The sequence below is a fragment of the Haliotis cracherodii genome, unplaced genomic scaffold (genome assembly GCF_022045235.1).
Source record: "Haliotis cracherodii isolate W230 unplaced genomic scaffold, xgHalCrac1.p SCAF_17, whole genome shotgun sequence".
NCBI lineage: Eukaryota > Metazoa > Mollusca > Gastropoda > Lepetellida > Haliotidae > Haliotis > Haliotis cracherodii.
In genome coordinates, this window is record NW_027266272.1 from 25544694 (window position 1) to 25605641 (window position 60948).

General features: G+C 41.1%; 10 protein-coding genes across 10 annotated transcripts in view; 3 read left to right on the forward strand and 7 right to left on the reverse strand.

Annotated features, from left to right (window-relative positions):
* The window catches only part of LOC139465006 (uncharacterized), a 35115-nt gene extending 25190 nt beyond the window's left edge, over positions 1–9925 (reverse strand). The window contains exon 1 of the mRNA XM_071246673.1: positions 9753–9925. Within this exon, the coding sequence (XP_071102774.1) occupies positions 9753–9821 (69 nt within the window). The 5' untranslated portion in view covers positions 9822–9925. The remainder of the gene's footprint in view (positions 1–9752) is intronic.
* Positions 9926–13620: 3695 nt separating this feature from the next.
* LOC139464726 (uncharacterized) lies at positions 13621–14559 on the forward strand. Its single transcript, XM_071246240.1, has one exon. The coding sequence runs from the start codon at positions 13621–13623 to the stop codon at positions 14557–14559; it is 939 nt and encodes a 312-aa protein (XP_071102341.1).
* Positions 14560–18373: 3814 nt separating this feature from the next.
* Positions 18374–19291, reverse strand: LOC139465063 (uncharacterized). Its single transcript, XM_071246760.1, has one exon. It carries the CDS (start codon positions 19289–19291, stop codon positions 18374–18376), a length of 918 nt encoding a protein of 305 aa, XP_071102861.1.
* A 4865-nt stretch (positions 19292–24156) lies between these two features.
* On the reverse strand, positions 24157–25089 carry LOC139465064 (uncharacterized). The gene has a single exon (XM_071246761.1). It carries the CDS (start codon positions 25087–25089, stop codon positions 24157–24159), a length of 933 nt encoding a protein of 310 aa, XP_071102862.1.
* A 5070-nt stretch (positions 25090–30159) lies between these two features.
* LOC139464896 (uncharacterized) lies at positions 30160–31092 on the reverse strand. The gene has a single exon (XM_071246474.1). It carries the CDS (start codon positions 31090–31092, stop codon positions 30160–30162), a length of 933 nt encoding a protein of 310 aa, XP_071102575.1.
* A 5231-nt stretch (positions 31093–36323) lies between these two features.
* Positions 36324–37253, reverse strand: LOC139464727 (uncharacterized). The gene has a single exon (XM_071246242.1). The coding sequence runs from the start codon at positions 37251–37253 to the stop codon at positions 36324–36326; it is 930 nt and encodes a 309-aa protein (XP_071102343.1).
* Positions 37254–39298: 2045 nt separating this feature from the next.
* Positions 39299–40224, forward strand: LOC139464728 (protein TsetseEP-like). The gene is made up of 2 exons (XM_071246243.1): positions 39299–39548; positions 39941–40224. The coding sequence occupies exons 1-2, from the start codon at positions 39299–39301 to the stop codon at positions 40222–40224; spliced, it is 534 nt and encodes a 177-aa protein (XP_071102344.1).
* A 2578-nt stretch (positions 40225–42802) lies between these two features.
* On the reverse strand, positions 42803–43717 carry LOC139464562 (uncharacterized). Its single transcript, XM_071246084.1, has one exon. The coding sequence runs from the start codon at positions 43715–43717 to the stop codon at positions 42803–42805; it is 915 nt and encodes a 304-aa protein (XP_071102185.1).
* Positions 43718–46460: 2743 nt separating this feature from the next.
* Positions 46461–48682, reverse strand: LOC139464729 (dynein heavy chain-like). The gene is made up of 2 exons (XM_071246244.1): positions 48677–48682; positions 46461–47228 (listed from the first exon to the last, which is right to left on the reverse strand). Exons 1-2 carry the CDS (start codon positions 48680–48682, stop codon positions 46461–46463), a joined length of 774 nt encoding a protein of 257 aa, XP_071102345.1.
* Positions 48683–48754: 72 nt separating this feature from the next.
* Positions 48755–50263, forward strand: LOC139464730 (uncharacterized transmembrane protein DDB_G0289901-like). The gene has a single exon (XM_071246245.1). The coding sequence runs from the start codon at positions 48755–48757 to the stop codon at positions 50261–50263; it is 1509 nt and encodes a 502-aa protein (XP_071102346.1).
* The last annotated feature ends 10685 nt before the right edge of the window (positions 50264–60948 follow it).

Here is a 60948-nt window from a genome sequence, read left to right on the forward strand (position 1 = left end):
GGTCCAGACTTGATTATTTACAGATTGCCATCATATAGCTGGAATATTGCTGAGTGTGGTGTTAAACAACAAACAAACAAAACTCAGTGCTGAGTGAAATGAATATTGAATGGAAACAATGTGTAACCTGGCCGAGTGTTCCCTAGTCTCTCTCAGTCCCTGAACCATATTATTTTCCCTTCTGCCCTTACTGTAATGCTTCAGCCCTAAATAAAGCAAGTCTAGATTTTCCACAGGTTTATGTTCTGAATCTCCCATGTCACTGGGGCTCCTCTTCAATTTATGTATATTTGTTTGTTTATCAAAATTATATCTTTTCAGAGACTAAGAGGTAGTTACATTGTGCCCCATCAACAAGGTTGATAAGATGAATAACAATTGAAAGTTTCAGTCACAATTAGCATGATTAGTTATAAACAATACACAAATTCTGCATCAGGAAACTCCATCTTAACGGTCGAATTTCAAACCTGTTGTGTGTCGAGTAGCAACAATTACAACACCTTTAGTTTGAGTTTTTTCCCTTTTGTTTGATAAGTGACAGTGAGGAAAATGGCCGACTTTGACATTGTCGGCAATACTTTGTTCATTTCTATTACATTGATAGATATAATTATCAAGCCTTAAAGTTTAATAATTATTAAGCCTTAAAGTTTAATGCTATACCAATACTATTGCAATGATGTGGGGCACTATTGCAATACTATCGCAATAGTGAAAAAGAGCTCCGATAGTCACCCCTACCACACCATGACACAGCTGACAGTGTGAAACACTACATTCTCTCGTAAAACATTGATTGGCTAATATCCACAACCACAGGCAGGAATTTTTCTAGACCTGCTCACAGGCGAATATTCATCCCAAGTCTGACATGTCAGAGGCAACGACAGTAAACACTTCCACCTTGAATAGAGAAAAATCCCAATACTTTAGGATTTATGAAAATATGAACGTTAAAAAAATCTAATTTTAAACAATATCACAGTCAAAAGTGCTCAGTTTGGAATTCAAAATGAATACATTCCGAGATGTTTAATATATTGTAAGAGTCTGCTATGGTTAACATGGTTAAACATGGGTCGAGCACCCGTCTTAGCCTTGCTCCAAGTCTCTACTTCATGATAAGACTATGGATGTTTAGTAAATCTACCCTTGTAATAGGCAAGTCTAGATAAGCGGACACTTATTGATTTGTGTAATCTAGAAATTATTATCTAAACTAACAATAATTGCCTTAGAGACGTGTGCAAGTCTACACCGGTTTCCAATCCATGGTGCCACGATTGGTGCCGAGCTATTGATGCCTGCATATGTTGGTGTGGCAATGTTTACCATTGTGAACATGACCCATCACATGTAAGGAATCAATTATCACTACATCAATAGGAAACGCAAACAAACACTGAATAGGAATCCATAAACAAACAGAGAGGCACTCAATAGAACCATATCTACTGACTATCATTATCAGTTGTAGACACAACCAGAGGTCATGGCCGGAGGCTGAAGGGGCTCAATGGCCACAGGGATTTACATGGACAAAAAAGCGTAGAAAAAATATAGTTTTGATATAAACAAAAAAATGAAAACAATTGAAAATGAGCCCCAGTGAGATGGGAGATTCAGAGCCTGAACGAGCCTGACGAACTTGTATGGGGGCTAATCCTTAATGAGTCTAAATTGAAGTAATTGCTGAATGTTATTCTAATATAGGTGATGACAGATTTACTTAAATAAAATAGTTCAAGGTAATCTATAAGACTATGTAGACATATCTTTTGTCTGGGAGATGGGATCTTGATACCTTAGGCTAGCATTTATCTAAAAGCTTCAAATCTATTAAACTATGTAGACATAACTCTCGTCTCAATGAATAGTATGTCTAGGAGAAGCGCTCCCATTACCTAAGGCTAGCATCTGTCTAAAAAGCTATAACTGAAACTACTGATATTTTATATATGCATTTTACCTGATGATAAGTATTACTTGCTAAACTATAATTATATGAAATGATGTATAAATATTACAGCATGATAACTCATAAAAGCACTTGATGTGGATCTAATTACTGACTTATGACACCCATTGTCTGAAGAACATTTAACTGCAAAGGCTAATTACCCTGGAGCCATGACATCTATATGCCTTGAAACACTTAATTGCTGTTATTTATTAGATGCTAATCCTATTTGGTAATACCCATTTTTGTGTACTTCGACCGTCTGCCATCCTGAACGAGATGTGCAAGTATGTCACTGATGATTTACTGTTTACATTTATATTTATTACTTACTAAATGTCAGGTGACCTTGGCTATATAAGCCTTGGTCCAGAGAGGAGAGAAAGAAAGGTCATACCCTTAGCCTAGCTAGGGTTAGGCTGGGTGCTCCGGGGCACCTAGACAACAACCACTACCACTATGTGCTGACCTGGCACATAGTGTCTTTTGTATGTATATATCTACATGTATAAAGTAAAACTGTATATACCGCAAGCCATCGTCTCCAAGTTGTCACTTCCTACTGAGAACCATAAGTCGGCCTCTTGCATATACGAGTATGCAAATTGTTCATTAATCAACGTCAGACCGACACGCGGCGTTACTACACTCATTCTCATTAGATACCATTTTTATGAAACAAGTGGAATGTCTATGGTATCCATGGTATCTGACTGGGCGAAAGCGAGTAAATACAAACCCCTCCACCCCTAGGCGTTCGGGTCTCCAGGCAACTAAAATTCCTAAATCAGAATTAAATATTTACCCATTCATTTAATATATCTAACTCATAACAAACTTTATGGCTTTGTAGCGATAACCTGTATTTCACTGACAACAGGACTAATAAACACGATAAATGGTTTTTACCTTTGCATCGAATGCAATCTTAAAATACAAAGTTCAAATTTCTCTGAAATTAAGAAAATAACTAAAAAAAATATCCTAATTTTGACCAAAAAAAGTCTCCAAATTTGCCTGCCATGAGCACTTAGTTAAGAGTCATAGTTGCATCCCTTGTCTTGTAAAGTGTCTTAAACTCCATGACAGTAAATGACAGTTATATCAGACTAAGTAAGGCCTTCCCTAGGGGCATGTTCCCAGGATTGCGCAACCATGACCTCGTGACCTCCATGACCTTGTTACATCAGTAATCAAGAGGTAATGGTAACCTCTTTGTTGATCTAGAAGTGTTAACCCTTTCCAGCCACACCGATCATCATGAAATTCTGCCCTGTCTACCGGTCATTCTGGCCCACAGAGAGTGCTCACTGACCCACTGGTGGATTAATGACCCGACATTTTGGTAACAGCAGCAGTAATAGGCATGTCACCATGGTCACTCAATCAGTATTATTCAACTTTTGAACAATAGTGAACCTGTGTCCAATGCAGGTCCTGTGCAACATGCTGCAGTAGTAGTGGTACTTCAGGTTTTCATGTCTTACCATGGGCATGTTACGTCAACAGGGAAGATATTGTTTTATTACGTTTACTCTCAGTCAACTCATTTAATCTATTGTCTAAAAACATTTATGATGCCTTGAAAACAACATTAACTTGTACTCACTCTTGTAACCACATTTAGTCCCAGAAATAAAGTTATTATATTAAAAAATATATGTCTACAAAATATAATCCAAATGGAGCCCCGAACAATGCTTAACTTCAGAGAAATATAGACTTGCCCAATCATTCTGGACTAGTCCTTTCTTAATTTAGTGACGTTTTGTGTGTGAGTGAGTGACGTTTTGTGAGAGAGTGAGTGACGTTTTGTGTGTGAGTGAGTGAGTGAGTGAGTGAGCATTGTTCAATGCCAAAGTCAGCAGAGAGGCTGTACAGTGTTACAGAAGGTCAGCACACCTTTATTTCACCCAAATCTTACAAGTCATAATTTTGTTCACTTTGAAACATGGGTATTGTGTGTGTTATCACTATACCTAACTCATGGGTCTGCCTCTGATTAGCAATATTCCAGCCATATCATGACTGGTGGACATTAGATTCTGTGTCCGACAAACCAATGACTGAGACCAATGACCATTAGCAACCATCCCCACCAACACAGTCAGACACAGCAGCTAGCTACATCACTGACGCCCAACCACTTCAGCCAACTCTCATGACCAGCTAGAGGATTTTACTGGACACGAACCACTGCATCCTGCCAGCCCTCAAAATTCACCCTAGTCCACTAGCCTGAGACTACAAAACTGTAGCAATGTCACCGCTTATCGCGATATAGATACATTTTTATGTGAATACAGTATCAACACAAATTAATGAATATCGATACTACCGTATACGACATAATAAGCGCCCAGGGTACTCTCAAAATTACAAATAGAGGGCTCTTATTAGAATATTATTTTGGTGAAAAAAACGGAATTGAAAGATAAATCTTGTGGTTTATGCTGACAGCCTGAAATGTTTATGTACGACAGATATATGTTTCCAGAATTTAATTGCCAATAATAAAGCGTGCATATAACACACGAGTGTGTATTATACGAGAATAGGGGAAGGAAGTGGTGCGTGTTATATGCGAATAGGGGTCAGAAGGGGTGCTAATTGGGATTGTTCACTAGCCAATATATCAGCAAATCTCGCCATGGGCGCTTATTAGAGCAGGGTGCTTATCATGTCGAATACGGTAAATCAATACTTCACTGCCCCAGAAATGCTGAGATTTGTTGAGATTACCATTGTTCAGATGGATATTAACATAAGGCAGAAAATTCAATTTGAAACATTTATGAGGTGAAGTGCAATCAGGATAATGTTGCATCCAAAATGCACATGTGTGCGTGGCTGCTTGCACTAGTCCTACCTCATGCAGAGTATTAGTGCTGGCCCACGGAGATACCATGCCATAGTTTAACATGAATACCCCACTCGGACACAGTATACTGACTCTGTGCCAACCAGTCCATGTCTTAGCCCCTTAGTGCAGAGTGCCAGGCATACTTTAGGTATGACACGAGGGGGGATCAAACCCCCAACATTCCGCTCTCTGCCACTGACAATGGAGGGGGTCAAAGTTTTAATAGTTCAGCCTGGTTTATATATAGCATTAAATTGATTAATTGCAGGTCTAAATAGGAAATTTTATATCCTACACATACAGAATAACTAATTTTGTTATTAACCGATACATCAATATATATTGTATTGTGATACTTATGAGTTAATATATCAATACTTCCGATCAATGAGACCCTACAACTACAAAACACGCTAAATTGTGCCGGGGACAAGTCAAAATACAATGTTTCTTGTCCTTGCCGACTGGTAGCAAGTGAGGTTTGTAATTCTGAACTGGCTCTCAAAGCTTCATTATTGTGATAAATTGGAATTTAATAAAACTGACAGAAAATGTGAACAAAACATTCAAACAAGACTAGCTCGTAGCTACAAACTTTAATGTATCTGGACTAGTTTTAAAAACAAATTTCTAAGTTCACGGACTAGTTATTGCAATGTGTAACTGGCATGACTATACTCCAGCCAATCAGCTGCGAGTATGTCTGTCTCGCGCAGTATCACACAAAGTATCTGACAGCAAACAAAAGGTCTTGATTCGTTTGAAATCTTGACTCCAAAATTTGGAAAATGACACCCCAAAACATATGAGTACCGACTCCCATCTTTACATTACAAGGTCATGTAAAACCCGGGTATCTATAATATTAACACATGATGAATGACAGTAATATCCATACGCGAAACATGTCACACCTGTCGTGTATGCCGACTGACGATGACCATACATAATACTTGACATGTTCACAAGTAACAAGCTGTCGCGCGTCAACTGTACAGTGTATGAACTATACACCAGTCACATCAGCACACAAGAAACAGACCTGTAGACAATGGTAGATTGATTTTGTCAGGTGTTCGTAGTCTGTCTTACAGACCCTGATACAAATATATCAACTACAGCCCATGCAAGTCTATAATGTTTGGCAAGTCTAGATTACTGCAGTATCAGAAAATGAAGAGAATCACTGGGCTCCCTTTTTATTATATTTTTATTAAGATAACTGAGCAACTGTTTTTTCTGTACGATATGTTCATTTCAGAGACTAGATGTTAGTCTAAGGTGTTTGCTGAGAAGCTGGTAACGACAGCCTTGGCACAAAAACATCAACTTTGATCATCATGATTAGCAACCATGGCAACAGACAATTTGTTATTTGAATATTTTTTCATTATTATTTTAATTTAAGGGGCGGGGAAAGGGAAGGAGGAGCTAGGATTTAAAAAAATAATTTGAAAATACTGAAAAAATAGGTTTTCTTGTCTCAGGTGTTAAAACATTTACTAAGATATAAACAATAATTGTTTGCTGGATATCCTGAAGTCCTTATAAATGTTGTGAAAAAAAGATTGCTTGGCTCCTTTCTGCAAAAAGAAATGACTTGAAATTAGGTTATTTTGGCACCCTGCCAAGCACTACCTCCCATTAATTGACTGTCCCCGAGTTCATGAAGTACCTCCAACGAAAATAGTTACCGTATTCGACGTTATAAGCACCAAGGGCGCTCTCAAAATAAGAAATAGAGGGCTCTTATTAGAATATAATTTTGGTGAAAGTGTTGAAAGATCGTAAATTTCATGGTTTACGCTGTCAGCCTGAAATGATACAAAAGAAGTCTGTGCGTATTATACACGACAGATATATTTTTTCCAGAATTGAATTGCCCGTAATTAAGGGTGCATATAACACACGAGTGCGTATTATGCACGAATAAATAAGTCTTGTGTACATTGATCAATCGAACGGTGCTAATCTGCTAATTGGGATTGTTCACTAGCCAATATATCAGCAAATATCGGCGTGGGTGCTTATTATGTCGAATACTGTAAGTGTGTTCCCTTTTTCGTTTATTTGATGAATTACACTGAACTGAGTCCTACCTTAAATTCATGCTATAAGTGAATCACATCCATCAACAGTTAAAACAAACGGATGCTTTAAGGTTTCTGTAATTATATTATTGCAGCAAATAGTCTCATATTTTAAAAAATTACTAATGTCTTGTGGCCTTTAAGCTCATTCAAGGTTTTGGTCATCGTTCAGTGATCTGGCAATAATTGATTACTTATCACATTAAACAACAAAAGGGCCATGTCTTAATTCCACACGGGCCACTACTCAAGCTGTCTACGACTTAAGCTTGAATTAACTCGGTAACCATGATCAGTGTTTGGTGTGACTGATTGACCCCTGAAAAGGGAAAACAGACACATCCATACAACTTGTTCAAAGTAACTGTTACCATGGTTACTAATTCTACCCCTCCAAAACTATCGCAAACTATGTGTTATAAATGAAACTAGAATAAGTGGCAAAATCATGTGGCTGGAGTGGCTAGAACGGAGATTTTAAATGACTCTTAAGTTTTTCACAATCCATTGTCAGAATGGTTTGTCGCAAAGAAAGAGCCACCCGTTGCCCTATCTTCAATCCGTCAAGGCGGTTCTGGTAGTGGTAGTTTTACATGTCATATTGTTTGTTTGCTTATTTAACGCCGCACTCAGCAATATCCCAGCTATATGACGGCGGTCTGTAAATAATCGAGTATGGACCAGACAATTCAGTGATTGACAACATGAGCATCGATCCATGCAAATTGGAATCGATGACATGCTTCAACCAAGTCAGCAAGCCTGACCACCCGATCCTGTTAGTCGTCTTTTACGACATGTATGGGTTGCTGAAGACCTATTCTACCCAGGATCTTCACGGGCCACATGTCATATTGAGAGGAAATCCAGGTGAAATACATGACACAGTATTCACATTGATTTGTATTGGTTTTGCATGCAGATCAGTTTTGATGGGGCATTCTTTCACATCATTACCCAATAGACTATGAATCTGTAGGACACACCGTATTTGACATAATAAGCGCCCAGGGTGCTCTCAAAATTAGAAATAGGGGGCTCTTATTAGAATATTATTTTGGTGAAAAACAACAGAATTGAAAGATCGTAAATTTCGTGGTTTCATGCTGACAGCCTGAAATGTTTATATATATACGATAGATATTTTTCCAGAATTTAATTTCTATAATTAAGGATGCATATAACACACGTATTGTACACGAATAAATAAGTTTCGTGTACATTGAACAATCGGAAGGGGTGCTAAGTGGGATTGTTCACTAGCCAAATATTAGCAAATATCGCTGTGGGCGCTTATTACGTTGAATACGGTATTGGTGACAATCAGCAGAATCAGACAATGTGCTTGTAAGCAACTAAATTGAAACCATGCTAACAGACAAATAGTGTAATGATTGCTTCGTGAACCAATGACCCAACTGGTAGATGATGTTACATCTTGTCAGGTATGTATTTAATGCTATAACCCCACGTGTTGAAGATGGTAACCTTGAGGATTAAATTTAAAATATTGTTTATGTAATAGAAATTAAGCATGATTAATGATTCAGAATGACTGATACAGGATAAAATACAACTCATATCCTACTGTATGTCTTGTCAGAGCTCCAGATAACTTTTTAAGCAATTGAGCTTTTACTCTAAGGTGTCTAGGTTAATTGGGTTATTACATTTTTCATTGAGTCATCACGCTATTGGGGTTTTCCCAAAATGAGTAAGCATTTTAAGATTTTAAAAAATGAAATATGTTTTAGATGTATATAACGATCCTAAATATAGACTTGACTCGGAAAGTAAATTAGCCCATAATTTTGCTCCGCTGTATACATGCTGAAAAAAATTCATTTGGTATTTACACGTGCTGTTTTCAAACAATTGCGTTTTCCATTTAATGCATGCTTTTAATTGGTTAATTGGTTTTGAATAGTTTTGGGGGTATGGAGGTATTTTACACAAATATGCAGCTTATCTGTAGCTCTGTCTTGTCTTTTCCAATGTCCTACAGTACTAAAAGATGTTAAGTTTGGCCGTGACAGATCAACTACACTCATATAAAAAAAAAAATATCAAAGTGTTCTTTAATGCATGTTTACATGTCTTACTTTTTTAGTAGTATACATCATACATGTCAAAAGCCTGGCAACATTATCTGCAGCATGGGTAACATGAGATGTCAAATCGTGAATTGTGATTCCTATTTTAGGAATATTTCATGTATTGAGGTCAAAACGTTTCATAATCACTCCGTTTATTGCTCCTAGTGTATGAAAACATGAATATTATCTACAAGTACTAGGTCAAGCTGTGTTATCTGTGAATCATACCTATTTACCGACCCCCTTTCACCATCTCATAGCCATTCATGAGGAGGTCCAAAAGTAAAAACAAGATCAACATCTTGATTGTTGCAATCCCATAGCTCCGCTACTCTTTCACCAGCTGTTCACTAGCGAACATTTGCTGGTTGCGTATATAGAGTCTATATATATTAGCAACCGGTAAATGTTGGCCAGGAAAGACAGTGCGGGAGTACAGACAGTACATAGCTACGATTATGATGCTAATAGCCTACGTTGCCTACATACATTTGCTACACAACAGTGATCACTGGTGATATTTATATACCCGTTGAACACGGATACTGAAACTTGACACTGCCAAACAAAAGAAATACAGTCGTCTCAAAATTCACCTTACATCTGTGAAATTGAAGATATAACAATAATTCTTTAGATTTAAAACAGGACACGTGATACATGTTTATGTGCAAACTGAATATCATTTATCTTGCATCTTCATCAAACGATGACTGCACAAGCATTCTCGCGACCCTTACCTCTTCAATTCCCTGTAGGACCAGGAACGCCACCAACGGCAATACTTTGATAATATCCTCAAGTGTCATAACTTCTTCTACATTCGACTTCTTCTAAAACGTCAGTGTCACAGGGAACTCATATATAGATAACGGTGTTTGTGTCTATCCCTTTGCTTCACCTTGACAGAGAGTTGACCCTGTCAAACCCGGAAGTGAACCCTAGCATGTTGGAGTGATTTCCCTTTGAACACAGGGGCCCTGAATGGGTTGTTACAACTGAGGTGGTTGTATTGTGCGTGTGAATAACTGACTCTTTGATGATAATTTGGGAACGATATACATACTTTTATATAATAAAGAATGTAAGAACAAAATACGAAACGTTGTTTGCCTATCCGCATTAAAGAGGTTGACATGTGGAGCATATGAAGCCATACATACATAAATGAAACACAGGTAGGCTATTTATATTTTTAGTGAAACATAACTTTAACAAAGGTCACTAGAGTTAACAAGTAATAAAAACTGCGCCGAAGGAAGAAAGAGACGTACAAGTACACTATATAACTCGTGTTTCGGGATGAGTTAAGGGTGTGACGGTAAAGTATGTGAACAGGTTATGCAAGGACGGCTCTAGACTTGCACAAGACTCTAAGGCAATACTTATTAGTTTAAATCATAATTTCTAGATTATGTAATGAATAAGAACAAGTTGTTCCTATAACAGAATGGCGTCCTTGTCCACATATCAAGACTTACCTATTAGGAGGATAGAATTACTACACATCCATGGACTTTTCTTTCAGTAAAGCCTTGGTGCAAGGCTAGGGCGACTCCAGCATTTTTAAAAGGGAGGGGTCCAAATATCAAAATCCACTCATAATTTTACTGCCCTACTACATGTGGGTTACGTTTACGGGTCATCCGTCACTACTGACAATTATATTTTATGAAATAGTATCATCTTAACCAGCTACTCTATCCTTCATTGATGCTTTCATAAATATATCCATCATCTATCAAAGAATAAATAACCGAATCTTACGAAATTTAAAAATATTAACTCCGTGATTTAAATGAGTTTCCGTTTCATATACTTGTAGTCGCAATTAATAGGTTGTTTGTATGCATTTGAAATATGATTTAATTTAATTCCAAAATATGCGACGAAATTTTAACACTGGAAACTTTCGGCTCACGTCACCCCTTTCAAATGAAATTTCAGGTCCCCAAATAGGCAAATCTAAAAATGCATGTTTATCTCATGTGCGTGAGTAGCGTACACTTATCTATTACGAGGTTTGGTATTCATAGAATTTGTTTTTGTATTGATATGGGTTTTTTGCTTCTTTTTTATTTTTTATTTAAATAGTTTAGTTTCATCTTGGGCTGCTCTGTTTATAAACGTTCGAGTAGCTGTCCATCTATCGGAAACAAAGTTAGTTCGGCCTTCGCTATTGCATCTCTTAGCTTTAGGAGATCTACGACAGATAGCGGATCTAGCTGCAATTCTTGTTTTAAACCGAGGCCGGGCTGGGCCATGGTCTTGACATTCCAGTAACAAGTGAGCAATGGATTTAGGTTGCTCTAACCAGTTCATTTATAGCGCGATGACCAATTGCTAATGAAATAATCCCCCCACCCCTATGATAATAAACACTTAGCTGTGCAAACGGTCCTTGAGACGTTGATCATAGATTGCTAATTGGTTGTGTAATCGTCATAGGAAGTGATCAGCTACGGTGTGATCAGCTAAGGTGTGATTGCCTGAGGCTGTGTGTGCCTGCTTTCGTATAGACGGTGTCGACCATTTTCTTACACGGTGCATTCCGACTTGTCTAGTCTGTCTTACAGACCCTGATACAAATACATATCAAATACAGCCCATACAAGTCTATAATGTTTGGCAAGTCTAGATTACAGCAGTATCAGAAAATGAAGAGAGTCACTGGGCTCCCTTTTATTATATTTTTATTAAGATAACTGAACAACTGTTGTTTTTTTTACGATATGCTCATTTCAGAGACTAGATGTTAGTCTACGACTTGTCCAGCAGCTAGCCAACAGTTGATCCCCAGCGTGTTTGTTCAAGTGGTGGGGGCATCTCAAAAGTTGTTTGATATTGGCGGGGTCTGTCCCTACGGGGCTTGTAACAGAAATTAGAGAAATTAGAGACACAAGTTTATCAATTGACACCTGATTATTTTATCATACAATACAACACCAAACTTGTGCGCATACAACATTTGAATGGGGAAGAGAGAGAAGTTGGAGTTGGGGGGTGTCAAATATAATCAAGTCCCTGTTTTACTGGAATTCCTATTACATATGCCTTGTAATGTAGGAATAATATGCCCTTGTCTTGCAGATTATATTTAGGTGTTGATAAAATTAATGGAGCTCCAAAACATTAAACAAACAAATACATGCTGTTCTCAAAACAAACACCCACCCACCCACTCCACCGACCCCCCTGAAAATCAAATGGTTGCTCCCTACTTCCAACCCAGGGAATCGCAGTCGGGCCTTCAGTGTAACGAGCAAACGCTTTAACCACTAGGCTACCCCACCCCCCAATCTGGTCAGCATCGAAGAACGTAGCGGACGACCTTTTGATATGCTGGGGAGCGGCCGATGTTTTTTTCATTAAAATATCTATTCCCGAAATGAAAGAAAAATAAATTGTCGTGTGGTTTAATTTTTTTCACTAAAAGACCGCCTCCGTGGTCTAGTGGTAGAGCGTCCGCCCGGACTTGGGTTCGATCCCCGACCGCGTCATACCAAAAGACGTTAAAAGATGGTACTTGTTGTTACCCTGTCTGGCGCTCGGCATTAAGGGGCTAAAACAAGGACTGGTCGGCTCGGAGTCAGTATACTGTGTCTGAGTGGGGTATTCATGTTAAGCTGCGGCATGGTATCTCAGTGAGATAGCACTATAAATCGGCATCAGTCCGGACTAGTACAAGCAGCCATACAAACACACACACGTACATGCACGTCGCTATATAAGTGCAATAATCTTGGACGCGACGTTAAAACCCCATTTCACCTCACCTCACCTCACCTCACCTCACCTCACCTCACCTCTTTCACTAAATCCTACGCTGGACGTTCTACGTGTTCTGAACAAGGCGGTGTGGTTCCTCCTTACTGATAAAAAGCATGTTTTTTCTAAGCGCTGACTGAATAAATATTCTGATCGATGCTCATGATATCAATCATGGGATAGTCTGGTCCAGGCTCGATTATTTACCGCCATCATAAAGTTCGAATATTGCTGAGCGTGGCGTTAAATACAATGCAAACAAAGATTATTGTTAAAACCCAGGTGAAATACATGACACAATATACTTGTAAACACTAACATCGTATTTGTTTCCTTGTATTGGTTTTGCATTCAGATCAGAGCTTCCTGATTTGATCAACTTTTGAGTGAGTGAGTGAGTGAGTTGGGTTTAACGTCGCTTTTAACAGTATTCCAGTTATATCACGACGTGTCATGTGGGAGGAAAGCCCGAACTGATGCAGGTCGAAGACGTTTACCACTTCGGTGACAATGTACTATGAATCTGTAGGACATACTGGTGACAGTCAGCATGATTAGATTAGACCTTGCAAATGAACAAAATGCTAACAGAGATATGGGCAGAATATTATATGGACGGTCCCTTAATTAATTAGGGATGGGATGACTCGTTTAATCAAGGAAGTAAGGAATGGGCCTGAGAGACGACTGGCGCTGGGCGCACCCACGTCAGTGCCTCAGGGTCGATTATACTTGCCTCTCTTACCCTGCACCCTTATTTGAAGGCGTATATAAGACCCTCAAGTCGAAACCCCTGGCTATCGATTTCACGACTCAGTCTGTCTCAGTCCTACAGTAAAAATGGTCCATCAATTCGTCGTCGCTGTGTGTGTGGTGTTGGGGCTCGCCTCTCACCAGGTGCGTGCTCAGTGGTGGGGCATGGGTCAAGGTCAAGGTCAGGGTATGGGTATGGGTCAAGGTCAGGGTATGGGTCAACTTGGAGGATTAGGTGGCGGTGCGTTTGCTCAAGGAGGAGGAGGGTGGGGGAACAATCTCTTCCAACCGTTGAGGCCCAGTGTGCAAGACAACACCCTGTACCAGACCTGTATCGCCAAGAACTCCAACGGCGATGACATGAGGGTCACCTTCAGCCTTGGCAACAACAACAACAACAACTTCAACAACCCCATGTTTAACCGATTCGGTGGAGCCCGTAGCCTTCGTCTCTCAGCTGTCATCGCTTCCAACCCTGCTTCGACTCTCCAAGGTCAGTTCCAGTTGGTCGTCACTGAATTCTCCCGCACTGAAGAAGTGTGTTCCAGTCGTGCTCTCGGCGACATCCTGACCGACCGTGCCTGGTGGAGCCAGTCCCGTACTCCCCGCGGCATCGTTGGCACCCCCGTCACCATCTCCCAGGGACAGACCGCCACCTCCTCTGAGACCGTGGAGAACCTGGCCTTTGAGGAGCTGACCGGCCGTGGACTGGCTCTGTGTCCCTCTCACCAGATCTCTGGTTCCACCTGCATGGACGTCATCCCTCTGTGCTGCAAGATCGGCTTCGACAGTCAGGCTGCCACCACCTCTTTCACAGCCCAGAACCAGCTCTTCGGCCAGGGACTTCTCGGCATGCAGAACCCAGGTAGCAATAACGGTTTGGGAGGTGGATTCAATCAAGGAATGGGCGGACAGTCTCAGGGAATGAACCAGGGACTCCCTTCAGGACTGAACGGAGGATTTGGTCAAGGTGGACTCCCCTCAAACAACGCTGGTTCCCCCAACATGGGAGGACTAGGGTTTTGAAACATTGAGGTAGCTTAGAGGCAACATCACCGTGGACTCACAGTGTAACAGAAGTCACCCATCACATGTACACTAATAGTTTCCATGGTGTGAAATATCGTTTTATCAAACTGCATGTTTTGGAGAAATTGTACGAACTATTATGTTAGTATATAACGCCGCAGACTAAACTAAGTTTTTTAAAGTTTCTTTCAAAATTTATCGTATATCAGTGCGCAAGATATGTTAATCAGCTGAGCTTTGTTCACAAACTTGTATGAATGTATTTATTGCAAGGCAGGTTCTTGTGTGGTTGAATGTAATAAATTATCCTACATATTAAATCCTTGTGTGTATTTTGGGGATGATTTGAGTGAGTGACGTTTCACGACGCTTTTAGCACTATTCCATCAACATCACGGTCAGGACACAAGAATTGAGCCTCGGATAGGTCAATAAATTGTGGGAATAAACGATACGACTAATTTCAACAGTACTCGTTTCCGAGATGCGGAAATAATACTTCGTGCATCTTCCCGAGGCAAGTGAGTTAACGGACTTAAAAAGTCCAGTTTCCACCCTTGCCGAACTAGGCTGGTATTATGAAGTTACATTTTGACTGGAGTAACGAGTTTATGCACAGTCCAATCAAAATCACGCAACGAAATCGAAATCTGGTTCGTAAACTGTCGCGCAGATTTCGGTCAATACCAGGATTTGCAAAGCATGTACACCGCCAGGTCGTTGTCAACAGATATTTTCTAAACCTTTTCATGTTTTTAATCCAGGTGCTCACGTGATGTGAATTGTGATGCACTTCGCGATGTAAGACCCGTTTTATCACAATATAGATCTTGATTATCGATCAGATCGTCCTGACTGGGCGCCACCGTTTTGTTTGAAAAAAAATGCAAGTGATGGAATCTAATTGGTCCATAGGACAGGCTTAGAATGGATATAACTCGTAATAACCGTCGTCATATAGCTGGAATATATCTGAGTGCTGCGTTAAACTTCAAACTTCGATTGACGTAAATACGCTAATGTGTGGTTATTTCGGGCCCGATAAAGCAAAGAGCAACCTACTTGTTCATGAACTTGTTTACTCACATTTTTTCATGAAGTGAGAATCTCCATGTAAAATCCTTGTAATGTGGTTAGTCACCACAGCATATATGAGCTGCCACGTCTGCGCCGACCATCAGGGCATTGCGGGCAAACAGGGAACTTGCGTAGCACGTGCTTTTCGAGACACTAAAGTGAACACTTGTCTCTCGACTGCTTGGATCAAAATAGAATATCTGCGCGCCACCCTGATCAATTTTTACATCCGAAGAAAATGTGGATTTTATTTGCTAGGCTTTTTGGGTGGAAACCTCCCCACGGCCCCACCCTCCCCCAACGAACAACAAAACAACAACAACAGAAACAACAAAACAACCCCCCCCCCCAAAAAAAGAAAAAAAAGAAGAGTAAATTGTACACTGAACATGCTGGATTTCGTTTGATGTTCAACGCTGCACTCAACATATTCCAACCACATCACCGCGGCCTGGAATAATCGAAACTGTCCCAGGCGAAAGAGTGGTTGATATTATGAGCAACTCCCCACACCATCGGGGTACGATGACACTAAATGAACCAAGCCACCGGGTTTGACCCCCCAATCCAACTGACTCGCCTCTCTATGATCAGCGTTAGGGAGCTAGGAGCTGTTCTAAACCTGTGCCCTACGGGTAAATGTAGCAGTCGTATTTGGGCTGGGCTGGGCTGGGCTGGGCTTGGCTGGGCTTGGCTGGGCTGGGCTGAGGTCGACATGACTGCACAGTTGTAAGTTCACCAATCCGATATACGTGGCATCACGATCCGATAACTATGCAAATGATGTCACCTGACCGGAACTGCTCTTAAGAAGCTCCACACATCGATACAATGCCTACTTGCTCATTGAACTTATGCCTGGTATCGCTAGTATGTTTCCCAGACCCTAGAGAATCAATTAAGAAATTAACGCAACACATGCCTAAAATGATTTGGCTCGTCTAGACTGCCCCATATCCTGAAACTAAGCATTGTTCTGGGCTCCATTTGGATTCTGTTTTATATTTTGTAGATACATATTTTTAAATAAGGTAACTTCATTTATGGGACTACATGTTGGTCTGTGAGTGAGTGAGTATGGTTTTACGCCGCTTTTAGCAATATTCCAGCAATATCACGGCGGGGGACACCACGAATGGGCTTCACACATTGTACTCATGTCGGGAATCGAACCCGGGTCTTCAGCGTGACGAGCGAACGCTTTAACCACTAGGCTGACTGACCGCCCAAATGTTGGTCTGTAGCATCTCTAATAAGTTAAGATAAGGGCTTCCCGACGTGTGTGTGCGTGCCTGCGTGCGTGCGCATACGTGTGCGTGAATTTCTTAAGCTATTTCAGGGAAATACGTGTTGTCATAAACATTGATTATTTTAATACGTCATCATGTGATACAGAGATTATAACAGATAGTGTTTCCGTTTCGTAAATATCATATGTTAAAAAAAACCCAGTTAAGTGAGTGAGTGAGCTGGGATTAACGCCACTGTGAACAGTATTCCAGTTATATCACAGAGTGTCTGCTTAATGTGAAGCAGGTCTTACCACGTGAAATCCACGAGAACGAGTATGGTGCTGACAAACCCAGATACCAGTGAATCGAGATTCGAACCAACAATCATAGGTTTCTGGCATGCCCTATGGATGAATTGCGCCGCCTTGGACGACTTGGCCACCCGTGCCCCCAGAATAACAATTGGATTATGCGAGCCTTTGATTCATCTTCGTTAATGAGACTATATCTGTGTTTATCAGATACACATGGCTGATGATCCGACATGCCATGCAGTACTTTATCCTTGTTCACATATGTGGAATACTGACACAAATATTAACATACTTCTCAGTTTCAAGACCTTACAGGGGGCACGGGTGGCCCAGTCGTCTAAGGCGCCACGATTCGCTGTGCAGAGTCGCGTCCCTTGGGCACGCCAGAAACCTATGATTTTGGGTTCGAAGCCCGGTTCGCCCTGATTATGTTTCTAGGTTTGTCAGCACCATACCCGTGCTCGTGGCTTTCACCGAAGTGGTAAACGTCTAAGACCTGCATCACTTCGGGCTTTCCTCCCACATTAAGCTGACACGCCGTGATATAACTGGAATACTGTTAAAAGCGGCGTTAAACCCAACTCACTCACTCAAGACCTTACACGTCGCTATATAAGTTCAATAATCTTCGCGGCGTTAAACCTAATTTCACCTCACCTTGAAGACCTACAGAAACGTTTGTTCTGGAATTTCAGAAATACACAGGAGTGTACGGACGTCAACAGAATGCGGTAATGTTCCGTCATAAACCGTATGCAGTTCTGACTGGTCATCGACAGCTATTTCTTATGGATCGATATGTAAGCTATCGCTGATTCATAAGACGGCCTTTGTGTGAAAACGATTACTATAGAGGTACATGTATTAGAAAATTGATACTTCATTTTAACCAGTCAGAATCAAGCATTCACGTTATAATAACTGATAAGACGAATACACTGGAGTTTTCATGTGTTTGACATGGTCTGGTTATTTTATGAGAAACACATATGTAGTCAATGAATATTTTATTACAAAAAATAGATCATATACGATGAAACTGACATCGCCTGATGTCACACACCGACGTCTTCCGAAGAAAAGATTTCTTCAACCTACACATGCACAACAGAGGACGTCCTTAGACGTCTATAATTTTTCATAAATCAGTCATTCTTAACACCATTAACTAGGCTACATAAGTCTAGTCTAGAAGGAGAGTCGCATGTTTTGGGAGCCAGCGTTGTTTGAGGGGAGTCCACCTTGACCAAATCCTCCGTTCAGACCTGAAGGGAGTCCCTGGTTCATTCCCTGAGACTGTCCGCCTCCTATTCCCTGGTTGAATCCACCTCCCAAACCGTTGTTGCTACCTGGGTTCTGCATGCCGAGAAGTCCCTGGCCGAAGAGCTGGTTCTGGGCTGTGAAAGAGGTGGTGGCAGGCTGACTGTCGATGCCGATCTTGCAGCACAGAGGGATGACGTCCATGCAGGTGGAGCCAGAGATCTGGTGAGAGGGACACAGAGCCAGTCCACGGCCGGTCAGCTCCTCGAAGGACAGGTTCTCCACGGTCTCAGAGGAGGTGGCGGTCTGTCCCTGGTAGATGGTGACGGGGGTGCCCACGATGCCGCGGGGAGTACGGGACTGGCTCCACCAGGTACGGTCGGTCAGGATGTCGCCGAGAGCACGACTGGAACACACTTCTTCAGTGCGGGAGAATTCAGTGACGACCAACTGGAACTGACCTTGGAGTGTTGAAGCAGGGTTGGAAGCGATGACAGTTGAGAGACGCAGACTTCGGGATCCACCGAATCGGTTAAACATGGGGTTGTTGAAGTTGTTGTTGTTGTTGCCAAGGCTGAAGGTGACCCTCATGTCATCGCCGTTGGAGTTCTTGGCGATACAGGTCTGGTACAGGGTGTTGTCTTGCACACTGGGCCTCAACGGTTGGAAGAGATTGTTCCCCCACCCTGCTCCTCCTTGAGCAAACGCACCGCCACCTAATCCTCCAAGTTGACCCATACCCTGACCTTGACCCTGACCTTGACCCATGCCCCACCACTGAGCACACACCTGGTGAGAGGCGAGCCCCAACACCACACACACAGCGACGACGAGTTGATGGACCATGGTTATTCTGGACTGACTGACCGAGTGAGAATGGCTGACCACTGATCGGACTCGGGTTATATCCACGGCTGTCGAGGTGCGGGGTCATAAATCTGTCCTAGGTGTGGGTCTTCCTCTTTCCTCCGTGACGTCAGAGTCTAATTACCAGCTTAATTGTCATTTGAAGCCTCGAGGGAACGTTAATTATTAATTAACAGGCATACAATTACCCAATATGGTCTTCCCTTGTCAAATATTGTTATCAATCCGTATCCATGGTTTTTTTAGAAAAGGTATGCGTCTATATCATATGAATATGAAAATTGTATTTAATTGAATTATTTGTAAAATAATTTGTTTTTAATGTACATAAAAGACTGATTTTTTAAAGAAAATATTTCTTCTTCAAGTTTTACACGCACGAAACTTTTCGCGGACATGTTTGAGGACCTGAAACATAGTGTTGTCAAGATAAATTTAATTAATATGATACCGTGCTGACGTCAAGCAAATATCACTGTTGACGTGATATAGACATCATGACGACATATGTGATGAAGTCACAGCAGGGATGACGTATAGAAGGCAATACGAATTCTTTGCTACAGCTGACTATAAAGAGATCGTATCCAAACGCTATTTACCCAAAACATTAAGTACGATGTTAGGATATCACTTACTTGATTTCTACATTCTACATAATAAAATACAGAATAAAAAGGGAGTGAGCTAAAGTTTAACGTCACATCGGCATTATTTCAGCCATATAGCGACCAGAATAGATAGTAAAATGGCTCCGGAATATTTAGATGCAAGAAACACTGAATATTGTTTTATGTATACGTACGGAATATGATCTTTTAAAATAATTATTATTTATTTTTGCCAGCAGCATCTTCGTGCCCGCAGTAAAAGGGGACCTGCTTCCAATCAATATGATGTGTTGCAGAATGCCAGCTTCAACCTTTGTTAAGTACAGCAACGAAGATTCCGTAAGAACATAATCATCTGAAAAATCCCGCATGACATCACGCCTCATCTATCACATTACATTATATTATATTAGTCATATCATATCATATCATATCATATCATATCATATCATATCATATCATATCATATCGGCCCGTGAAGATTCCGGGGTAGAATAGGTCTTCAGCAACCCATGCTTGCCGTAAAAGGCGACTATGCTTGTCGTAAAAGGCGACTAACGGGATTGAGTGGTCAGGCTCGCTGACTTGGTTGATACATGTCATCGATCCCAATTGCGTAGATCGAAGCTCATGATATCAATCACTGGATTGTCTGGTCAAGACTCGATTATTTACAGACCGCCGTCATATAGCTGGGATATTGCTGAGTGCGGCATTAAGCAACAAACCAACCAACCAACCAATCATATCATATCATATCATATCATATCATATCATATCATATCATATCATATCATATCATATCATATCATATCATATCTCAATTATTGACCGTTCATTATGGCAATATCATGATTTATTGGCCCAAGAAACTGATATTGACTATGGTCAATAATTGTTTTATTACATAATTTAAAAAAAACCAAACACACAAGAATATTTCAAATTTAACAATAATTGAATCAGATGTCACCGGAAGTCACAGGAGGTGATGAAAGACAAGCCTTGCGTTACGCTCTCTCTGATAGGCTGAAAATATTTTTATCCTTTGAGACCGCAGGGCGGTACCACTTTTGATCTCTGTTCGACAGGGTGGGTTTCAGGGCGATACGATGTTGTGTTACGTTGACGTACGCATGACGTCCATTAGGTCGTCTCTGGACAGGCATGGATGTGTCTGGAGACGTCCTGATGGACGTCAGGCGAACGTCAACGTAACGCAACATGTCAGTTTTTGGTTTTGTAATGATACGGGATGGAATCACTATAACTGCCAGAACGCCATCGCATATTGTCCCTAGAAGGGTCACTGGAAGGTACTACCGATGCAACATAATCTGGACTGGAGACTGAATCTCGACTCACCTGAAAACACTAAATGAAACTATCGGCGATTCATTCATTTTCTTCGCTCTAAATACCAATGGCGTCAGGCTAGAAAGTGTCGATATCTTAATGGCGCTGCAACATGTGGTCGCCGTGCATGCAGATTAGTTACATGAAGACGACTACTAATCGTCTGGTCAGTAACTTGAGGGGCGGTCTTGTAGCCTACTGGTTAAAGCGTTCGCTCGTCACGCCGAAGACCCGGGTTCGATTCCCGACATGGGTACAATGTGTGAAGCCCATTTCTGGTGACCCCTCTGGTGACGCATGCAATAGCCCTTATGGTTCATCACGTTGTAGACAACATACCTCCAATCTGATCACAAATACCGTATTAAAACATGAGTAGAGAGCTTATATGTTACTGTGGCTCATGAGAGAGAGAGAGAGAGAGAGAGAGAGAGAGAGAGAGAGAGAGAGAGAGAGAGAGAGAGAGAGAGAGAATATTGTTTATTAAAGTGTCACATGTTATATACACTTCGTGATAAGATATATACAAAACAGTAAAATATAACATCCGGCCAAATATGACCTACGAGACACTATAAAACGTATCAATCATAAACCTATTGACAATATTTACAAGTCCTATCCAACAGTGGGGTAGGTGGCTTGGCGTAACTTGTCGCTGGCTTTTCATAGCTGATCTTTCTTCAGACGACCAATCATAGTTTTCATATTTCATGATCCCCTCCGTAAGAGGCGACTAACGGGATCGGAGGGTCAGGCTCGCTGACTTGGTTTATGCATGTCATCGTATCCCAGTTGCGTAGGTCGATGCTCATGTTATCAATCTCTGGATTGTCTGGTCCAGACTCAGTTATTTACAGACCGCCATATAGCTTGAATATTACTGAGTGTGGCGTTAAACAAAAACAAACAAAACTACCTCGGGCCTGTTTCAAGACCTGAGGTGGTGACAAAACTCTCTACATTTGTGAGCGGACTTACATATATTATACGGCCTGTTACTCATTACCACTGACACTTATTCCTTCCATTGTATTGCCTTTTTTTGTGATTGAAAACCTAAAGCTTATCGATTTTTCATTGATCTTGTGTTACCACTTATTGATTTCACAATTTAGCTCTGTCCGTACCTATTTCTGGGTTATCCTTTGTAACAGTACTCTGGGGCTCGTCCGGGATCTGAATTAAATTTGCTGAAAATTCTTCATTTGTGAACACATTGTTTTCATGCTACCCTCATTTCATACACTAGAAATTGTGAAATCGGTAAATGAACACGCAAGGTCAATGAACAATCACTAATTTTTTTTATTTTTTTTAACTTTTATTGTAACACTGTTTTAGCTTTTAGCTTTTGGTTTTAATTTCCGGTAGGACAGGACATGCTTACCCTTTTCGCAAAAACCTGGTGTCATCACTGATTTTCAGCGGTCCATTCACAGCTATTTTGTCTTTTACGACAAATGAAATCTCTTTCGTCGAAAAATCAAGACTGATTATTCTCTAATGACATTTTGGGCTGTCGGGTAGCCTAGTGGTTACAATTTAATGCACGTGCATCTTCCTAACCAAAGCACTGTGTTTTGAGCCTTAAATTTGCAGTATTTCCGCAATATAATAATCACTGGACTGTCTGGTCCAGACTCGATTATTTACTGACCGCTGTCATATAGCTGGAATATTGCTGAGTGCGACGTTTAACAACAAACCAACCAACCAACAACCGTTCGTACTGCCCTCCCTTGCGCAACGTTTTATACAATTTTATGCACGTGCATCTTCCTAACCAAAGCACTGTGTTTTGAGCCTTATATTTGCAGTGTTTCGGCAACTGTTTCAACCCAGTGAGGCTTTCTCAACGTTTATAATTGTTTAGTCAAATACAATTTTCAAGTGTACTTACTTTTGCCCGCCAGTATATATCCGGTTAACACACAATACACTAAGGTGCATTCTATGACTTGTTTATTTCCATTATTATTTCATTCATAAAGATTGTTCACTACTGGCCCGATTTATTTTGGTTTGGGGATTTTTTTAACTAAACTATTTGTGCTTTCAAGGGTTATTTTAGGGCTGTGATATTTAATTGGAAACTATACACTGGTTCTATTACTTATATACTTCGAACTTGACACCAAAGTAATATGTTTTCGTTTTCAAGTAAAACGTTGTTACATTTATTTATTATTATTATTTTCGAACTTTCTGGTTCTTAAGGTCGGCGAATCCGTGAACAAAGGAAACTGTAAGGCCTGAAGCGCCTTGTGATCTAACCCAAATGATAGCGAGTGGCTATATATTGAGTGTATATATTGCGCACGTGCCCTACGTGCAAAGTAAACAACCTATTTGGATCTGTTCTCGCATGTGGGCGCCCACTTTTCACATATCCGTCTCTGCACATTTTCAACACACCCGTGTCTACAAGCAGACGGCAGAAGTTCAGAAAAGTAAGAACCAGTTTTGTTTAGGGAGGCTACATTAATTGAACAAACACGACATCAAGGGTGATCTCTTTATTAATATATATGTTGCGCACACCAATCTTTCCACTCACACAATGATAATGAGCTCATCGAATTCGGTATGAATTTTAAAAGGTAGTGATACGACATGAAAGAATTCGTAGTTGGTGATATGTTTAATGGATAATAAATTAATATGCTGAATGAATGATAAATATATGTCAAAGTTATTTACAAAAAATAGATCATATACGATGAAACTGACATCGCCTGATGTCACACACCGACGTCTTCCCAAGAAAAGATTTCTTCAACCTACACATTCACAACAGAGGACGTCCTTAGACGTCTATAATTTTTCATAAACCAGTCATTCTTAACACCATTAACTAGGCTACATCAGTCTAGTCTAGAAGGAGAGTCGCATGTTTTGGGAGCCAGCGTTGTTTGAGGAGAGTCCACCTTGCCCAAATCCTCCGTTCAGTCCTGAAGGGAGTCCCTGGTTCATTCCCTGAGACTGTCCGCCTCCTATTCCCTGGTTGAATCCACCTCCCAAACCGTTGTTGTTACCTGGGTTCTGCATGCCGAGAAGTCCTTGGCCGAAGAGCTGGTTCTGGGCTGTGAAAGAGGTGGTGGCAGGCTGACTGTCGATGCCGATCTTGCAGCACAGAGGGATGACGTCCATGCAGGTGGAGCCAGAGATCTGGTGAGAGGGACACAGAGCCAGTCCACGGCCGGTCAGCTCCTCAAAGGACAGGTTCTCCACGGTCTCAGAGGAGGTTGCGGTCTGTCCCTGGTAGATGGTGACGGGGGTGCCAACGATGCCGCGGGGAGTACGGGACTGGCTCCACCAGGTACGGTCGGTCAGGATGTCGCCGAGAGCACGACTGGAACACACTTCTTCAGTGCGGGAGAATTCAGTGACGACCAACTGGAACTGACCTTGGAGAGTTGAAGCAGGGTTGGAGGCGATGACAGCTGAGAGACGAAGGCTACGGGCTCCACCAAATCGGTTAAACATGGGGTTGTTGAAGTTGTTGTTGTTGTTGCCAAGGCTGAAGGTGACCCTCATGTCATCGCCGTTGGAGTTCTTGGCGATACAGGTCTGGTACAGGGTGTTGTCTTGCACACTGGGTCTCAAAGGTTGGAAGAGATTGTTTCCCCACCCTCCAGCTTGACCTTGACCTTGTCCCATGCCAAGCGCACCGCCACCTAATCCTCCAAATTGACCCATACCCTGACCTTGACCCTGACCTTGACCCATGCCCCACCACTGAGCACACACCTGGTGAGAGGCGAGCCCCAACACCACACACACAGCGACGACGAGTTGATGGACCATGGTTATTCTAGACTGACTGAGCGAGTGAGAATGGCTGACCACTGATCGGACTCGGGTTATATCCACGGCTGTCGAGGTGCGGGGTCATAAATCTGGCCTAGGTGTGGGTCTTCCTCTTTCCTCCATGACGTCAGAACCTAATTACCAGCTGATTGTCCCAATTAAGCCTTGAGGTTAAGTTAATGTAGGCTCACTCTATTTGTACCCATCCTTACAACATACCTATAGTTAAGTGGCCGACCCCATTGGTTTGCTAATGAATTCACAAGGCAGCACTTTCTTTAGTCTAAAATATAGTCCCTGAAATATAGTTTTTGTATACGTTTGAATAAAAATGATAGAATACCCGTCGAGCATGAAAGTCGACCCTTCATACGATTTCTTATTTTCTTATTATTTATATAATTTAGAAAATATTATTTAAACTAATAATTATTGCCCTAAGGCAAGACTCGTGCAAGTGTACAGATTTGGTTTAGTTTGTTTGTTGGTTAACGCCGCACTCAGCAATATTCCAGCTATATGACGGCGGTCTGTAAGTAATCGAGTCTGTACCAGACAATCCAGTGAGCATCGATCCACGCAATTGGGATACAATGACATGCATCAGCCAAGTCGGCGAGCCTGACCACCCGATCCCTTTGGTCGCCTCTTACCACAAGCATAGTCGCCTTTTGGTTGAACCTTATTTCACTACCTGTTTTTCACACCTACGTTTTCTGCGTCTGTGTCATCAGAAACTCAGTGTAGGTAGTATGAAGTGACAAATCAATGGTCAGTGTTAGTCCTGGATTAACACCTGAAAAGCGTGGATCAAAATCGCCGACCCAATGATATGCTAACTTGACCCCAACCCGCGGCATTTCTTTCGTATGCTGTACCTGGCCATAATTCAGTATATTTTGAATTTCGAACCAAAGTTTTATATTTCTGTATTGTTTCCGTTTTCAAGTTAAACATTTTATACCCCAGACCTAAAAGGGCGGGGTATATAGTTATACCGAGAAATTCCATCCGTCATTTCGGTCGTCCTTCCGAGGACATTTTTTGTGTGACCTACTCGTATAATTTGAAAACTTCTACATATATTCTTTCGAACTTGGTGAACACTTTACCAATACCAATAGGCGAGGTGCATTGCGAAGTTTGATGTTTGAATTTTCTGAAGAAAGAAAATACATTTGTTTTTCACTTTTTTACTTAGAATATTTTTACTAAACATTCGTGTGACCTATATAGAGAATCTCACCCGAGTGTCTTTTGATATCAAATATATCAACACGAGTTGATAAAAGTGGAAAAATTCCGAGGCTTGCCGAGGATTTTTGCCACTTTTATCAACGAGTGTTGATATATTTGATATCAAAAGACACGAGGGTGAGATTTTATTTATCATCCAACATCATTCTTTCAACTTTTTCAATTTGTAGACATTAATTAGCAGTGTCTTCAGTGTAAAAAGTACTGCAAACAGCTTAAGTTGCAGAACCATTAGTGATGTCATCTGATTGTGACGTCATGGTAACCAGTGACATCACAATGGTCTGCAAAGCATTGTGATGTAATGTCATTGCAGCGATATCTACAGTGTAGATATCGCTTGATCTCATCCAAGCGATATCTCCTGTGGGAGCCAGTTTTGGATGATAAAATTTGGAAACTACAGCATGGCTTCATTTCAAAGTTAGAGTACAGTGTGTATTTTCTGCAAAATATATATATTTATTTTCTTGTTTTGAACTTTCGAATATTTTTTTACTATAATATTTGTGCGACCTATAACTTAAACACTTCTTCGTGGATTCTTTTCCAAATGGAGGTACATTTTGTAGACGCAATGGGAGAGATGCAGTGCAAAGTTTGATTTTGCTGAGTGGATTTTCTAAGAAAATATTGCTTTTTACATGTTTTGAACTTAGAAATATGTTGGACTCGAAGCCAGGTGTATTAGTGAGCCCTGGTCACCTTAAATAGTCTTGTTTCATTTATTGTTTGGTATTACTTTCTGTGTTTAATAATGTCTTCTTTGACTTCGTGTGTAAGCAGAATATTATCTGTTTAACCCAAACGTGGAAAAATGTTCAGATGACTTTAAGTTTGTTTTTTCCTGATTTCATTTCATTACAGTCAGTTCGACCTAAAGAGAAGAGGGCAGGTCGCTGCAGTGGAGGTGTCGCAGTATATGTTAGTGGTAAACTTTCATCGTATTTTTCAAGGATACATGACGAATGGGTTGACTGTGTTTTTCTTGTATCCAGTGATGTATCCTGACACTGATACAAATATATATCAAATACAGCCCATGCAAGTCTACATTACTGCAGTATCTGAAAATGAAGAGAGTCACTGGGCTCCCTTTTGTTATATTTTTATTAAGATAACTGAACAACTGTTTTTTCTGCACGATATGTTCATTTCAGACACTAGATGTTAGTCTACTGAGGGCATTGAAATTTTAGAAACTTTTCTTGCAGTGCTCATAGACGAAATCCCGGAAAATGACTTCATCTTGTGTGGTAACTTTAATAGTAGAACTCGAACCGAATTCGATTATATTGGTTTTGATGCAGTTGATCATCTACCAATGGATGATATTGTGTATGAACAGAATGACAGCCCTGAAGAGCGAAAGAACAAGGACCAAGTAGTTAGAGACCAAGTATTAGAGCAACATGTGTTAGCTCACCATGTTATATGTGTGTGTCAGCATCCATTTACAAGTATGTAGAGGTCTTTAAAGGTATAAGTCGCACTGAGTCTGGCCATCTTCCCATATTTGCTTCTTTCTCATCATTGTTTAATGTAGTATACACTCTAGAACAGCCTAGGTGAGGCCAGGGGTAGATATACATGGAACGCGGATAAGAGTGGAGACTATATGAATAATTTTGAAAGTGAATTAGTGCAAGAAATGTTAAATTAATTTATTACCTGTGTGGAAATTGATGTTGATAAAGCCGCAGAGAAGTTACAGCATATAATGCAATACTGTGGAAGGAATATGAAAGTAAAGTTGTCCAAGTATATAGGCTTAAAGAAACAATCAGAATGGTTTGATGAAGAGTGTGAACACTTGAAGAGAGAAAAGTATAAACTCTTGAATACATTCAGAAAGGTTTCTTCTCCGGAAAACTATAACTTATACAAGAACATTAGAAACAAATGTAAATCTTTATGTAAACAAAAACAGACTAATTTTAAGCAGAGCATTAGTGAATGCTGCGAATGATAGTAACTGTACAACATTTTGGAGACTTGTGTAACGGTATATCACCTCAAGCTCGCAGGACTCTGGCATCGCACCTGCAACTTGGGTAGATTAGATCGTGTGATTTTATCGAACAAGATGTGGTAAACACTCTTCATCATTTAAAGTATGGAAAATCACCTGGTGATGATGGACACCCACCAGAATTGTACAAATCTGTTGAAAATGTATTAACTCCATATCTTGTCATTTTGTTTAATGCAGTGTTGTCCAGTGGACATTACCCAAAATTATGGTCAACGGGAATAATAATGCCACTGCATAAAAAAAGGTAGTAAAAGTGATCCTAATAACTTACGTGGTATATCACTTCTCAATATAATGGGTAAAATGTTTTCTTATATTTTGAGGCATAATTTGTGAATATCAAGGGGGGTCTAAGAAAGATCATACCACTATTGATAACATTTTCAATTTACAAGCTATTATACAAAAGTATATCACTCGCAAAAAGGAAAAGTATATTGCGCTTTTATTGATTTTAGAAAAAAACCCATTTGATATGGTTAATAGGAGTAAGTTAATGTGTTATTTATTGCAAAATGGTATTCATGGCAAGTTTTTATGTATTATCCAGAGTATGTATAATCATGTTAAAGCAACTGTAACATACGATTATGGCAAGAAAATTACTGAGTATTTTGATAGTTCATGTGGGTTAAGACAAGGTTGTACTCTTAGTCCAGTACTGTTTTCTTTATTAATCAACGAATTAGTTATATGTTTGGAAAGTAAATTCCAGGATGGTGTTTTTATCTCAGAGGAAATGTTAAATATAATTTCCCTATTGTTTGCCGACCATTTAATACTTGTTGCAAACAGTGTATTAAAATTACAAAAACGTCTTGATGAATTACATTTATACTCTTATAAATGGGGTATGGATATTAATACTGAGAAAAGTAAAATTATTGTGTTTAAAATGGGAGCACCCTTGTCAAAAAATGAGAAATGGTATTATAACGGTGAACGGATGAAAACAGTTAATTCCTATAAATATTTGGGACTTAATTTCATTCCCAAATTAATTTGGACTAAGGCCTGTAAAACTTTATGCGAGCAAGCAAACAAGGCACTTTGATCAGTTAAATCATTGATACGACGTTATGACATTTCGGTTACGGAAGTATTCTTTATATTTGATAAAAAAATTGTACCAATATTACTGTATGATGCTGAGATTTGGGGATACCAAAAATGGAATACGATTGAAATTGTTCACCGCAAATTTTGTAAAATTGCAAATACTGTAGCCTATGGTGAATGTGGCAGGTATCAACTTCATACTTTTTATCATGTAAAATACATAAAAATATTGGTCTAAGAATTTGAATATGAGCCCAAACAGATACCCAAACCAGTGTTATAAGATGGGTCAAATGGCAAATGGGTCAAATGGCCTTAATACAAATAAATCTGTCTGTCTGTCTGTTTTAGGTCGACGGATCCGTAAACAAAGTGAAAATGTTCTTTGACTGACGCGCCCAGCGCATTGACACAATTCCATCTGCATGAGAGAGAGAAGGGACAAGTAACAAAATCCCATGCCTGGGGATAATACGTAAATTGAACATAAAACAACTTAAATGAAGTCTTTTTATTAGAAAATATGTCGCACACACAATCTGTCCACACACACAATGATTATGGGCTGATCAACTCACTATCGGTTATAAATTTCTTGTGACATGAAAGAATTCGTAGTGAGTGATACGTTTCATTGACAATAAATTAATATGGTACATGAATGATAAATATTGAAAGTTATTGAAAGTCTATTGACTAGTCTACATAAGTTTAGTCTAGAATGAGAGTCGCATGTTTGGGGAGCCAGCGTTGTTTGAGGGGAGTCCACCTTGACCAAATCCTCCGTTCAGTCCTGAAGGGAGTCCCTGGTTCATTCCCTGAGACTGTCCGCCGCCCATTCCCTGGTTGAATCCGCCTCCCAAACCGTTGTTGCTACCTGGGTTCTGCATGCCGAGAAGTCCCTGGCCGAAGAGCTGGTTCTGGGCTGTGAAAGAGGTGGTGGCAGGCTGACTGTCGATGCCGATCTTGCAGCACAGAGGGATGACGTCCATGCAGGTGGAGCCAGAGATCTGGTGAGAGGGACACAGAGCCAGTCCACGGCCGGTCAGCTCCTCGAAGGACAGGTTCTCCACGGTCTCAGAGGAGGTGGCGGTCTGTCCTTGGTAGATGGTGACGGGGGTGCCCACGATGCCGCGGGGAGTACGGGACTGGCTCCACCAGGTACGGTCGGTCAGGATGTCGCCGAGAGCACGACTGGAACACACTTCTTCAGTGCGGGAGAATTCAGTGACGACCAACTGGAACTGACCTTGAAGAGTTGAAGCAGGGTTGGAGGCGATGACAGCTGAGAGACGAAGGCTACGGACTCCAACAAATCGGTTAAACATGGGGTTGTTGAAGTTGTTGTTGTTGTTGCCAAGGCTGAAGGTGACCCTCATGTCATCGCCGTTGGAGTTCTTGGCGATACAGGTCTGGTACAAGGTGTTGTCTTGTACACTGGGTCTCAACGGTTGGAAGAGATTGTTTCCCCACCCTCCAGCTTGACCTTGACCTTGACCCATGCCAAGCGCACCGCCACCTAATCCTCCAAATTGACCCATACCCTGACCTTGACCCTGACCTTGACCCATGCCCCACCACTGAGCACACACCTGGTGAGAGGCGAGCCCCAACACCACACACACAGCGACGACGAGTTGATGGACCATGGTTATTTTGGACTGACTGACCAAGTGAGAATGGCTGACCACTGATCGGACTCGGGTTATATCCACGGCTGTCGAGGTGCGGGGTCATAAATCTGTCCTAGGTGTGGGTCTTCCTCTTTCCTCCGTGACGTCAGAACCTAATTACCAGATGATTGTCCCAATTAAGCCTTGAGGTTATGTTAATGTAGGCTCACTCTATTTGTACCCATCCTTACAACATACCTATAGTTAAGTGGCCGACCCCATTTGTTTGCTAATGAATTCACAAGGCAGCACTTTCTTTACACTAACATATAGTCCCTGAAATAAAGTTTTTGTATACGTTTGAATAAAAATAATAAAATACCCGTCGAGCATGAAGGTCGTTTTCTTATGAAATCACATTAATAACTTGTTCTTATTATTTATATTATTTAGAAAATATTAATCTGAAGAGCTAAATAGGATGAGTATAGGCTAGAGAAGGGGAAGAGTGGAATGAAGATCAAATATGTATTAAATATACCTAATGTGACCTGTAAGAGAGATTACACTTTCTTATGTAAGCCGCCTTTTTTCTATCTGATCCATATTTTCAATATATCAATGATTTCGGTTATTTCATTGTACACCTGAGGACCAATTATTTTTTTCAAGCATTTTCAGTAATGGAATATTTCTTTCTAGCACCCTCACGAGTTATCATTATCATTAGGCTGTATGGATATAATGAAGATACCTACCTATTTGATAACATGCTGTATGAATATAATGAAGATATCTTCCTATTTGATAACATGCTGTACGAATATAATGAAGATATCTACCTATTTGATAACATGCTGTATGAATATAATGAAGATATCCACCTATATGATAACATGATGTACGAATATAATGAAGATATCTACCTATTTGATAACATGCTGTATGAATATAATGAAGATATCCACCTATATGATAACATGCTGTACGAATATAATGAAGATATCTACCTATTTGATAACATGCTGTATGAATATAATGAAGATATCCACCTATATGATAACATGATGTACGAATATAATGAAGATATCTACCAATTTGATAACATGTTGTATGGATATAATGAAGATATCTACCTATTTAGTAAGATGCTGTATGAATATAATGAAGATATCTACCTATATGATAACATGCTGTATGAATATAATGAAGATATCTACCTATATGATAACATGTTGTATGGATATAATGAAGATATCTACCTATTTGATAACATGCTGTATGAGTATAATGAAGACATCTACCTATATGATAACATGATGTATGAATATAATGAAGATATCTACCTATTTGATAACATGCTTTTTGAATATAATGAAGATATCTACCTTTATGGTAACATGCTGTATGGATAAAATGAAGATATCAATCTCATTAAAATCAGATCTTAGTTCTCGCTGCCGCTAAACAAAGATCTGAGGACATCCCATTACGGGTCACGTCAGAACGACCTTTCGCGAACCTTGACCGACCACTGAAATGACTAACAAGAAGTCTGTATGTTGTATGGATATAATGAAGATATCCACCTAAATGATAACATGTTGTATGGGTATAATGAAGATATCTACCTATATGATAACATGTTGTATGGATATAATGAAGATATCCACCTAGATGATAACATGTTGTATGGGTATAATGAAGATACCTACCTATATGGTAACATGTTGTATGGATATAATGAAGATATCCACCTAAATGATAACATGCTGTATGGATATAATGAAGATACCTACCTATATGATAACATGTTGTATGGATATAATGAAGATATCTACCTATATGGTAACATGTTGTATGGATATAATGAAGATACCTACCTATATGATAACATGCTGTATGGGTATAATGAAGATATCTACCTATATGATAACATGCTGTATGGATATAATGAAGATATCTACCTATATGGTAACATGCTGTATCTGTAATGCCTACCTGTATTGCAACGTGTTGTATGGATAGAAGGACAATGCCTACCTGTATTGTAACGTGGTGTATGGAGAGAAGGACAATACCTACCTGTATTGTAACGTGGTGTATGGAGAGAACGACAATGCCTACCTATATTGTAATGTGTTGTATGGACAGAAGGAATATACCTACCTGTATTGTAACATGTTGTAGGGAGAGAAGGAATATGCCTACCTGTATTGTAACGTGGTGTATGGACAGAAGGAATATACTTACCTGTATTGTAACGTGGTGTATGGACAGAAGGAATATACCTCCCTGTATTGTAACGTGGTGTATGGAGAGAAGGAATATACCTACCTGTATTGTAACGTGGTGTATGGACAGAAGGAATATACCTACCTGTATTGTAACATGGTGTATGGACAGAAGGAATATACCTACCTGTATTGTAACGTGTTGTAGGGAGAGAAGGAATATACCTACTTGTATTGTAACGTGGTGTATGGACAGAAGGAATATACCTACCTGTATTGTAACGTGGTGTATGGACAGAAGGAATATACCTCCCTGTATTGTAACGTGGTGTATGGAGAGAAGGAATATACCTACCTGTATTGTAACGTGGTGTATGGACAGAAGGAATATACCTACCTGTATTGTAACATGGTGTATGGACAGAAGGAATATACCTACCTGTATTGTAACGTGTTGTAGGGAGAGAAGGAATATACCTACCTGTATTTTAACGTGTTGTAGGGAGAGAAGGAATATACCTACCTGTATCGTAACGTGGTGTATGGAGAGAAGGAATATACCTACCTGTATTGTAACGTGGTGTATAGATAGAAGGACAATGCCTACCTGTATTTTAACGTGGTGTATGGAGGGAAGGAATATACCTACCTGTATTTTAACGTGTTGTATAGATAGAAGGACAATGCCTACCTGTATTGTAACGTGGTGTATGGACAGAAGGAATATACCTACCTGTATTGTAACGTGTTGTATAGATAGAAGGACAATGCCTACCTGTATTTTAACGTGGTGTATGGAGAGAAGGACAATGCCTACCTGTATTGTAACGTGGTGTATGGACAGAAGGAATATACCTACCTGTATTGTAACGTGGTGTATGGAGAGAAGGAATATACATACCTGTATTGTAACGTGTTGTATAGATAGAAGGACAATGCCTACCTGTATTTTAACGTGGTGTATGGAGGGAAGGAATATACCTACCTGTATTGTAACGTGGTGTATGGAGAGAAGGACAATGCCTACCTGTATTGTAACGTGGTGTATGGACAGAAGGAATATACCTAGCTGTATTGTATCGTGGTGTATGGAGAGAAGGACAATGCCTACCTGTATTGTAACGTGGTGTATGGAGAAAAGGACAATGTCTACCTGTATTGTAACGTGGTGTATGGAGGGAAGGAATATACCTACCTGTATTGTAACGTGGTGTATGGAGAGAAGGACAATGCCTCCCTGTATTTTAACGTGGTGTATGGAGGGAGGGAATATACCTACCTGTATTGTAACGTGGTGTATACATAGAAGGACAATGCCTCCCTGTATTGTAACGTGGTGTATGGAGAGAAGGAATATACCTACCTGTATTGTAACGTGGTGTATAGACAGAAGGAATATACCTACCTGTATTGTAACGTGGTGTATGGAGAGAAGGACAATGCCTACCTGTATTGTAACGTGGTGTATGGAGAAAAGGACAATGCCTACTTGTATTGTAACGTGGTGTATGGAGAAAAGGACAATGCCTACCTGTATTGTAACGTGGTGTATGGACAGAAGGAATATACCTACCTGTATTGTAACGTGGTGTATGGAGAGAAGGACAATGCCCCCCGTATTGTAACGTGTTGTATGGACAGAAGGACAATGCCTCCCTGTATTGTAACGTGTTGTATGGACAGAAGGAATAAACCTACCTGTATTGTAACGTGGTGTATGGAGAGAAGGAATATACCTACTTGTATTGTAACGTGTTGTATAGATAGAAGGACAATGCCTACCTGTATTTTAACGTGGTGTATGGAGGGAAGGAATATACCTACTTGTATTGTAACGTGTTGTGTGGATACAAGGACACTACCTACCTATATGGAAACAGCTTATATTTTTGTACCTGGGTGTTTCGTAATTTCCTGTTCGAAGAGGCTATCAAATTCTTTCATGTTTCGTTTGTAAATGGCGAAATTAAAACGGGTTGTACAAAGCCGTCTTTAAACTATCATTAACTAATAGCACTTTAAGTATATAATTTTCATTACCGCGTAATTCAATTAGAGTATTCCTCCATCATGTTCCATACAATTTCGTATTAGCAAACAAATAAGTTTGTGCAACGCAGAAAGTTTCAACTTCAGACCCCTGTATTTTATCAACGTATTAGCGCATATTATTAGGCATGTGTGGATTATTAAATGGTAGATAAATGGTACTTCAAAACCCCCATTAATGTAATGACCCGTTATGGTGTTATTGAAAGTTTGATAGAGAGAGAGAGAGAGAGAGAGAGAGAGAGAGAGAGAGAGAGAGAGAGAGAGAGAGAGAGAGAGAGAGAGAGAGAGGCCAAGTAACAAAATCCCATGTTTTGGGATGATACCAAAGTTGGGTAACGCTGCTTTAAAAAGTATTTCAGTTATAACACTGAGTATAATCCCATCATAGTTACTGAAAGTGAAGTATTGTTCAAGGTCATTACAAATAATGAGTGAGTGCGTCGGGTTTAACGCGGCTTTTAACACTAGTCCAGTTATATCACGGAGTGTCAGCTTAATGTGGGAGGAAAGCCCGAAGTGATGCAGGTGTCAGACGTTTACCACTTCGGTGAAATCCACGAGCACGGGTATGGTGCTGACAAACCTAGAAACATAATCGGGGCGAACTTGAGTTCGAACACACGATCGTAGTTTTCTGGCGTGCACAAGGAACGCAACTCTGCACATAGAATGGCACCGTTTTTGACGAATGGCCACTCGTTGGGACAACAAGAAACACTGTATTCAGGGATAATATATTTACTGACAAAACCATAAAGTCATACACATCAGTGCAAATGTTTATCAAACATAATAATGCACTTAGTCTTCAGCATTACAACATAACTACCAACGCATTATTGGCTATAAATAGTTTTACAGAAGAGGAAACCATAAATAAATTTAAAAAATTAAACGTTTTATGGTATCAATAAATAAAATATATTTGAAGGGATGACATTTTTAAATTTAAGGGACTGTTTGAGACTGTAAGAGAACATTTCAAAACCCTAGTCCGCCCATGTTAGGGGAGCCAGCGTTGTTTGAGGGGAGTCCACCTTGACCAAATCCTCCGTTCAGTCCTGAAGGGAGTCCCTGGTTCATTCCCTGAGACTGTCCGCCGCCCATTCCCTGGTTGAATCCACCTCCCAAACCGTTGTTGCTACCTGGGTTCTGCATGCCGAGAAGTCCCTGGCCGAAGAGCTGGTTCTGGGCTGTGAAAGAGGTGGTAGCAGGCTGACTGTCGAAGCCGATCTTGCAGCACAGAGGGATGACGTCCATGCAGGTGGAGCCAGAGATCTGGTGAGAGGGACACAGAGCCAGTCCACGGCCGGTCAGCTCCTCGAAGGACAGGTTCTCCACGGTCTCAGAGGAGGTGGCGGTCTGTCCTTGGTAGATGGTGACGGGGGTGCCCACGATGCCGCGGGGAGTACGGGACTGGCTCCACCAGGTACGGTCGGTCAGGATGTCGCCGAGAGCACGACTGGAACACACTTCTTCAGTGCGGGAGAATTCAGTGACGACCAACTGGAACTGACCTTGGAGTGTTGAAGCAGGGTTGGAAGCGATGACAGTTGAGAGACGCAGACTTCGGGATCCACCGAATCGGTTAAACATGGGGTTGTTGAAGTTGTTGTTGTTGTTGCCAAGGCTGAAGGTGACCCTCATGTCATCACCGTTGGAGTTCTTGGCGATACAGGTCTGGTACAGGGTGTTGTCTTGCACACTGGGTCTCAACGGTTGGAAGAGATTGTTCCCCCACCCTCCAGCTTGACCTTGACCCATGCCAAACGCACCGCCACCTAATCCTCCAAGTTGACCCATACCCTGACCTTGACCCTGACCTTGACCCATGCCCCACCACTGAGCACACACCTGGTGAGAGGCGAGCCCCAACACCACACACACAGCGACGACGAGTTGATGGACCATGGTTATTCTGGACTGACTGGCCAAGTGAGAATGGCTGAGCACTGATCAGACGCGGGTTATATCCACGGCTGTCGAGGTGCGGGGTCATAAATCTGTCCTAGGTGTGGGCCTTCCTCCTACAACAGCGTGACGTCAGAACCTAATTACCAGCTGATTGTTGCACTACACCCTTAAGGCGACTGTCGTAACTTGTCCCACTGAGTATATTCTGTGTTCAACGAAGCGTGTACCATCAAACGCCATCTCAAATATGGAAAAACTACTATGTTAATATATTTTCTTAGGCTCTCGTGAAATAATAATATTACTTTTATCAAATCAGAACGCGACAGGGACCTTAAAAGAAAGACGTGTGTTAAGAAAAAACAACGTAAAAGAGTATTATGTATGAGATACCTGAAACCAAATTGTTAAAAAAGGGAAAAGAAAGAAAATGCCAATCGACTGCTCATTAGTGGTAACTTAATAGAGGAGAATGTCCGAGTAACTCATTATAATTATGGGCCTGTGAATATCCGGGGTAGAATAGGTCTTCAGCAACCCATGCTTGAGATAAGGGCAACTATACTTGGTGTAATGGGGTGACTAACGGGATCGGGTGGTCAGACTCGCTGACTTTGTTGATGCATGTCATCGTATTCCAATTGCGTGGATCGATGCTCATGATGTCAATCATTGGATTATCCGGTCCAAACTCGATTATTTGCAGAGCGCCGTCTGATAGCTGGAATATTGCTGAGTGCAGCGTTAAACAGCAAAGAAACAAACATTATTATCATGGAATGGAGAGTTACGAGGATATTCCCTTATAAAACACATCCCTGATTTCAGACTTTGAGAAAAGATTCCTCTTGTGGAATATATTAAAATATTAAACCAGAATTTTGGTAGTTTGTGTATTTATACTGTGTGAGTCACCCTTTCGTGCTGCACGAGAAATGTGTTCTCTGACGCTGTTTCACGTGCGTCAAGCTTCGTCGCAAGCTAACCTTTACCATGCATTTTGCACGGCTCTTTAAAATCACATGGGGCCCTAAACCAGTGTTTTATCAATTGCATACCCATTTTGAATGAGTGTAGACGGGTATCATAAGAAATATAGAGCCCAGAACAACAATATCTATATATTTTTCGGATTTTTAGTTTTTCTCGGCAAAGTTTTTGTTTAATTGTTTCGACATGATTTTCGGTAAATACTCCTCAAAAAAAGAAACGCACATGTAGTATGTAGTTCATTTAACCTGACTACAAAAAAGATCCGGTATATAAACGCAGCCACTGTCGATTTGCAATGTCTTAAACGGCATCGTTTTCACACTTGTTCAAAAATGTCATGGAGGAAAACAGTAAAGCAAAATGCATGTGCAAGTTATGGCATTCATAACTCGTGGTAGTGGTGATGAAAAGGCAAGCATAAGCCAATAATTTGTCATTCAATTATCAACATTTTTCAAGTTCGAAAATGCCGAGACTGAGCGCTGCCGATAAGTCGTATCCAAATAGGGGATCGCAGACTTCTGTTGCACGCCACTTCAAAGTCCACCACAACACCATTTGCAGCCTTTGTGACCGATACACACAGTTCAATTCAACTGCACATCGTCCGAGAACCGGTCGACCAAGAGTTACCACCCCTGCACAAGATCGCTACACTCGACTGTTCCACCCACGTCATCGCATTGTCACAGCTACAGAGACTGCAGGACGCATCCCTGGTGTTAGGAGGATATCGAACCAGACTGTCAGGAACCATCTTCGCGAGGCTGGAATCCGACCCAGCAGACCAGTTATCGTCCTTGTTTAGCAACATGTCCATCGACAGCGACGCTTGCGTTGGTGCCATACCTTACAGCCTTGGAATTTGAGTAACTGAAGACGAGTGTGGTTTAGCGATGAATCTCGATTTCCTCTTCACGAAATGAGTGTTTTGCCCCACATTGTGTACGTGAATTCAACACATTCGGTGGCGGTAGTGTCATGGTGTGGGGGCCATATCCTACACCACGAGATTTGTGGTTCAGGGGAATTTGACAGCAAATCGCTACATGAATCAAATTCTTCAACCTCACCTTCTTCCAATCATTGACCGCCAGAGGGAGCTGTTTCAACAGGACAAAGCTCGGCAGCACACAGCTCGTGTCACGGTAGACTACCTTCATAATGCCAACATCAACGCCTTGCCCTGGCCTTCGAGATCTTCAGATCTCAACCCAATCGAACACCTCTGGGATGAACTCCCACAACTGTCCAACGCGTTACAAGCAGAATGGCGCAGAATTCCGCAGGACAGAATTCGTACACTTATCCAGTCAGTGCCGAGGAGATGCAGAACCGTGATTGCTGCCCGGGGCGGTCACACGAGATACTGAGTTAAGCGCAACCTCGTGGCCTTATGTGACATGACAATGAACAGTTTTCAATACCTTTGTACAACGACAACATGTGACTATCGAGCACCAACATTTCATATTCGTATCTATGATATTAAATTAAATATATTGACTTTATTAGGTACAATAAATCTACTAAAAATCTACCAGCGCGTTTCTTTTTTTTGAAGAGTGTATGTAACGGCAATATTTCCGCCCGTAACCCCTGCTTTGAATTTCGCCTGGGTAAGGACATCCTTACCCGAATCCGAAAACCAACCGAAAACCAACCCCATCCAGAACCAAAACCCCATCCAGATCCAGATCCAGATCCAGAACTAGAACCAGATCCAGAACCAGATCCAGAACCAGAACCAGAACCAGAACCAGAACCAGATCAAGATCCAAATCAGATCCAGAGCCAGAGCCAGAGCCAGAGCCAGAGCCAGAACCAGATTCAGATCAGATCCAGATCCAGATCAAGATCAAGATCCAGAACCAGGACAGATCCAGAACCAGAACCAGATCCAGATCAAGATCCAGAACCAGGACAGATCCAGAACCAGAACCAGAACCAGATTCAGAACCAGAACCAGAACTAGATCCAGATCCAGATCCAGATCCAGAACCAGAACAAGAACCATACATATGTTTTAATACTTCAAGTCAGGGCTTATGATTTAAAACAAATTCGAAGCACGTGTTACAGACGGAAGTATTTGCTATATAAAATGTTGTATCATTGACAAAAATGTGTCGATTCCCGAAAATTTATGTATAGTTTAAACAATAGAATGACGTCACACATGTGTTTGAAAAGTCGTTCGTTGGCATAGCGGACAAATAGAGAGAAACTTTCGATATGTATTAATGTGCAATGTTTCTCACGGATACTGATGATATGAGGATCTATTCTTAATTTTAAGATCTGGATCAGACTAACAGCCTGACAGTCTCTGAAATGAACATATCTTACAGCAAAAAATCCCTGTTGTTAAATCATCTTAATTAATATATATCAAAAGAAACCCAGAGACTCTCTTCATTTTCAGACACAACAGTAATCTAGAATTGCATTGTCTGTATCGGATATATTTGTACCAGGGTCTGTATGACAGACTAGATCTGGATAGATACCAATATCTACCAGTAAGGAACAGTTTTACCAAAGCTACAATTTCCTTATTCAGTAAGATCCTTTTTAACATTTTCTTTTTTCCTTCATGCGTGAAGAAGTAGTGAGTGAGTGAGTGAGTGAGTTGGGTTTAACGCCGCTTTTATCAGTATTCCAGTTATATCACGGCGTGTCAGCTTAATGTGGGAGGAAAGTCCCAAGTGATGCAGGTCTTAGACGTTTACCACTTCGGTGAAACCCACAGTGGTTTCTGGCGTGCCCAAGGGACGCAACTCTGCACAGCGAATCGCGGCGCCTTAGACGACCGGCCCCCCCCTTAGACCCCCTCCCCGTGAAGAAGTAATGCAAGGGATGCTCGCCCTTTTCGAGGGCGCCTGGTGTCATCACTGGTTTTCGGAACCCTTGAAAATCCGGATTAGAATAGGTCTTCTGCAGCCCATGCTTGTCTTAAAAGGCGCTTACGCCTGTCGTAAGTGGAGACTAACGGGATCGGGTGGTCAGGCCCTTTGACTTTGTTGATGCATGTCATCGTATTCCAATTGCGATGATAGATCCTTGTTTTAGCGCCGTAATACCGTTTAGCGCCGCCAGTGTAACAACAAGAAACATCTTTTAACGTCTTTTGGTATGACGCGGCCATGGATCGAACCCCGACCTTCCACTCTCCTGGCAGGCGCTCCACCACTTGACCACATTGGCGGTCAAAAGCGTATAAACTAAGGATAGTATGAATATTTGATTAATATGGTCTGGTATGCGTGGAAGCTGTGATCTCACTCCTTGTCAACGATTCTTTCAGCCGGAACTTTGTTAATCCTGAAGATTTCCCAGGAAACGGTGCCGTCCAGATTAACAAGGTGCCGCTGTGTGCCAAAAGGTCAAGACTCGCCAAAGAGAAACTCAAGCATACATATTTCATCTGCAGCTTTTGTTACAGACTTTAGTAACATCTTAGGGGCGGTGCGGTAGCCTAGTGGTTTAAGCGTTCGCTCGTCACGCCGAAGACCCAGGTTCGATTCCCGACATGGGTACAATGTGTGAAGCCCATCTCTGGTGTCCCCCGACGTGATATTGCTGAAGTATTGCTAAAAGTGGCGTAAAACCATACTCACTCACTCACTCACTCACAAGCAACATCTTATAACGATCATCAGTGCCCATTCAACCGTGGTCAATGGCTTCCGTCCTGTTTTAGTTAAATGGTACAGAAGACTTTAGAATATATTTGATTACATATTATTCTTGGAATGGAACATCGTTCGCATTGTGCACCAATTATGGGAGTGCGTGAGTATGGTTTTACGCCGCTTTTAGCAATATTCCAGCAATATACGTCGGGGGACTGCAGAAATGAGCTTCACACATTGTACCCATGTCAGGAATCAAACCCGGGTCTTCGGCGTGACGAACGAACGCATTAACCGCTAGGCTACCCGACTGCCCCGCACCAAATATGGACATATATACCACGTGACTGAAGGATGAGAACCAACATATATAAAGAGAGATGCGTTTATTAAGAAAACAGTTGCGTACACACAATGATTATGAGATTATGAACAGCATTGCCGTTATATGATGGCGTGTCCGCTTGACATGGGAGGAAAGTACAATGGGATGCAGGTCCTACATTTATATCACTTTGCTCAAGCCCGTGAACACAAGTATAATAATGAGGGTGAATCTGGGATTCGAACTCAAGAGCACCGGATTCTGGGACGACTAAGTTAGGCAACTCTGCATAGCGAATTACGGAGCCTTATACGGCTGGACCACCCGTTCCTAACATGTAATGGCATTTAAGCATTTGAGCAATCGTAATGATAAATAAATTAATATGCTAAATGAATGCTCAATAAATATCTTAATGACTAAAATTCTATTGACAAGCCTACATAAGTCCAGTCTAGAAGGAGAGTCGCATGTTTTGAGTCGCAAGAATTCGTAGTGAGTGATAGATTCATTGACAATAAATTAATATGGTACATGAATGATAAATATTGAAAGTTATTGAAAGTCTATTGACTAGTCTACATAAGTCTAGTCTAGAATGCGAGTCGCATGTTTGGGGAGCCAGCGTTGTTTGAGGGGAGTCCACCTTGACCAAATCCTCCGTTCAGTCCTGAAGGGAGTCCCTGGTTCATTCCCTGAGACTGTCCGCCGCCCATTCCTTGGTTGAATCCACCTCCCAAACCGTTGTTGCTACCTGGGTTCTGCATGCCGAGAAGTCCCTGGCCGAAGAGCTGGTTCTGGGCTGTGAAAGAGGTGGTAGCAGGCTGACTGTCGAAGCCGATCTTGCAGCACAGAGGGATGACGTCCATGCAGGTGGAGCCAGAGATCTGGTGAGAGGGACACAGAGCCAGTCCACGGCCGGTCAGCTCCTCGAAGGACAGGTTCTCCACGGTCTCAGAGGAGGTGGCGGTCTGTCCTTGGTAGATGGTGACGGGGGTGCCCACGATGCCGCGGGGAGTACGGGACTGGCTCCACCAGGTACGGTCGGTCAGGATGTCGCCGAGAGCACGACTGGAACACACTTCTTCAGTGCGGGAGAATTCAGTGACGACCAACTGGAACTGACCTTGGAGAGTTGAAGCAGGGTTGGAGGCGATGACAGCTGAGAGACGTAGGCTACGGGCTCCACCGAATCGGTTAAACATGAGGTTGTTGAAGTTGTTGTTGTTGTTGCCAAGGCTGAAGGTGACCCTCATGTCATCGCCGTTGGAGTTCTTGGCGATACAGGTCTGGTACAGGGTGTTGTCTTGTACACTGGGTCTCAACGGTTGGAAGAGATTGTTCCCCCACCCTCCAGCTTGACCTTGACCCATGCCACCTAATCCTCCAAGTTGACCCATACCCTGACCTTGACCCTGACCTTGACCCATGCCCCACCACTGAGCACACACCTGGTGAGAGGCGAGCCCCAACACCACACACACAGCGACGACGAGTTGATGGACCATGGTTATTCTGGACTGACTGAGCGAGTGAGAATGGCTGACCACTGATCGGACTCGGGTTATATCTACGGCTGTCGAGGTGCGGGGTCATAAATCTGTCCTAGGTGTGGGCCTTCCTCCTGCAACAGCGTGACATCAGAACCTAATTACCAGCTGATTGCCATTGTGAAGCCTTTAGGCTGTATTGTATCTCTTGAAGCTTAACTTTCACTGCATCAAGACTGGCAAACTCACTTATTCCTCTTGAGAAATTTTTAGAAAACATACGAGGAATATCGGATTATCTGTCCTGAGTTAATACATTTTGTAATTTCCGAGTTCTTACGAGGAAGTTTTTACTTTAATTCAAGTGGTTCAGAAATCCGTAAATCGTTGCTGCGAGTAGGTGAGTGAGTGAGGTTTTACGCCGCTTTTAGCAATATTCTAGCAATATCACGGCGGGGCTTACCACAAGTAGGCTTCACACATTGTACCCATTTTGGGAATCGTACCCGGGTCTTCGGCGTGACGAGCGAACGCTTTAACCACTAGGCTACCCGACCGCCCCTGTTGCCTGTTGGTTATTCTTTATGTTACCTATAGACTATTTATCAAATGTAGACAAAAGTGGCTTTCCTTAGCCCAAGTGGAATCATCAGCTGAATCCGTGATGTAATGAACAATGCATGACGTCACATGCAATGGCGTCACCTTGCTACAATACATTCATATGACGTCATTTTGTTATTGTCCTCTTCGCAAACAACAAGAACAGTCGATATTAAGGACTTTTTACACAGAATTAATGCTCCAATCTCAAATCCTCAACAATATAAACATCTAGAACGGACAATATGTGTGAAAGAATTATCCAAGGCAATAAAAGACATTAGAAAAGAATGTCTGACATCATTGTCATTCCAGGTTAATCTTTGGGGAGATTTTTGAAAAGATTGTTGGACATGGGTTCACAAATACATGACTAAATCCTTCAATAACAACAACTTACATATTACAATGGAGGTGAGTGAGTGAATATGGTTTTACGCCGTTTTTAGCAATACTCCAGCAATATCCCGTCGGGGGACACCAGAAATGTGCTGCAGACATTGTACCTATGTGGGTAATAGAAACCGGGTCTTTGGCGTGACGATCGAACGCTTTAACCACTTGACTAACCCACCGCCCAATATATCTATTACATTTAACAGGGATGTGATCACTAGTATTAAAAAGGCAGACACAGATCAATATTGCAAACTTGGCGACTCAATACTCTCAGTATAAGATCGTCAGTGCTTGTTTTACTAGAAGACTTAAAATTGTTTTACGCCGTCATATAACTGGAATATTGGTGAGTGCGGCGTTAAACAACAAACAAACATACAAAACAAAACAGGTTTCATGATCCAGGATTTATTATTGACTTGATACTGCAATGTTGATGAAATATTTCTGACAGCAGCATTAAACATACTCATATATTTACAGGCTGCAACAGGGGTTATCTAGAGCGGTTCAGAGGTTCTTATTCAGTCTGCAGCAAATGTCCATCAAAATTCTCAAATTGGAATTTCCCAATTCCTGTTGATATAGTTATGTCTAATATTATGACTTTGTAGAGGTTACGATCTCACTAAAATCAGATCTTAGTTCTCGCTACCGCCGAACAAAGATCTGAGGACATCCCATTACGGGTCACGTCAGAACGACCTTGCGCGAACTTTGACCGACCAATTGAATGACCAATCAGAAGGCAGCTTTCTCGTGCTTTACGGCACTAATTTCAAATTGGCGACTTCACTTTGAAACATATTTTGACAAATTCCGATTAAAAATTTGAAACCTGAACCAAAAACATTCTGGAATGGCTAATAGATGGTCTAGATTGTAAGGAATCAGTCGTTAAACCCATAACTATCGTTCGGTATACCCCATGTTAAAGTTTTCGAGGTTGTATGATTAGAAATCACATTCCGACTGTCACTTTCATAATGTGGTAAGCGACGCACTGATTGGTTGGATAAAAGGTCAGTCTGACGTGACCCCTAATGGGATGTCTTCAGATCTTTGTTTAGCGGTAGCGAGAAGTAAGGTCTGATTTTAATGAGATTGTAGAGGTTACCGTATTTCACTGATAACAGGCCCAATAAAGAAGAGGGGGTTTTAATATATAGTTTTACATTAGCACACTGAATGCAATGTTTAAATACCTCAGAATTTTAGAAAATAAAGGTTGATCAAATTAAGATTGTTTTAGATATTTTAGTTTATGGTAGATATTCCAGGTAGATGTATTAGTGATGCCATTTGAAATGTATGTGATTTTACCTTTTAGACAAAAGAGAACGATAAGCCGGGTATGTCATTACTTATAGACTTTGAAAGGGCGTTCGACTTAATCTAAAAAGATACAGATAAAAGTTCTCGAAGGGTTAGGATTGGATATTATATACAATTCAAATATTGGTCACATTGATATTGCATCCCAAATGCGTAGGCCGATGCTCATGATGTCAATCAGTGGATTGTCCTATCCAGATTCGATTATTTACAGATCGTCGTCATATAGCTGGAATAAGGTTGAGTGCGGTGTTAAACAACAAACGAACAAACAAACGTATAATGATTGACAACGCAACTTCTTGTATTACACAAAACAGCCACTTCCCATCTTTTTGGTGAACTGATGGGGTCGCCAGCAGGTGGTCCAGTTTCGCCTTATGTATTATTCATTTATTTTGGTAGAGGTAGATAACACTGACGATCAGAGGTAGATGATACTGACGACGTAGGAGTACATAACACTGATGATGTAGAGGTAGATAACACTGACGATGTAGGAGTAGATAACTAGGACGATGCATTGGTAGATAGCACTGACGATGTAGGAGTAGATAACACTGACGATGGAGTGGTAGATAACACTGACGATGTAGGAGTAGATAACTAGGACGATGCAGTGGTAGATAACACTGACGATGCATAGGAAGATAACACTGACGATGTAGGAGTAGATAACACTGACGATGTAGGAGTAGATAACACTGACGATGTAGGTGTAGATAACACTGACGATGGAGTGATAGATAACACTGACGATGTAGGTGTAGATAACACTGACGATGCATAGGAAGATAACACTGACGATGTAGGAGTAGATAACACCGGCGATAATGTGGTAGATGACACTGACGATGCGGTGGTAAATGACACTGACGATGAAGTGGTAGATGACACTGAAGATGAAGTGGTAGATGACACTGAAGATGAAGTGGTAGATGACACTGACGATGAAGTGGTAGGTGACACTGGCGATGAAGTGGTAGATAACACTGACGATGAAGTGGTAGGTGACACTGAGGATGCAGTGGTACATGACACTGACGATGCAGTGGTAGATGACACTGACGATGCAGTGGTAGATAACACTGACGATGAATTGGTAGATGACACCGATGATGCAGGGGTAAAGTAAAGGAGTTTCTATGAAGTCATTCAATCCTGCTTCTTTATTAGTATTGCTCACTCTTCCCTATAGATGACAGGTTATTATCATCGTGAGAGGTTCTCTACAAAATCGAGGCGGTCGGGTAGCCTAGTGGTTAAAGCGTTCGCTCGTCACACCGAAGACCCGGGTTCGATTCTTGACATGGGTACAATGTGTGAAGCCCATTTCTGGTGTCCCCCGCCGTGATATTGCTGGAATATTGCTAAAAGCGGCGTAAAACCATACTCACTCCACTCTACAAAATCAGTTCTTTATGCAAGTGCAATTAAATGTCATAATGATAACGAAATTAAATCAATGATGTACATTGATTACGATAATGAACATGACATTATCCGCATGGGGAAACATTACACTTCAAAAGGTTGACGTCTGGGGGAGGGGGGGGGTGGGGGGATGGTCCAGGTCCAATGTGGATCGGGTGGTTACAGTCTGCCCCCGAGTGGAATGTTTATCATTATACTTAGATGACGTATGTCATTGTTCTTGCTACCTGTCATTGGTCCTCCTCACTCGAAATTTCAGGCCGCCGTGACATAGCTGGAATATTCTGTCTGTGGCGTAAAACAACATGAGTAATGAGTAACTGAGTCAGTATTGTTTTACGCCGCTTTTAGCAATATTCCACCAGAAATGGGTTTCATACATTGTACTCATGTGGGAAAAAGGAACCCCGGGCTTTGGCTTGAACGAACGCTTTAACCACTAGGATATCCTACTCAATTCTGAAAGAGAGTTGTTTTGGACGTGAAATAGACCATGCCAAAGCATACAGCATACTATTTATCCTAACCAGTAACTAATATAATATACCAATAACGTCGTACTAGACAAACGGTATCGTATAAGGAAAAAATAATAAAAAGAACAATTATTTCAAATGTTCTTTACAACCGATACCACCATAGTACAGCGACATTATTAAAAATATTTCCCAGTTGCAGATTATGTGTATCAGTGAGCATTAAAAAGAGGTATGTTCGTTGATAAATTTAAACGGTGTTCTATAACCGAGTTTACGCTTAGTATTCTCATCTGGGAGTCTAAGAATATACGTTTCTACTAATCACACACATTTTGACACTTTCAAACAATAAATGGAAACTGACAATATGTCAGTTGATAATAAATGTCGACAATAAAAGTAGGTCAAGTTACATCACAGTCCACTTGTTTTCTTTTTAAGCAGAGTAGTGAATAAATCCAATAAGCGAATCCCCTCCCCGAAAACCCAATGTTGTTCTCTTATATCAGGTTTTGGCTTCCTTTCTTTTGCGAATTCTAGTAATATATTTTCAACCTCAACAGACAGTTGAAAAATCTCCAATTCGGACGCCACCTAACATCACACCCTATTACGATAAGGAAAATGTTTATGGTCCTTGTTTCGTTTGTTACCACGGACGCTCCTTGAACTGGGAAGAAGAACGACGACCCCCCGGGCGATAGGCTGCTGGGGGACTTTCCCACACCTCCATCTGGACAGACATATAACCCGAGACCCACCGGTGTCCGGTCACAAGCACTTGGTCAGTCAGTCTTGAGTCACCATGGTCCATCAAATCGTCGTCGCTCTGTGTGTGGTGATAGGCCTCGCCTCTCAACAGGTATTCGCTCAGTGGTCGGGCATGGATCAGAGTCAGGGTCAAGGTCTTGGTCAAGGTCAGATGGGAGAATTAGGCACAAGTGCGTGGGGCACAAACCAAGGTCAAGGTTTCCGCCAAGGACAAGATCAGTTAGGAGGATGGAACAGCGGTGCGTGGAACATGGGCCAGGGTCAAGGATTTGGTCAAGGTCTGGGTCAAGGCCAAAGTCAGTTTGGAGGATGGGGCGGTGCTTTGGGCATGGGACAAGGAGGAGGATGGGGACAAGCGTCACCTGCTGGTTTAGGAATGGGAGGCATGGGACAAGGAGGAGGATGGGGACAAGCGTCACCTGCTGGTTTAGGAATGGGAGGCATGTTCCAACAGGAACCTAACCAGTATCAGACCTGCATCGCCAAGAACTCAAATGGGGACGAGATGAGAGTCACCTTCAGCAGCAGCAACAACAACCCGTGGTTTGGAAACCAATTTGGCAACGCCTTGCGTCTCACTGCTCGCATCTCCTCCAACCAAGCTGCAACTCTCCAAGGTCAATTCCAGTTGGTCGTCACTGAATTCTCCCGCACTGAGGAGGTGTGTTCCAGCCGTGCTCTCGGCGACATCCTGACCGACCGTACCTGGTGGAGCCAGTCCCGTACTCCCCGCGGCATCGTGGGCACCCCCGTCACCATCAACCAGGGACAGACCGCCACCTCCTCTGAGACCGTGGAGAACCTGGCCTTCGAGGAGCTGACCGGCCGTGGACTGGCTCTGTGTCCCTCTCACCAGATCTTTGGGTCTACCTGCAGGGACGTCATCCCTCTGTGCTGCAAGATCGGCTTCGACAGTCAGCCTGCCACCACACCATTCACCGCCCAGAACCAGCTCTTCGGCCAGGGACTTCTCGGCATGCAGAACCCAGGTAGCAACAACGGTTTGGGAGGCGGTTTCGGCCAGAGGATGCCCGGAGGGATGGGAGGTGTCTTTAATACCGACGTTGGAAGGACCGCAACAATCGACGGTAACATGAACACTGCAGGTGGGCTAGGTTTGAACCAAGGACCTCAAGCAGGTATGAACCAGAGGCTCCCCTCCGGAATGAACGGCGGTATGAACCAGGGACTCCCCTCCGGAATGAACGGCGGTATGAACCAGGGACTCCCCTCCGGAATGAACGGCGGTATGAACCAGGGACTCCCATCCGGAATGAACGGCGGTATGAACCAGGGACTCCCATCCGGAATGAACGGCGGTATGAACCAGGGACTCCCCACCGGAATGAACGGCGGTATGAACCAGGGACTCCCCTCCGGCATGAACGGCGGTATGAACCAGGGACTCCCCTCCGGAATGAACGGCGGTATGAACCAGGGACTCCCCTCCGGAATGAACGGCGGTATGAACCAGGGACTCCCCTCCGGAATGAACGGCGGTATGAACCAGGGACCCCCCTCCGGGTTGAACGGCGGTTTCTAGATTCGGCAATCTAACGGTCATGTTAGACTTTTGATGAAAGTCTACATATCAAATTGATAGCATTTAATCTATCGTTTTGTGGGAATAAAGCTAAATACTATCATTACATTGGTTTTGCTTTTTTCTTATTGTCAGAAATCTGTCAGCTGAGTAACGGCTAAGGGACGCAACTCTGCATACCGACTAGAGGCGCCTGGGGCGACTACATGTCAGTATATATATTTACTTGAGATGCATTGGTTAAGAGAAAGTGTTGATCACATTATCTGTAACTAGGCCTAAATAGAGTTTATCATATAAAGGTTCGTGTTCTCGATGTGAGAGTGAGTGAGTGAGTTGGGTTTAACGCCGCTTTACGGTATTCCAGTTATATCAGCGTGTCAGCTTAATGTGAGAGGAAAGCACGAAGTGATGCAGGCCTCATACGTTTACCACTTCGGTGAAACCCACGAGCACGAGTATGGTGCTGACAAACCTAGAAACATAATCGGAGTCAACCGGGATTCGAACCCATAATCATAGGTTTCTGGCGTGCCCAAGGGACGCAACTCTGCACAACGAATTGCGGCGCCTTAGACGACTTGGCTCCCCGTACGGCGCCTATCGATGTGAGAAACCAATCAAACTTGGTATCACGATCACGAACACATAAATATGAAAATGAGGTCACCTTGTCGGAACTACATTTTTAGTAAGCACTGTACATAGATGCAGGGTTTACTTGCTAAAAGCCTATTATCATAATTTGGGCGGTTCACTCAGTTTGGTTTTAGCAATATTCCAGCAATATCACCTGAAATGGGCTTCACACATTGTACCCATGTCGGGAATCGAACCCGGGTCTTCGGCGTGACGATCGAACGCTTTTACCACTAGGCTACCGTTCGCTTAGGCTTTATATAACGTTGCTATAGTAAATAGCAATATGTCTTAAACTTTGATTTTTTTAAGAATAGCATGATATGATAAAGTGAGTATTTCCCTCGTATGCTTCCGTATCGTAAATATATGTAATATATTACCAATAAACAATATTTATTACCCTCGCCAAAGACTCGCATAATACAATATTTTTATTCCGACCATATAATATTTACTATACAAAACCACTCGACTAATAATATATATCATGTGTAAATAACAACAAATATTTGCGCAGTCTTTGAGACTGTTTCATTGGCATGGGAACGGTACTTCCGAGACTACCCCATAAACGTCTTCTAGCCAGTTAACTCCCTTGCCTCGGGGATCTGATAGCCCAACAACTGCCATACTTCGAACAAGAGTTGTCAACACATGACGCACCTTTTAACGGTGATCAATTATCAATAACCATATCACTGATAATAAATAATAACCACAGCTAGCCGGGTCTTATTAATTGACTGTCCGTAATATACGCTGAAATCGGCCCGCATCACTTAGAAGCACTGGAGGGCAATACCGCCTGCCTTGGGCCAATATGACTGATCTTGGACCTACAACAAGGCCACTATTTGAACACCGATATTATAACAGAATAGTATTTGCACTACAATGACATGAATCACAATGCATCATCCATACATGGGTTGTTGTTTTTTGGTTTTTTGTTGTTGTTTAACGCCGCATTCAACAATATTCCAGCTATATGACGGCGGTTGGTAAATAATCGAGTCTGGACCAGACAATCCAGTGATTGACACCATGCCCATCGATCCACACAATTGGGATACGATGACATGCATGAACTAGGTCAACGAGCCTGTCCTCCCGGTCCCGTTAGTCGCCTCTTACGGCAAGCATGAGCTGAATGAAGTGTTATCCTAACCGTGATCAAACTGTCAACATATACTAAACAACAAAAGTTCCTGTGACATTGAATAAGATTTAATGCAAAGTTATGTTTTTTACCAAATCTGAAACAATTTCGGTGTGCAACAGATAAAAAACTCCTGTAAGTGTTCACATGGTTTAATTTGCCATACTGACTTCAGAAAATGCGTGATTTCATAAAAAAACATGAACATGCCAAAATGTCAATTTACAAATCAATAGCGTGTGTGTCCACCTCTGGTTGCGATGCAAGCAAGTCATCTTCGCCTCATGGAATGGACCAGGTGTCGCACAAAGTCCTGTGGGGTATCTGTCCATATCTGCTGGAGCATGTTTCGAAGTTCCTGGAGTGTCTGTAGAACACGTGGTTGACGTCGAAGGCGCCGATCCATCTCATCCCACATGTGCCCGATTGGTGAGAGATCAGGGGAGCGAGCCGGCCAGGGCTGACATTCACGTTGTTTTGTTGAAGAGAATCCTGAACAAGTCGAGCAATATGAGGCCGGGCGTTGTCATGTTGAAAGGTAATGCCTGGGCCCTGACGGCGCAAAAACGGTAGAACAACAGGGCCAATGATCTCGTCGCGGTAGCGCTGTCCATTGAGATTTCCCTCTACCACTATCAAACGGGTCCCCTGTCTTGCTATAATCCCATTACATACCATAACGCTGCCGCCCCAGAACCGATCTTCTTCCATGACACGATGATTGACGTAACGTTCACCTCGACGTCGGTACACTCGAATCCGTTCATCGTTGTGGTTGAGGTGAAAACGAGACGCTGTCTGCACTACTGTAGACGTGTTTGACGGTGGTTTCCTGTCAAAATGGGATGTCTGGCGGGTCTTCTGGCGACAATCCCTGCACATCTGAGGCGACGGCGTACGGTTTGTGAAGATATTCGTCGAAGGCCAGGGATGCTTCTGCAGTCACTGTTGCTGGCTGGAATCGATTTCGTAGGTGAATTGTTCGAATCCAGTTGTCTTGTCGATTATTGGTAACGCTTGGCCTGCCACTCCGAGGATGGTCTCTGACTGCATTCGCCTGTTGCCAACGTTGCCATAAACACCAAATGGTGTTTCTGTGGACGTTAAATTTTCTTGCAACATCACGTTGACTCGATCCTGCTTCAAGCATACCAATGGCTCGCAGACGCTAATTTTTGGACAGGCGTGGCATTTCGTAATGTTGAATAATTGCGAAATTTGGTTGTTTTTCTGAGTGGTTGTCAGCACGATGCTGAACAATGCATATGGAATCCCGTTAACGCACATGTTTTTATACCCATTCTTGGGTAGTGAAATACATGGGGCTTGCATAAAAGTCGACTTGGAATGCATGGAATGCATGCTTTTCTAAGGCAGTTGCGTTTTTGTGACTTGTTCCATACATGTACTACAATATTGAAAACCAAACTTTACTTGTTTGAAAAATACACTAAAGTATTGGTGTCACAGGAACTTTTGTTGTTGAGTATACATTTAACCACATGCTAGCGTGTAGATGTTATATTTTGATTTCAAAGAACTTGTAACTTAAATGCAAAATTCGCCAATATTCATGCATGATATAGTTCCGACACATGACTGTTGTTTAGAGCACATACTATTTCATTGTCTTTTCACTCAACTTGTCCGTTTCAGACAGATATCCGGTATCACCTACGGAATTAAGCAAATATAGTTTACTGTTAAGCCTACATTCTGCATCTTTACCTCTTTAGATCATCTTATATTTCTGATGCTGTCTGACTAGTTATGTAAAGCTTTGGCTGCTACATCGTGTTGTATAAAGTACTGTATAATCACCTAATGATATGGTCAGAATTAATTCGTGTTGCGATGTGATGTGTCTGCAATAAACAAGCGAATAGTTACGCTCCGAATTTTGCGTGATCCGACATGTGGCCGTGTGAAATATCTCTAACTGCTGTATGTGGAATTGGGTTTTCGTTTGATTTGGTTTGTTGTTTAACGCCGCACTCAGCAATATTCCAGCTATATGACGGTGGTCTGTAAAATAATCGAATCTGGACCAGACAATCCAGTGATTGATATCATGAGCAACGATCAAAGTAATTGGGATCGATGACATGCATCAACCAAGTCAGCGAACTTGACCACCCGATCCCGTTAGTCGCCTCTTACGACAAGCGTAGTCGCCTTTTACGGCAAGCATGGGTTGCTGAAGACCTATTCTACCCCGGCTCTTCACGGGTCGTATGTGTAATTGGTGTACAGTGCTATAGGAATGAGATTCCACTGACCGTATTTGTATTAAGTATTTTTTAAATGTATTTTTTTTTAATGTACATGTATTTTTAACTTTTTATTTAATAAATATTGTGCATATATGATCACTAGTGTATCGTTATTGACCGGATATAGCAATATACTGTTTTGTGTTCTATCATTGTATCAATCTCAGTGAAAATCAGATCCCAATTCTCGCGAGAACAAAGATCTGGTTTAAATGAGATTGTCACTGTATGCAATTTATGACAATAAAAGTAATCTTCTTCTCCTTCTTTCACTCAAAGTCGTCATGGGTAAGGGACGGTGGGGTAGCCTAGCGGTTAAAGCGTTCGCTCGTCACGCCGAAGTCCGACTTTGATTCCTCACATGGGTACAATGTGTGAAGCCCATTTCTGGTGTCCCCCGCCGTGATACTGCTGGAATATTGCTAAAGCGGTGTAAAACCACACTCACTCACTTCACGGATCAGTGACTTATAGAGAAAATATAGTCTTTACGCCCTGAATAGTAACAGTCAAAGAGCCAGACATCACACCTTGTCTACGTGAGTTATTCAATCTTACCTCGCTTTATCTACAGGCCATGGCTTAAGGCGATAGTGGGAGACTCCCTTTAATCTAATAGTGTCCGGTCGTCTCCGCCAAGTAATCTCCTCAAATGTCCCTCAGGCCAAATCAAAGTAATTAATTTCAATTAATTATGTGTAACTAAACCTGTCATTTTTACGACATGCCTTTCATCCCTGATACCATTATTGATAAAAGTAAGATCGATGGATTCATTTGACAAATCTGTATTATAAGCAACGTTTGTCCGGCTAAATAATTATGTGTGTTTTTTCTTATGAAAGGAAATACATATTGCAAACAAAATGTCCCCATATCAATACAAATATAGAAATTAGTATGTCATCTCGTGCACCCCAAAATTGTATTTATTGTGTGTTAAATAAAGCGTGCAGGCGAGTGATGGATTTGCGTCGCTTTAGCAATAATCTTGCAACATGACGGCGGGAACACGAACAATGGTTTTCCCACGTTGTACCCTTGTGGGGACTCGAACCCGGTTTTATATATTTATATAGCGCCTCCAACTATTAGCTGTTCAGTGGGCGTGGAAGGATCTACAGTTAAAAAGAAATAGTCGAGTTTATAGCAATGTTGAGCATTGTTAATTATTCTGAAAATCACAATTATTATTATAATCTACAATCCATATATCTTCAAAAGTTAACACTAAAATAACAAATTGTGCCCATGCATGCTCCTGTTGTTTTGTAGAGGACCTTAGAATGCTGGCTCTGGAATTAATTGCTAATTTCTGCTATCATTGATCGTCCGATACGTATGGAATCCTAAAACGGACATCGTCACGTTGTCGCATTTCGCCCTGACAAAAATACAAGCAAAGCGCGACAATGCGACAACGTACCCGTGAAGATCCGGGTTAGAATAGGTCTTCAGCAACCCAACCTTGCCGTAAAAGGCGACTATGCTTGTCGTAAAAGGCGACTATGCTTGTCGTAAAAGGCGACTATGCTTGTCGTAAAAGGCGACTAACGGGATCGGGAAGTCAGGCTTGCTGTCTTTGTTGATGCATGTCATCGTATCCTAATTTTGTGGATAGATGCTCGTGATGTTAATCACCGGATAGTCTGGTCCAGACTCGATTATTTACAGACCGCCGTCATATAGCTGGAATATTGCTGAGTACGGCGTTAAACAACAAACAAACAATGCGACAACGCGACAATGTCCTTTCCAGGATTCCATAGATACGTCGTACCATATATAGGACGATGTGAACCTCAGACATATACAAAATATACAAGATGGTTGCTTCAGACCATATAGGGGCAGTCAGGCAGTCAGACCATATACATGTAGTACAGCTGAATCATTGAGTTTAATTAACTAAACCATAAAAAAGCTAAACCATATTTTGTTGAGGAATGTGCTGGTAGATAAATGTGTTGTTTAACACTTCTGTCAATATTTGAGTGAGGGAGCATTGTCTTACGCCGGGGGGTACTAGAAATGGACTTCACACATTGTATGTGGGGAATCGAACCCGGGCCATCTGCATGGCGAGCGAACGCTTTAACCACAAGGCTACCGCACCCGTCATTATTTGAAGTTGTTTAAGAATCAAATCATGTAAATAGCACATGATGCACAAAATATATGGCAAGTTTCTCAAGTTTCTCATTTAGAAAATGAAAAAATATAAAAAATAAGTTACAGATAAAAGAGACAGCAAAAATACACACATTGCCATAAAAACAAACCATGAAGTATTATTGCAATAAATAAAACATATTTTGGTCAAGAATAATATACCTTCGCAGGGAAATAGAATGAGTATGCAAATAATTAGGATTAATGTAGTTCTAAAATCAAAGAAGGGCCGAACTGTGTGTTCATTTAATACAACAAAGATCTCATGCAAGGATCAAATGCTATATGTACAACATAGTTATAAGGCCTTATATTGATTTATTTGCTTCCATTCATTGTTTGTGTGTGAACGAGCGATACGCCCTATGTATCGTCGAGTGAATGAATGTATGCCAAATCGTGCCGGTATTGCGGGCTACTGATCTAACAACGTCAACTAAGAAATGTCCCATCTTACCCCTTACGTTCTTTAAGATCATAACATCTTGATTGTTGCTGAAAAGTAGCTGGGTTGTAGTAATTCAGCCATGTCATAACACTTTGTAACAAGGGGATGTTTAGTGTTATGAATTTCTTCCTGAAGTCGATGAACATAACAGTATACCAGTCGGTGAAATAAGTTCAATTTTGTGGCTTTTCAACTTGAAAAATGGGCCTACCTTTAGAATACAGTACCACAAACTTTTTAAACACGTGATCATACCCTATGACGTAATTTGTAGTATTTTGTTGCCAATCACACCGGCGAAACAATGCCCTGTGACGTCAGGGGTCATTGGGTGTGCATAAGCTCCTCCCAGTGATTTATCATCTCTACATGAAATGCCATTGAATACGCCAAGCAGTGTGGAGAGTTTTGAATATTTGATTACTAAATATAGCCTGCGGCGGCGCATTTTATAGCAAGCGCTAGTTTACGAAAGCACTTTTATTTTTTATATATTTTATATTTCGTTTTTCTCGTAATTGAAGTGGCTAAAATGGTTATAATTGGGAACTAACATACATATCTATTTTTTTCGGTTCATTAATTTTCATTATTATGCACAAGAACGCAGTTTATTAGGGATATTATATTGGCGCTGAACACATCCAAATATCGCTAGTGTTAGGGTAGGTTACCCCGAACTCTATCCTTAGCCCTTGGATCCCCTTTACCATCAATCACCCCTTTACGATCATTAGGGTTAGGTACCCGTTTAGTGGCTATATTAAATTACCCGAACTCTGTCCTTAGCCCTTGGATCCCCTTTACGGTCAATCATCCCTTTACAATCATAAGGGTTAGGTAAATCTACCCGTTTAGTGGCTATTATAGATTCTATTGACCTTTTTCACACTTCGCTACTTCCGGTTTGAAAGCGAGGCTTGGAGAGCAGAAGGTGAAGGCTGGATAGCACATGAAACACATGGAGATGTCAACAAGGCACGGAATCGGGACAAACTGTGACAATTTAACCATCCCGGTACATTTATCGTAAGTATTGAACATTATTCTTATTGACAAACTATTCTACTGTTATCTGGTCTCCTTACTGATATAAATTTGAATCTGGCCGTTCTGTTGTGATTTCAATTTAAAATATCCATGACCACCTGGTAACTCCCAGTGCAGTTTATGGTAGCTGAACAGACTTAATACAAATGCTACTGAAATCTTGTAAAGAATAATTCATTGTTTACACACCATTAAGCCAAACTATCTATTGTGAGTTTAAATAACTTTGAGGGTTGTACTTGAAGTCGAAATATTGACCTTTTGACCAGATATATGTCAGAAACTAACTAAATTGATATGTTGATATAATGTATCAAATTGTAACCTACTGAGAATTTACAATCGTAACAAATCAAAAGTTTGCATCAGTTGCGTATTTGATGTAAATTGTAATGGACTCAAATGCATTCCAATAAAATATTAGACCTCTCGATCTACTTGTGCTGTTGTGATTGTGAACAGTTGTTATTTTGATTGTCAATGTTGACAGATTAGATAGCATGAGGTGTAATATTTCAACTGAATTATTTACTTTACTGTACCAATTTAATCATGTCATGAAATGAACACAGAGCTCCAGATAAGCTTTTGGTGTTGTGGGTATTTTACCCATGCATTTTAAAATCATTGGGTATCAGTAATTCTATCTGCGTATTCAAATTTCTGTTACCCACTAGTTTTTACACATGTGGGTATTTAAGTTAAATATTTTCAATCACTATTCATCTAGTCCCTGCACACTGGTGTCGTGTGGTTTCGAGAGCTTTAAAGGACTCAAAAATACCACGATACTTCCACAAGAAAGTGTGATGGCGAATGATCATGATGTAACTGTCATCGTGGAGTTTGGCAAGGTTGACGGAATGCCAATTTATAATTTAAAAATAAGTTGCTGATTTGCTAATCGAATACGCAGGGTTACTTCACAATATTTTGATGATACGCACAAGTTTTATTTTTGTAGCGTATCTGTAATGTTCCTTGCGTATTTGATACGCTTGGATTATATTTTACTGCGTATTTCTGAATTTCTGATGTGTATTTCACGCAGATACGCAGCTTATCTGGATCTCTGGAACAAAACCCCAACTAATTAATGTCCAGTAAATGTTCAATCTACATTTGATCTTTATATAATTTACAGAAACAGATAACTCTTTAACAGTTTGTATTCAAATATTTCAAATGTTTAAATTGATATTGACATTACTAAAAACTTAAATTATAAACAGAATTATTTTTAATTCCCATGCGTATTGCAATCATAACTCATTAATTCTCTTTGTTTAATTGTGAAACCCATCAGGTTTTATGTCCACAAACATGTTTTGAAACTTTTAAAACAAAAAGATTTCTTTTGTGCAAGCAATTGCCATGTATTATTGATTATTAATCATATCAATTTATATATAAGAATATAGTTGTGCTTACTGTGTCATTTTGCAATAATTATATTGTTATGATGTAATATTTTACTATTGTTAACAATCTTTAGAACTTTAGTTTATTTCAATCAAATCAAGTGGTGTGATCATATTGATATTTTTTTATAATTCAATCAAAACGCGAAAAATAAAAAAATATAAATACATAGAAGAAATTTGTTTTCCTTGTCAAATAACGATGATAGCATGAAATTATGTCATGCTCCTTATATGCATGCTCCTTGTGAAAATTCATTCCATTTCTTCTTCGAATATACCTTATATGATGATTTTAGGAAGACATTACTGACAGGCTGTGACAGCTATCGATAATCTTGGAGGACAAAAAACTCTACATAGTATTCTTTTTGGTGATCCAAACTTAGATGTTTTCCTGAATACAAAAATATTCTTGTCTGTACACAAATTTATAGAAACGACTAACAGATTCAGTAGCTAGCATATTATTGTTTCCAAACTGTTATCATTAATATTGTTAAATCTATATTCAACACTAAAATGTATAATATTAGGATATGTATGAGATACATATGAGCACTGTATATATATATTGCGCACTATGTTTCCACAATGGGAAGCTTCAAAGGTAAATTGTTCATTTTCATTATGCAATATTATGTATAACTGTATATAGGGAGAAGGCGGTAATAAGTGCTGCCCTTTGTCTTTTTGGACAATAAAATATGTTTAATAATATTTCGTCTTGTGATCTGACAAAGTTAATATTTTCAAGTCAAGATATCAACTTTAGTAAACCACATGAAGGGATAAACATTGCATTTGACAAAATAAATTCAAGTCTTATATTTTCTTTGTGATCTTCATGACCTTACTCAGAAAACCATAGTGTTAATCAGGCAGACTGACTGCAGGTGTGACAAAACGTGATATTTCACCTATTCCAGCGATAGTATGTTTTCAACATGGTTAGACTAAACAAAGTATTTCATGATTAAATACATACTGGTAATGCAAATATCAAAACGTGTTCCATTAAAACAAGAGTGAATTTCTGTGTGACATTGATATAAAGAGCTTTAGTACACTGTCATTAAATTGATGCATCTGTTGAGTTTACTGTTTACAAAGAATATACTGTTTGAGTTTTCGACATATCAGATGAATTGATGCCTTCAAAATTGTTCTTAAGTAGCATGTAATGTTACACACTGTGATTACATTTCCTTAAACTTCTCTATTTCAGAAGAATGTTGTTTTCTAAATAAGCAATATTTTGAGAGAAGGTGAATATGCATTGTTTATAAAAAATGTTATTGAAGTAGGAATATTATTACAATATTATTGAATAATTCATTTCAGGCCAGTGAGTCAACACAATGAAGTACTAGTATCCGGTGACGGATGTCTGGTGGAGCTTTCTGCTGACAGTAACACAATGGTTACAATGTGCGTCCTGTCAAAGGACGAGGAAGTGTAAAGCCATAATCATTTAATCAACAAATGTCCTTCCTGTCATATTTCACTTAAATAGGACG

Coding starts and splice junctions, on each gene's coding strand:
- LOC139464726 (XM_071246240.1), top strand. CDS start 13,621: ATGGTCCATCAATTCGTCGTCGCTGTGTGTGTGGTGTTGGGGCTCGCC.
- LOC139465063 (XM_071246760.1), bottom strand. CDS start 19,291: ATGGTCCATCAACTCGTCGTCGCTGTGTGTGTGGTGTTGGGGCTCGCC.
- LOC139465064 (XM_071246761.1), bottom strand. CDS start 25,089: ATGGTCCATCAACTCGTCGTCGCTGTGTGTGTGGTGTTGGGGCTCGCC.
- LOC139464896 (XM_071246474.1), bottom strand. CDS start 31,092: ATGGTCCATCAACTCGTCGTCGCTGTGTGTGTGGTGTTGGGGCTCGCC.
- LOC139464727 (XM_071246242.1), bottom strand. CDS start 37,253: ATGGTCCATCAACTCGTCGTCGCTGTGTGTGTGGTGTTGGGGCTCGCC.
- LOC139464728 (XM_071246243.1), top strand. CDS start 39,299: ATGAATCAAATTCTTCAACCTCACCTTCTTCCAATCATTGACCGCCAG. Junction 39,549..39,940: donor AATTCCGCAGGACAGAATTC/GTACACTTATCC, acceptor AACCCCATCCAG/ATCCAGATCCAGATCCAGAA.
- LOC139464562 (XM_071246084.1), bottom strand. CDS start 43,717: ATGGTCCATCAACTCGTCGTCGCTGTGTGTGTGGTGTTGGGGCTCGCC.
- LOC139464730 (XM_071246245.1), top strand. CDS start 48,755: ATGGTCCATCAAATCGTCGTCGCTCTGTGTGTGGTGATAGGCCTCGCC.